Source organism: Xiphophorus couchianus, chromosome 9, assembly GCF_001444195.1.
Source record: "Xiphophorus couchianus chromosome 9, X_couchianus-1.0, whole genome shotgun sequence".
Lineage (NCBI taxonomy): Eukaryota > Metazoa > Chordata > Actinopteri > Cyprinodontiformes > Poeciliidae > Xiphophorus > Xiphophorus couchianus.
In genome coordinates, this window is record NC_040236.1 from 20573624 (window position 1) to 20645712 (window position 72089).

Consider the following 72089-nt stretch of genomic DNA (forward strand, 5'->3'; position numbering starts at 1 on the left):
TTGTCTCAGAGAATAGTGCATTACATTTCAACGACGCAGTGGAGATATTTGCACAAGGACAAAGCAGCTCCACGGTGATGATAAAGACCTTCTGAACGAGTCTTGGTCAAAGTGTATAGTTGTTTAGATTTTTGTGCATAACCCTGCAATGCTAACTCAGAAGTGACACGCATGTATTGAAATGATCTAAACTTAACCATTAATACCAACAGAAACCATTCCTGTAATACATCCCTGATGACAGGAAACAGATTTTTCTCAAGCCTCAAATGCAAGAACTGGAGATGAAGTCAAGTCCTGGCTGTACAGCTCTGGAAAAAGGAGGAGACCCTTTAAGATGATCAATTTCTCTGATTTTACTTCTTATATATGTTTTAGTAAAATGAACTTTGTCCTTTTAGTCTATGAACGACTGACAACATGTCTCCGAAACTCCAAGCGAAAATGTAGTATTTATTCGGAGAAAATCAATACTACATTTCATAAGTATTCATTTGTTACTTTTTGTCAAAATAACAAAAACGATGCAGCGCTTTCAGACCTCAAATAATCCAAAGAAAACAAGTTGATATTCATTTAGAAACAACAATACTAAAAGTTTAGCTCAAGAAGAGTTCAAACAACATCAGAAACATCAGAAATCAACATTTGGTGGAATAACCAGGAGGTTTTCAATGGGGTTCTGTGCAGTGGACTCTTCATATTTTCCAGAGCTGCTTATGCTGTTAAGTCTTCGCTTTTGCGATTTAAGTGCAACATGTCTAGGTCCTCCGCTCAAGTCACCGTCTCTGCATCACATTCAGATGAGGAGCCCTCCCACTTTCAGATCCGGTGGAGAAGCCCGGTGTCAGATGGGGCGTTTAAGGCTGCGGCAGTCTGGGAGACAGATGAACTCTGCTGACTTTGGAGACTTCAGTCAGTCAGGCACAAGGAAAAAAATATGTCTGCCCACCGAGGCCCAAGGCCTAGAAATACATCCCACTACAGCCCACTGCCACTGATCACATGAACAGAAGGATATCATCCCCAGGCCAAAGCCACAAGTCAGCAAGCACATGACTACTACTGTCGTTTGGTAGCATGCGAGCGCACAGTGGTCCACACAAACACTCATTAGACACACTAGACCCAAGCTAAAGATGTTGCAAAATACAAAAACTTGTTTTGTGCACAAGCAAGACTTCACATACATACACACAAGTACTAATTTCTTTGGGTAAACATTGATTTATCCAGGTCAAACCACCAGGAGGCAAGAAGAGGCACAATGTTCCATATTGAATGGTATAAAACACAGAGGAGGGGGCGAGGGAGGGCCTGAGAAAAAATAATATTAAAAAAAAAAAAAATATATATATATTTAAAAAAAACTAAAACAATCATCACTCTGTCCAGCACTTCCAAGATACTTGGGTGTGTTCTGGGTTGATGGGAAGGAGAAGAGGGTAATACAGACGCCCCGGGACATGTTCCTTTGTAAAAAAAAAAAAGAAAAAAGTATGGAGGCAAGAAGCATCAATAGATTGCTTGTTCGCTATAAATGGCTGAGGAGCAAACAAGGCTGAGCACTGAGACGGCTCACAATCACATTTATATGTGTAACAGCAGCAGTGGGCTGCAGCACAAAACCCACTTAAAATTGTCTGATGATTGTGTGGTTTGGGATCCAATTTATTTATTTTTATTTTTTTTCGTAATTCAGACTGCTTAGCAAGAAACGCAAAAATGGATCTCATTGGTGTTTGAGATCTGGAAAGATATCCGTTTAAATGAAATGTATGACCTGAAACTAAATCCTTTAGGTGCATAAACTTCCTGAAAGGCTTGTTACTTGCTATTGGTGAGTTGTTATAAATAGCTCTAAAAAGAAACAAACAACTTTTTGTATTTACTCAAGCATCATACTGTTAAAATATGGTTTATTGATTTACTCCAATTAAAAGCTGCACACATTTTTAAAAAATTAAGTATAGAGAGATGACTTTGATTACTCAAATCTGTCGTTTTTACACTTTTCTTTTGGTCCAAACGTTAAATTCCTCCCGACTGTGAGGGATCGACTGTGCTGACGGCTGCGTCTGTCAAGGGGACACCGCTGCGCACCTTTTTGAACCGTCCTCGCTTGTTCACCTGATTGAAAACTTATTAAAACTTATTGGACTGGATGTCAAAAGGTCTAAGTTCCACAGAGTGGATGGTGAAACCGTTTATACCACGTGGATAAAAGTTTCTGCGAGCCCACAGGAATCACTTTCATCAGGTGCAATGAAGCAAATTGTCAAATAAATCACACAGTAACACAAAGAAAACATACTACTCAGCTTTTTAGGCACTTTTTTTGGCCTTTCTTCGCGTTTTCTTGGGCCATGGCTTTAAAACATTTATCCAGTTTGAATATTTTAGTCGGACTTGTATGTCACTGTCCATTTAGAAGATTCATTTGACCCCGAGCTTTAACTTTCTGGCTGTTGATTTTAGATGTTTCAAGAGCAATATGTTCTTTCCTCATAATTCCATCTATTGTGCAAAGTGCACCAGTTCCTGCTGCAGCAAACAGCACCACAACGTGATGCTGCAGCACCCATATGCTTTACCGTTGGGAGGCTGTTTCCCCGTGTTTTTCTCCAAACGTAACAATGATTGTTATGGAGAAACGGTTCCACTTTAGTTTCATCAGGCCACGTGACTCGTCTACAGAAATGAAGATCTTTGCATTTGAAAACTGCAGACTGGCTTTTTAATGTTTCCTTTGAAATAATAATGTCTTTCTTGCCTTTTAGTCCATATCTGTACAGAAAATGTTTGACCGTGGATAATGACACTGCCTTACAAGCCTTCGGGTTTTGTTCTGTGTCTGATTTACACATTTTCGATCCAAACACGTTCATCTCTGGGACACGGAGCCCGTTTCCTTCCTGAGCGGTTTGATGGTCGGACATTCCTATCATGTCCGTACTTGCACAATGTTTGAACAGATGAACGCCCTCAAGCATCTGGAAATTGTTTCCAAAGATGAACCCTATTTGAGCCTCTCCAAAATTATCTTCCTGATATCTTGGCTAATTTTTTTTTTCTTTACTTTCCCATCGTCTCAAGCAAGACAGCAGTGTGGTCTGGGTGTGACTTTAACACACCCGCAGGTGAGCCTCCAATCTACTCAAATGTTTCTGTTAACCTATCAGAAGTTTCCGAAGTTATTTGGATCATCATCCACACTTTCTCTCTATGTTTAGAGAGACAGTAGTGATTCTGCGTGCAAACCTCTGATTTGAAGTGTATAAACTTAAAGAAAATACATGCTGCCATGTTTCAAAGGCAACAAGAAAAACATTAAATATGTACATCATCTTACGGTAATGTCGGGCACATGATATTCCACTTAAAGCAGTGCAAAATACATTAATCCATAAAAGGGATTTTGGAGTCCATTAAGAACTTTACGGATTAAGATGGCACTAAGCAGTCTCAGACTTTCTAATCGAGGGGGGGAAATGGGACCAAACAAAAGTTGTCTTGGTTACTTGAAAGAATAAATATAAAAGGAATTCTTAAAAACGCTGTTTGGGATCTTGTACTATCCCAGCCTAGAGCAGGCTCATATGATTCCTGAGAGCAAATGCTTCTCAGAGTCATGAGTTAGCATGTTTTCCTGGCTGGCAGCAATTTCCCAACAACAAGGCCTATGTGATGGGAGCTATAAATTTGAGGAGGTCCAGGAGATCAATATGTTTGTGGCTATACGCAGGATGCATGTGTTCTATATGTCTGGCATGCCTCGGTCAGGCTAAAAACTTACTTTCTCGTGACTGCTGCTTACTGCTCCCATCCCACGCAGACAGATCAATGGCCGTATCTGTTACAGTGATGGCGTTTTAATCTGGATATGACGCTGGCCTGTCAAACAAAAAGCTTGTGGGGAGCACAAACGAGGCGAGCTCCTCGGAGAACCTGAAACAAGACACCAGCCTTGAGGACATGCGGCGGCCCAGGGAGGAAAATATCTTTCGCAACAGATATGTCCGAACCTTGAGCTGCTCCTGGACCCGATCTCCCAGAGGAGCGCTGGATGGAGACCACACCGACGGCAACGGGGGCGTCGGGTTTCACGAAGGAGACTGATGTTACATATCAAACAAACCAAAGAGATTGCTAATCCAATTGTCTCACACTCACTCTCGCAGCCAAATATATCAAAATCAGATTCCCTCTCACTCTCGCAAAGTAAAACCTAATGCAATCAAATTTTCCTCAATCTCTTCTGCGGCTTGTGATCTGGCAAGGCCTCGCTGAGTCTTTCCAAATTGCTAAAGATATCTTGATTTGTTGTGGTAAATCGTATCTCCTGTCATTGCGGTTCTCAGAGCATATAATCAATCTCTCACAGGCTTGTAGTTTGTTTACCAGAACATATATTATTTTGCCAAAGTACTGGAACAATTGTCACCCCCAAAATGGCGGCGCAAAGCAAGATACGTACGTTTGATGATGGGGAACTCTAATGGATCTGTCCTGACAAACATCTCCCCCAACATCAGTGCCTGACCTCTGAAATGCTCTCCTCTAACCATGGTGACATACAGCTCTGGGAAAAAAAAATTAAGAGACCACTTAAAATGATCGGTATCTCTGATTTTACTTTTTATAGGTTTATATTTGAGTAAAACGAACATTGTTTTTTTATTCTATGAACTACTGACAAATTGTCTCTGAAATTCCAAGCAAAAATTCTGTATTTATTTGCAGAAGTTGATAAATGGTCAAAATAACAGCACTTTTTCAGACCTCAAATAACGCAAAGAAAATATTCATTCATGTTCATTTAGAAACAACAATACTAATGCTTTAACTCAGGAAGAGTTCAGAAATGAATATTTGATGGAAAAACCTTTGAGGTTTTCAACGGGGTTCAGTGAAGTGGTCTCTAAAGTTTTCCCAGAGCTGCGTTTCTTTGGATAAGCTCCCTAATCTTGTGGACAACTTCGCCTGCCGGTCAAAAGAAAGGGGCAGTAGTGGTAGAGAAGTAGGATCATCCAAAGTTTTCATGTCATTCGCATCGCTACATGTTGCTGCGACATATTAACGTGCGCAGCGGTTGTGCACAAGGTATGTCTGACATGCGTTGACAGAGATTATTGTGCTGCAGGGCTATAAAGGTTCTGAGAAGCTCTCTGAATTTCCATGGGAAATAAAGGAGACAGTGTGAAGCGCATCAGCAGCTTAATAAATAAACAAATGTTGACACAGTTGATAATGCGCATCTTTGTACCGTCTCCCTCTCCTCTCAGAGAGATGGATACCGTTGCGTGTTAGAGCCCATTGGTCAGGTTAGGATACGCTGTTCAGAGGATCTGCTTAGCCTCGATACATCCGACTGTTTTTTTTTTTTGTTTGTTTGGCATATGTGGAAACAGCAATGCAGAACGAGGCTGGAAGAGATTACCTTAATTATTTAGATCCAGCTCACCGTGTACTTTTAAAAAATGTCTTATATCTAGCACAAGTGATTAAGAGGACTCTGAGCTTGACTGTTTTAAGGCATGAAATAAAACACACACATATTTTGTCCACATGTTTAGGGGGGGAAAAGGGTTTTCTTCCTGTATTCAACATAGGAAGAAAGCGTCCTGTATTGTACAAGGGCCGTTGGATCAAGCCTATAAATTGCTCAACCAATAAGTAAAGAAAAACCATAAGGTGCAAAGATTTATTTCCAGGAGTCTGCAGATTATTACACTGACAGGACTTACGCTGTGTTTAGTGCTGCTCATTGGGAAATTTTCCTGTTAAATAAGCAGAGTTGGGTAGGAACGAGTTGCATTTACTTGAGTAAATTGTGCTTGTAGGAGAATTTTATTACACCGTATTTTTTACTTTGCTTGAGTAAAATGTCTGGATTCTCTAACCAACGTGAGTAACTTCACTGAATCAAGAACAAGCTTGATTTCTCCACCTGCAGTTTTTCGTAAAATCTTATGAGTTTTATATTGAAACAAAATGACTTGGAAAAACTTTCATTTTGCCTGATTTTGTTACTTTGTAATTATGTTATATTTCATGAATTATTTTCATTTCAGTCCTTAAAATACCAACCTGTTAAATGACATTGTATTTTGTTCCATCTGACAATGTAATTTTTAAATATTAAATGATTGCGTAGTCTTTTTAACAAATACTGTTCACTCTTGAACAATTTCTTGGACTGCTACGTTTTTTACTTTTACTTGCATAAAAATATGTTGAAGAAGTTTTACTCTTGAGACCAATTTTTTCTGGCTCCTTTTCCCACCTCTGCGAGGTTTGAAGTAAATGTGAACAGACAAAACAGCAAACAGATGACATTCATCAGAAAGGTATTAAATATGAAGGGATGTGGTGAAATGTCGTGGCCTCCAATTAGACAAAAGAAGAAGTTTGAAGAACTGAAAAGAACACGCTGATGGTCTCTCAAACACAAGCCTCAGTTGTATTTGGAAGAAAATTGGATGTGGCGCTAGAAATGACCAAAATAGAGATAATTTGAATTAGCCTGTTTCCTGGAACATGGATGGCTTTTAATCACAGTCCACAAATTGTTAAAAAGGGGTTGAGGCCAGAGCCATTCCAGGATCTTAGTCTCACCCAATGCTATTTTAAAACCAGTTTTAATGAGAGCTTGGGGTCACTGTCCTCTTGGAACGACTAATTGTGTCAAGTGTTCGACTACTGTGGGATTTCAAGTGAAGTTGATGATTTTGGATGTGGTGATTCGTCTTCATTACTCTATGTATCATATGCTGGTGACGCACCAGCAGCAAAGCAAACCATTTGATAGTCCCACTAGGTTTGACAGCTTAAACTAAAATCCCTCTAAATTTTTCTTGCCTGACCAGAAGACTTTTCTCTAGAAGGCAGTTAGCAGCTGAAAATTTACGTAATTTCTTTTTGTTGTTGTTGCACCAACTCTGTCCATGGCATTGGAAGTATTTCATGGTGGAGAGTGACACTGTCAGAAACTTCTAGTTTCCAATAGGCTTGCGTTGTCCCCGGGTTGTTCCTAAACATCCTGTCCGATTCCTTTTAACATCTGGGAGCCAGTTAGGGTCAGATGTTGAGATGCAAATATATATTTAGGACAGAGCAATAATCCAGAATACAAATAAAAACTGGTTTTGGAATGCATAAAGTGGATTAAACATTTAGCTTTTATAATGGCTCTTATCTCGACCTGATTGAAGATTGATTGATCTGACTCGGTTGCACATCCATTGGTGATGTGTCTATTTCTAATAACTGCACATAATTTTCTGTCACTGACTTTTACAGTATGTTCTTATAATTCTTATTAACTTTAAGCTTGTTTTTTAAATTTTGCTTTTAACATTTCAAGAACTGAACCATTAAACGTGTTGCCACTGTTACAACTAAATTTCCGCTTTGTGGGACAATGAAGTCCTTTTTTATTTTATTCTATTTATTGACTCTGATTAAAATTTTGTCTCTGTGCAATGAAATCCACCAATTCGAATAAACTCTAGTATTTCTGATCAGACGATTTGTGAAATATCCAGTCAGATCTCGCTGGTGACTCCAAAAATAAAACGTGGTTTTGCTGCAACTTCCTTAGGGACATTTTCCCCCCCAAATACAAGAGCAGACATATGTACAATAAATCTACTATAAATTCAAACTTACATTTAATTAGTTCCTGTTTGTAAAAATTACCGCAAACAAATTACCATAAACACAGTGGTTGTTGGGAATGCTCCCCGCTGTGAGTTACGATTGCTGACGCGAGCGTTGAAACCAAAGCAAATTAACTCCGACTCTGAGGCTCACAGAGGTGCTTTCATGCTAAAAGTGAAGCCAGTTTTCCCACTTATGTTCAGAAGGCGCATCTGCTCGTGTTTTCCTGAAAGAAATCTGGAGGAATTACAGGGTTTTTATTTATTTGTACGTAAGAGGGAGAACAGTTTAATACCCTTAAACTAGCTGGAAAAGCTTCAGCTATTTTATTGCTTTATGTTCACCAGAACACTTTGCATGCATGTCTCGTATTAGGCAAAGTTCAGTGAATGCCACATTTGTTATCATTATGGGGTGAGGAGAGACTACTACTCCCCCCAAACCCACACTCGTCCGCACTATGCATACCACAAGGGGGAAAAAAACACAAAGCTTTCGCTGTGGTTAATCTGGGACATGGTAATCTGTTTGCAAATAAAGAAAAAAAACCCCATCAGAATATGCTCCTGACATTTATAGTAATAACTTAGGGTGTTATGACATTTATTTGTTCCCTTTTTATGCCCATGCTGATAAACTCCAGACCAGGTGTCCATCGAACAGCCTGTAATTGGACGCCAGATGTGAAGATTATTGTTGCTTTCTTGGCCCATCTGTAGGTGCTTCTTATGAAAACATAAAAGACAAACCGGATTTATTTTTTTCTTCTTCTCATCTGCGTTGTTCAGGCGCAACTCTGCTTAAAACACAGCCCTAAGGCACATCTCTATTGAATGTTATTACTCGTTTATCCAGCTGTAGCTGATTTGTTACTTGTTTTTGGAGTTCCACCTGTTGCTTGGAGGAAGCACTTATGCTTTGGCGCGCACTGAGTGTTTCAATTTCAGGACTGTCAGAGAGTTTAAACAAAAAACTTGGCAAAAACATCCCAGCAAGAGCAAATAAACAGGACAAATAAACAAAATGTTTATGTGTTGAAAATCCAAGAAAGGTTAGAAAAATCCTGAGGTTATAAGATACTTAGAATGTCAGCAAACAGTGTAAAGTTAGACTGTAGCTGTATAATAAGCTGGTTTTGGTGTCCAATTTAAGTCTTCACTTTCCTCCTTCGTCCACATCAAAACACAAAGGTCAAAAGTAAGAGACTGCTTAATGAATGGGGACCACTAATGTAGGCTGGCTTCATCTCTCTCTGCATTGTGTCTGCCAACATCCCCTTTCTCGCCAAACAAGCATTATCTGTATAATGTCTCCCTCTAGTGGAGGTTCCATGTAATAACAAGATCTGCTTTCTGGGGGTCTGAAAAATGCATCGGAAACGTTCAAATTTCCACAGATGAGGAGTTTACTCCACAAAGCTAATTGCAGTGAAAGAATGGGGATATTTGTGTTGTAGTTTGTTGCAAAGGCAACCTTAAGGTGTAGATCAAATGCAATTTTCAATGCTTCCATTCACTGGAGAGATGAGGGGAACGAACTTATTCCACATAAGTGCTGTTTTGCCATGTTGAAAAATGTCTCTTTTTACGTTTAGATCAAGTTGTCGCTAAAAAAAAATTGATATTGTTTTTATAGGACAAATATCTCAATACTTTTATCTGAAACTTGTATTTTGTGTTTTAATCAGAAATAAACGTAGTGAGCTTATAAAATACGTGTTATAATTAAACTGATTATGAGTTTATAGAAAAAGTGTGAGGTAAAATCCCAGTTTCAAGTTTACAAACAATCTTCAGTGACATGAATGTCATATAAACATGATAAATTAAATTGAACATTTTAAATTTGTGCATGTAATCTATTCTTTCTGAGATCCACGGTTAGTTATAACAACAGACTTTGTTTGAAAAATACTTAATTTAGATGTAAAAACAATACAGTAATAACACTGTAGGTTATTTAGTTGGTAGACGACGCCATGCTGTTTACGCTACAATGCATTATGGGTAAAATGCCTACGCCAGTTCTGACTTTGCTAGCTTCGTCCAGCTAAAACAGCAAAGAGTAACGTTAAGACTTTTCAAATTGAACTGGGGCCAGGGCTGCACAGTGGCGCAGTTGGTAGCACTGTTGCCTTGCAGCAAGAAGGTCCTGGGTTCGATTCCCGGCCGGGGTCTTTCTGCATGGAGTTTGCATGTTCTCCCTGTGCATGCGTGGGTTCTCTCCGGGTACTCCGGCTTCCTCCCACAGTCCAAAAACATGACTGTCAGGTCAATTGGTTTCTCTAAATTCTCCCTAGGTGTGAGTGTGTGTGTGTGTGCATGGTTGTGTGTCCTGTATGTCTCTGTGTTGCCCTGCGACAGACTGGCGACCTGTCCAGGGTGTACCCCGCCTCTCGCCCGGAACGTAGCTGGAGATAGGCACCAGCAACCCTCCCGACCCCATTAGGGACAAGGGTGAACAGAAAATGGATGGATGGATGGAACTGGGGCCAGTTGAAATTGACGGGAATGTAGAAATCACAAGAGGTAATGAAGATGAAGAGGACCAAACAGAGGAAGAGGACAGAGAAAGCCGAAGAAGTTGGTGTTTAACTGCTGCTGCCGCCTTTAGCTTTACAAATTAAACAATGAATGACACATACCTCAGTGGGAGCCGGTAAGTAGTTCTGTAGCTCTGTGTCCGGTCCAGTAACAGTTGTTTAGGGTCCGGTGTTCAGTGTCAGTCTGTGGCTTCACATTCGGCAGCAATAGCAATAGCTCCATTAGCATTTAAAATAGCTTCCAGAGTTTCCTGTCTCTGATGTCTCCCCCAGCGTTTCTCGCCTTCTAGCAAGCGGCAGCGCGGATTAGGCGCTTTGTGGATAAAGACAGTCGGCCAGCATTTGGTTTTAGCCAGTGATGGCATAGTTACTTTGAAAAAGTAACTTTAATCAGATTACTGATTACTCCTTGAAAACGTAACTCAGTTAGATTACTGACTACTTGATTTGGAAAAGTAACATTAAAAGTAACTTTTTTTAGTTACTTTCAGCAGCTGCTAACAACAACGCTGTGAAAATTACATTGATCTTTGCCAATACTTAATTGTAAGCTATTTTATAATGGTAACATCAACAATGTGTCTCCACTTATAAGGTTGAACTGAAGGGGAGATTTTTTAAAGGTTACAGTACAACAACAACAAAAAACGTTAGTAATTTGTGCATGTTTTTGTGTTGTCCACTATTGTCTGGAAAACTCTAAGAAGGATCCTTCATTAGTTTTGCTTGTATAAATGACTGAAAGTCTTCTGGAGAGAAATGTTGAGAGCACAAATAGATCCTTCAGAAGTTGTGTTGGGCTCTCTTCTGAGCTCTTCTTTTTTTATGTGGGAAGCAATGCAGTCTCACCTAGCGATCTCTTTTTTTAATCACAGCCAACAGCGACACAGTGTGGCATTATCTGAAATCACACCAGCCAAATGCAATGTGATTCGACGACAACTTGGGTAAAGTTAGCCTTCCTGTGTATACTCTGTAGATTCCAGTACAGAACTGGAGCAAACTGAGCAAACCACGTCATCAACACAGCAGGTGACAAAATGGCGACCTCCATAGGTGAAAAATATAACAAACGATGTATATTTTTGGAAGTAATTATGAGTTTTGACTCAAACAACAATTTTTAAGTTAATATGATAGTTACAAAAATATTTAGGTCAACATGTTCAACTGATCATGGATCTCAGATAAATTCTCCAAAGTACAGCAAGTCTGTGTCTCTCATACAGTATGTGTTAGTGTTTAATATTTTAAGAAAACATATTAATAGACAGAGGGTTTATCCGTTTCTGCTCTACTCCATAATTTATGTAGCATTGGTGAATCAAAATATGAAACTCCCGCATAAAAATGAGCCCCATTCATCTTCCCAATGAATTCCTATTTTTCTAGCATAGGATGTTTTTGAGAATAAAAAATAAACCACCCATTTTTATCCGTTTCCGAAACGCCTCATTTTTCATTTTCCCATGTCAGACATATTAACAACGGAGACAAATGGAACCTGGCGTTTGTTTACATTATAAATCATTTATTGAAATATAAATCATCTGAATGTACATGATGTCAAATAATGAAACAATATTAAAAGGTCATACTGGGTGTGATTATCTTCGACTACAGATAGAGTACCATCATCAACACATCACTCACAGACACTCACATCCACACTGCTTTATACAGCTGAGGCAAAGGAAGAATACAGTATTTTAGGTTCTGCTTGCGTATTCATCTGCAACACATTAGACACATGGGACAAAAAAAAGCAAAGTGCAACAATGATTGTAGTTTGTATCACAGTCAACGGGATGAGGCAGAGGTACAGTAAAGCGAGAAGATGCCGGTGGGGTAACATATGTAACAGATGTACCACAATACATTGAATTCAATAGTAATGTCTCATTAGAGCTAGCTAGAAGCTACTGGAGGTCAAAATGGCAAAGACAGTTGAAACACGACATGATAAAAGGTCTTTGGCAGGTATTATGTTTGATTAAATACTACCTTGGCTTTGATTCATTTCATTTTATAGCTTCCAGGGATGTAAATGCTGAAAGCCTTCTGCTTGGACTTCAATCCATCTCTTTAAAAAAGTGTTAATTGCTGTTTGTCTTCTAACAAGGCATGGGCTGGTATCAATATCAAAGGCTAAAATTTCCCATCATACAAGTCTTCCAACTTAAAGTCCTTCTTCCAGTGATGTTATCAAAGTGTTCTTCAGCTGTGGAGCATTAACTAATGTCTCCCACCTGCTGCTGCACACTGCCGATCGGCAGGCTGAAGGAAGGGTAGTTTACTTTCCTACAACTTTAGAAGTATTTCACTGTGTTCGCAGTTTAAATATTTAAACTGGTCTTGCTCTATAAAAGAAAAGAAAATGCTGTTCTGGCCAATAAACCCTTAAAAGCCACAATTAAATTTGTCATGATTATTATGATACTTTTTGCATAAGTCTATGCATCAAATTAACAAATAATGTTTTAGATAACAAATATTATAACTTCAATCATCAATATGCAATTAAATATTTGAAGCGATATGACTTATATTAAAGAAATCTAATTTTAACGTGTTACACGTTTCAATTAAGAAATTTTGTGCATGTACTCTGGAATCTAGCTGGAGATCGGCACCAGCACCCCTCCCGACCCCACTAGGGACAAGGGTGTTAGAAAATAGATGGATGGATACCCTGGAATCTCAAACCAGCCCATGATTTGTTCTAATCCACACATTTCATTGAGATGTCCCCATGGTGTTCTGTAGACCTAACAGATGTATTTTATAAAAACAGTGTCTTCATAGTAGCAGATACGGATGCAGAAGCTTATTTTTGTACTCGCATACAATACTTGAGTATTACCCCCAGTAATTCTCTCTTATAAAACAACTCTGGAGCTATTTACATTACAATCACACTTCATTTGGAAAAAAAAACAAACAAAAAACAGGCCCACGTGTCAAATGTGAGCTAGGTCTTTATCTGGAATAAAGCTGAAGATCTTTTTTTTGTGTGTGTGTGTTTGGGGCAGAAACGGAGAGGTTATGCAAAGACTAATGCAACTCAGAAGCTCTTCTTGCACCCACTCAGACAGCTACGATCTGTTACTAACTATTGGTTTCACAACAATACATGTTCTTATACTGATGACGTAAAAAAATAAATTTGAACAACTGCAAATACTTAGCTATTTGAGAACACTATATAGTCACAGAGAGAGAAAAAAAGACGCACTCAGTCCAAACGTTGTGCTTTATCTCAAAGTATTGCTACTGATTGTGCCAGCATCAGGTGCTTCCCTTGTAACAGTTCCTACTTCCACATAATACAGTTCCTGGTATTGGAGTCGTATAGCAACAATAGTGCATTTGTAGTGGTATGTTGTAGGAGTTATGCAAAATTTCTGACCAACACGTTCGATTTGTTCCTTCTTGCTTATACTGCAGGTAAAAGAATGCCCAACACAATAAAGCTTTTCAAATGGAAGATGTTTCTTCTTCTTCCTTTTTTCTGATTTGTTTGATCCGGATACGTCCAACACCAACACTTGCTCCCTCTTGGAATCCATCCTGTCAGTCACTCTTTCTTTATTGCTCATCCCCATCTCCATTGCCGAAAAATAAAAAAAGAGTCATCGTCCACGGGGAAGGGATGGCCGTACCTTACGTCACCTCGGACTCACCGAGACTGCGAAGTGGTTTTGTTCTGTCCTTGAAGAAGGAGTGTCACGGCCAGAGTCTTTGGCTGATTTACAGGTCCCACTCTAGTGTCCCACTGTCCTTGCAGCTCTGCCCCGTGCCACTCCTGCTGAGGCTGGGCAGCTGTCACAGAAAGCTGTCCTCGGCCAGGTCGCTGCAGTCCAGACACATCTCGTCCAACAGCGTGATATCCTCCAGGGTCTCGCCCTCGCGCTTGGCGTAGGTGGAGCTACTGGAGCCAGTCTCAATGGCGCTCTCCTCAGACGTTTGAGAGCTACATGGGGGAGAGAATAACACATCGTTGTTAGTTTTTGTCACAGAACTATGACAAAACTATTTTTATTTAAAGTGATCTAATTTTGGGCCATTCTTCTTTCTAACATACGTCAAGCTCAGATTAGATGGGAAGCCTCTGTTAACCGGGACCTTTCCACTGATTATTGAACATAATTTAGTACTAATTGGATTAAGGTGTAGACTTTCACAGGACTGTTAAAAAACATCATAATGAATTGATCCAAACCACCGGATTGTAATTCAGGATGTTGCCCGTTTACACAGAGCTGTAAACGGGCAACATTTACAGCTTTGTAAATGCTCTTTAACTCTTTTACTCTTCAGCTAAAGAGTCACATTTTTCACAACACAGTGACCGGAGTCTCTCACGCTGGCACTTTTTGAAACCGGGTCTCAGAGTGAAACTTTCATGTAGCACCACCTGTGGAAGTGTGAAGTACTCTGCAGGTGCGAAAGCTCACAAAAATAAATAAATAAATGAATGAATGAAAGTAACCTGCAGAACTGTAGGATTTATTCAATGCATGAACTGGCAGATAACAAAAACAATGGTGGATGGCTGTGTTGTGCTACTTTACCTGTTCAGTTTAGCACAGTTTTTAATAACGAATGTATGTGTTACATGAGCACTTCATTCATGGGAGATGGAGACAGGTTACTCTTTACTATCAAGTGGAAGCTAATAGTCAAAAGCACACATAAGTCATTCGATGACATGATAAAATTACAGCACTATTGTGGATTGACATGTCATCTACAGCTGACTCTCGGTGTCTTGGTGGTGTTGACTAAACGTGGAACTTTTTTCCCAATCAATACTGTCAGTTTGCAGGTAGCATTAGCTGTGTTTCCATTACAAATGTGCCCAAAACTGTGTTGATATTCCGCTAAGGTCCAGAAAACACAATTTTGCAATTGTGTTGTATCCATTAAATAAAACATGCAATTAAAATTGCATGTGAATAAAGTTTGTTCACGTGATAAATCCTTATAAAACATGCAGCGCCATCATCCTCCAACTACTTCCTGTCGTCGTCTTCTTCATGGTTTGCGCCTCTGGCAACATTCGGTAGTTGATCTTGTGACTTGTGTGATGCTAAAAACGTCTTTCCATTGTGGCTTTGCGAAATAAACAACTTACAAGATGGCCAAGAAATCACCTCATCTTTGTTTTTCAACTTTTCATTGAAAAACAAGTTTTTTGTGGGGTTTTTTTTTTTGGTAAATTAGCATGTTTCTAACAAGCAAATTTATTTAAAAAAATATGTGGTCAATGGAAACGAGCTACCATCATTGTTCAGAAGTTTTCTTCATTGATTATCCAAAGTTCAGTTCATTCAAACCTTTTACATGTTTTGCTTGGCCTTCTGGGACTTTTAAAAATAACTGTCCTCTGGCCACTTTCCATAAAAACCATGTTTATATATATATATTTTATATATATATAAATATATATATAAAACAAAATAATGACTCTGCATACCTGTGTCTGTTCCTCTTTCCGTAGTCATCATCAGATATAGGGTCCAGGTCAGGGAGTGGGATGATGTAGCCGCTGTCGGAGCTCAGCCGCTGCTCGTCGAAGCCGCTTTCCCTGTCCTTTAGCTTGCCCTGGTTCTTGTAGGGAATGTCGACGTAGTCCGCGTCCGTCTCGATGCAGACTCGAGTAACGGCGGGATGGTCACTCTTTAGAAAATCGTGGTTCACCTTCTCATAGTGCTGCATAAGAAAACCGTACGTGGATTTAAGAAGCTGATCTAAAATAGACACTTGTTAAATGTCTCGTGCTGCAAAGAATAAACGCGGTTGGAACATAGTCATTGGGGTGTGCGCGCGTCAACAGAAAATGCGTCTCCGAGAGAGAAGGATGTGTGTGTGAGGATTTTGTCATCAGCTGGATGGTGTGACCCAAGCTGGAAATCACAAACATTCCCGCCAAACCAAACGTGCAAAAAGACTGACTGCTCCTGAGCTGCTGGCCATTAAAACTGGGAGTAGGACAGGGGCAAAGCTGTTCTGACGCACAACATGTGGTGTGGAAGTCTAATTAAGGCTGGGTGGTGGAGGCGAGAACCGAGGCTGTGTCATTACCCAGACTGAGGCCAGCCACTATGACCATCCAGCAGCTCTAATCACTTTTACACAGATGGAGGGAGAGAGCCTCCAGGAACCCTCCCAGTGTTCTCACAGAGGTTGTGGACTGGCTTTTGAACTGTTAAAGCTACCAGCAGCTTTAACAGGGGGAGGGGAGAAAGGACTCTCAACCTGTATTTTGCTCGGCAAATAGTTGGCGACAAGACCAGTAAAACGACCCAAGAATGAAAACAACTAAGACGGGAGGCGGAACGTATCGGTCAGTAATGAGTGGTGGTAAAACATGCAGAGCAGGTGTTCCAGACACAGAGAGCAGCGCTAGACGGGAAGCGATGGGAACGCTCACCCTCTTGTAGCTGGAGGGCAGCAAAGACGCCACATTTTCACTCAGACCCATGAAGGAAGGCCTCTTCTCCGGCTCTGTGTTCCAGCACTTCATCATCATCTCGTACCTGAAAAAGGTGCGCACAACATTGCTGAAAAAGGACGGCGCCACCCAAGCCTCGTAATTTCACCGTGGTGAATGTCAGTCGTTGGCACATTAGAGCTCTCAGAAATGACATTGTTCGGCGTGACGTCAGGGAGGTTCTGACAGATACGGCATGCCTACAACATGAGATCACGTACACATCTTGCGGCGCGTGCTCAGGTTTTGACATCCTGTATCCGCTCTTGATTTTGTTGTAGAAGCTGGAATCCACCACCATCCCTGGGTACGGAGTGCCACCTTCACACAAAGAGACAGTTATTTATGACTGAGAGCCAGCTGCTGTCGTCAAGTAGCTGTTTCTCACTTTATTGCACCTAGTAAAACTTTGATCGATGCGTAGCTATGTAGCGAATTAAAATAACTCCTCTTTAACTGCAGGAATATAATCTAAGGCAAATATTCTCTGAAATAGAATAGAATTTATTACCAAGGAAAACAGTAATAGTTTATCCCAGTTCTGCTTAGCACAAGAGGACCCTTGAGCATCTTGTTTTACAATAACTTTTTAATCTCTGATTAGCAAACCATGAAAATTGGATACAAAATGTACATATGCAAAAGCATCTAATTTACCAAAATATTATAGAAGTAATGTTAAGTGTGCCAAATATGGGCCACTGAAATATTCACTTTCTAACACACAATCGTTTTCTAGCTTACTTAATGTAATTGAATTATAAGTACAAGTTTTCTTAAAACAAAGCCTGCAAATGTTTTTTGTTTTTTTTTTGCAGGTGCCAATAAATGTGGAGAATGCTATAAACGTCTGTGGAAATAAATAATAAAGACAATATTTCTACAACGAAGAGCTCTTTGTTAATTAAAAACATTTGTTTAAGTAGGTTATGTTAAAAGATCATAAACTGTCATTTTATCACATGCAGTTGCTAACTCTGTGACTTTTGTGAATCCACGTCGGTTGGCTGAACTGAAGCTAACAGGTAGTCTTAGAGGGACCAACACTGCTATAAACTCAAATTCATCATCTCAAGCCACCGCATCGGTACTCTACTTATACACATTGATGCCAATTCAACACATACACAGGATTATGTTTGATTTACTTTGTCACTATCACAATTGGTTGGAATTATGCCTAATTTAGTTAATTTACATACTGAATACATGAATGTACATTGATTGTTTTTGCTTAACTTAAAATGTCTATTTAATTTAAAACAATATCAGGTGGTAAGGGGTTAGATATATGATTAGACACATGAAAGTGTTTGGTTTTTTATTTTTTATTTTATTAGATTTAAAATGGTAAAAGTCCACTTTAGTCTTTACCTACTAGCTAGCATTAAGATACAGCCTCAAAGATCATCTACTCTGAACATCCATCCATCCACCCTTGTTCCTAATGGGGTCGGGAGGGTTGCTGGTGCTAACTATCTCCAGCTACGTTCCGGGCGAGAGGCGGGGTTCACCCTGGACATGTCGCCAGTCTGTTGCAGGGCAACACAGAGACAGACAGGACAAACAACCATGCACACACACACTCACACCTAGGGAGAATTTAGAGAGACCAATTAACCTGACAGTCATGTTTTTGGACTGTGGGAAGAAGCCGGAGTACCCTGAGAGAATCCACGCATGCACAGGGAGAATGTGTAAACTCCGTGCAGAAACACCCTGGGCCGGGAATTGAACCCAGGACCTTCTTGCTGCAACAGTACTACCAACTGCGCCACTGTGCAGCCCCTACTCTGAACACTTACAAAAAAAACTTACAAAAAAACCACCAAGGAAGTTTTTTTTTTGCAAGTAAAATTTTTCTATAATTCTCAACCATCCTATTTAACATCACTGTGAAAACCATTTGTATCATTAATGTCTTATGGCTAATATTGAATGCCAGAAAAATATTTTTTTAAAGGAGTCGTTTAAGAAATACACCCGGCTTTGGGATTTCTACATGGGTGTTCAATATGAACCACACTGAAGCACCTTTTCATATTTACCACTACAACAACTTTTATTTATCATCGCATAAATTTATGAACTGAAGTCATTTTAAAAACTTACCTAGGGTGAATATTTCCCAGAGGAGGATGCCATATGACCAAACGTCACTAAGACTGGTGTACAGGTTGTCAAAAATACTTTCCGGGGCCATCCACTTCACTGGCAAAAAGGTCTATTACAAAAGAGAGGTAATGAAAAGAATAAATATCATTAAAGCACTGCATGCCTTAGCTAGAAGTTCATGTCTGAGCAGACACTCACGCTTCCTTTGGAGACATAGTTGTTGTCATGCATGATGTCTCTGGCCAGCCCAAAGTCACAGATCTTAACAATCTTGCCCTGAGAGAGAAGGACATTCCTGGCTGCAAGGTCCCGATGCACGCACTGTCAACAACAGAAGTTGATTAGCAGCATGAAGGAGTCGCTGTCATCTGTTCGCTCCAGTACATTCTGCTCCCACAGCCACAGACTATTCCTGTGTCGCATTTTCAGCCAAGGTCATTTTTAATACTGTTTCATTTTGCTTTAAGAAGCATAAACAGGCTGGTTGGTAGAGACGGCCATGACCGCTGGGATATTTAGGGATAATAACTATGAAGTTGGATGAATAGTTTCTGGCTGCAGCGCGTCTCGGCCTGGTAATTCTAGCTCTAGCTTCGCTGCTGCTATATTCGGCGCCCAGCTTTTCTCCTGAGTGGCATCGGCAACCTTTATGGGGCTGCTTATCATACGCCCGCTGCTTTCCCCGGTCCCCAACCCCACCCTGGGCAGTTCGTCTTATGCAGCATAAAACAAAATCTGCAAAATTCCGTTTATAGCCTCGGGAATCAGAGCACCGGCTTTCTTCAAACGTACATTTTTGGACGCAAGAAACTCCATTCCTTTGGCCACCTGGTAGGTGAAGCTGAGCAGGTCGGTGGTCGTGAGGCCTTCGCTCATGTCGTCTGACAGCAGGTTGTCGGATTCTGGTTGGGAAAACACACCATCAGGGTACCCGTGAGTAAATGTTCAGTCGCAAATATAGCCAACTTTTCTTAGTCCTGGCTTTTAATGGCAAACTCAAACTGGGCATTATTATGTGTGCGCTACAATTATCTTCTCCGGGTAATTACAGGCCACTGCCAGGCCTAAATTCTGACAAGGGTGTACCCCGTTTAACCAACAATGACTCAAACACAACACCAAGGCCCGGCGAGCGTGAGCCAGTAACTCTGAGGACAGACAGAGAAAGAGAGAGAGAGCGAGAAGAGTGTACACACCGCCTGAGTCTTTCTGTGAAGGAGGGTGGTCGTAGTCGGATCCCTGTACGTCAGAGTACTTGGAGGTCGTGCTTATCTCCAGCATGGGCACATACTGGGTGTTGTCCGCCTGCTTCATGTCCATGTAGTCTCCTTTACACTCGAAGGACAGGATCACGTAACTGGGAGCAAAGACGAGAGAGGAAGAGTTGTTGATGGCAGCGAACTAAGAGAATGCTTCCCTACCCCTGCTTAGCGTGATGAAGTCATCTCAGAGTTTCAAGGTGTGGCCATTGGTTATTTTGATGCCAGCGGTTTTCCATGTAGTCAAAAAGTTCTGTTTTATTTAATTTGACTGATGAAATAAAACAACACGTTCGTTTTAAACCAAATTCCCTACATGGTTGCAAACAGGAGTTCTTATTCCTTTCTCGTTGACACCTTCCTTATGCCTAAAAAAAAACAAAAGATGTTTGGAAGGCACAACCAACACATAAAAGTAACTTTCTAGCTCCTGTGAGGCTCTTGGTTGCTTTTCTGATGAATGCTGTCCACGGTGGATGACTACATCTTGGTAGTCGTACAAATATCTTTCCATTTTACGATGAGGGATTGGACGGTGAAGTTCACCGAACCCTGCTTCAGACCTCTTCAAAACTTTATCACTGACCTGTCTGCTGTGTTCTTTGCTTTTTTATCACAGTTTCTTCATTTATGTTCTCAAACAGTACTTTTGAGATGTTCAAAGAACAGGCAGAGTTTTAATGAGATTAATTATTGCACAGGGGACCTATTTGTGGCCTTCTGAAGGCAACTAATTTTATTGGATTTTATTTAGGGGAGTCGGAGTTAAGGATCTGGCATACAAATGTCACTGGAAGACACACTTTTCATATTGTTGATTGTAAAAAAAAAAATTATTCTTTTTTCTTCCTCTTCACATTTATTCTGTTCTTTGCTTTTCTTAGTCGCATAGAATCCTGACAAAATACCTTGACGTTTGTGGTTGTGCTGTGACATAAATGTGGGAAAGCTGAAGGAATAGCTTTGAACTAAAAGAACTAATAGATGCTACGACTGATAACCAGCATCTACTAGTTCTCTTGTTCTTTGGGCTGAGGTTGGAGGGAGATGTGGCTGAGGCGAACGTAGTAGCTGGGATTAAATCATCTTATGGGCGTTTCGAGGTGCGGCCACTGTGAGTCATCCATCAGCACAAGAGGCTCCTTAAAAAGGGGAGGACAGGCTGATGTTTCACTGAACATCAGCCTGTTCAGTGACCTGTTAATTGGGCAGATACAATTAACAGGTAGCTGAGCAGCAATGACATTATAGGCTGAAACGTAAAACCACTCGAAGCTTTGATCTGATTAGGGGAAGATGCCGGACAGTCTCCTCCACTGCTGAGTTACCATTTAGGAGGTTTTCACGTGGTTTTGTGTCTTCTCCCTACATTAATTTTTGCAACTAAAAATCAAAACAACATTGAAAATCTTGTTTTAGTCTCGGATTAAAACAAGATCATTTGAGAGAAGAAAAAGCACACTGGACTGCTCTGGCCGCCGTACCTCCTGCTGTTCTCGTCCGCAGTATTGATCCCAAAGATATCCAGCTCCTTCTTGTTTTTCTCTGGACTCGGGCTGAGGAAGCTCTCCCTGTTCTTGTGCAGATAGTTCACCAGGTCGCCGTGGAAGCAGTACTCGGTGATAATGTAGATAGGGCCTGGGAACAACACGGAAGATAAAGGCGGGCACCAGGCGTCAGTCTGCAGGCTAATCTTATCAGAGCCTCATAAAGGCTAAAAGCTCAGCCAGGAGAGCAAGCCTCTACTTTCCCATAAAAAGCCTATTAAAATGGCATGCCCACCAAAAGCCGTCAGTCTGCTGCGGCTCTTAAGAGCTGTAAAAGTCTTCTACGATCTAATCCGAGTGTGTGTGTCTGCGTGTGGGGGTTTATGCGAGCGAGGCGATAATTGTGCGTGTCTGTGTAAAGGGGTGACTAAATCACATGAAAGAAGCGACAATGGCTGCAATACACTGCAGCCATTGTCTGCTGTACAGCTGCTGTACAGCCCGTCTTTGCCTTTGAGCGAACATGTTTGTCCAGGTCTGCTGTTTTTGCGTGTGCTTTTGCTTTTATCACCTGACTTGGTGCACGCTCCCAGGAGGTTCACGATGTTGAGATGAGGTCCGAGGTGAGTCATGATCTTCAGCTCAGACATCAGAGCCTGCTTCTCACTGGAGCGAGCCGTGGCTGGAAGAAGGTGCAGCAGCCATGACTATCACACGACTCAGTTGAGTCATCAAATCATGCACCACCTATCTCTTTGATCCGAATAATTTCCTTACTCTCACCCTGGTTTGCTTGGGAGATTCTTGCTGTCCCCACTCAATCTGCTATTGAGGGTGTTGCTATAGCTACATGTTTTCAGTGATTTGTTGTGAGAACGGTGTAGACAATAATAGAATGCAAACGTATCACCGTTTCAAAAGAAGAATTTTGACTAATATAACAGAATGGCATTGGTTTAATTAGACAAATTGGTACTACCGACCATTATACTGTCAATAAATAAAATGTTTTCTGAATGATCATAACAACTGGAAACTTACTGACAACAATTTTGGTGCAAGATTAATAGAAAACTTGAGTACCTGCTGGTATTTTTTTTATTATTAAAATAAAAAGCAAAGAGCTGTGAAACTTTTGTAAAATCTTCAGTGTATCACAGTAAATATTTGCCTTGATCTATTTACATGGAAGCACAAAATTCTGAACAAAAATTCTTTAAAACAAAATCAACATCACCTTCAGTGCTGGTATATTGTGAGTAAGTAAATGAAAGGCATCTAGGCTATTAAACAGGTTCTTTTCACAGTGCCTTGCAAAAGTGGTCATACCAGTTTAACCTTTTCCACAAACCCAAGTTTTATTGTTGAGATTTTATGAGCGAGATCAACACCAAGCAGAGCAAAATGGTAACCAGAAAGGTTTTGAAAGCCTTGCTTTACCTTCCATTTTTAGTAAATATACTGCCTTGTCTTTCGCTGTTTATCACATAAAGTCCCAGTGAAATTGTTTGGAGTGGTAAGACCGAGGCTAAATTATACACAAGTATACTCTGTTCCCTAGGTGACCACTGAGGTCAAATGAACATATTGGATTTATGGGTAAAAGACTACGTATGAGTGAAGCCTTTTGCAAATTACATTATATAGTAAACTGGAGTCTTTGTCCCCATTAAACCAAACAAAACTAGGAAGAAAGAAATGCAAAAATGTTTTAAAAGATTAAATGTTCAACTTTCAGTTTACCAGTTTAGAAAACACAAAGCACAATATTACTACTTGCATAAAGTTAAGACACTATTAGTAGTTCACGCTTTTACAAGCGCACCCCTTTCGCCACGGTCTGTGAGAACAAAGCCAGTGAAGCTATTTGCAGGTCATGTTTATCACCAATGGCTCAAACAACAGCTTTTAAACTGCTTAAATTGCAGTCAGCAATGCTTATGCTGACTTTGTAAACACGCTTCACCTCTTTGCCTGAAAACCTATAATTTACTCGAAGAAGCAGACGAAAAGACCAAACTGGTCAACAAGCTCATGCGATTGGTGACTAAACAGTGGCTTCTAGTGGCGCGGGTTAGCTGTCTTTTAGATAAAAATTTCTTTTAGACTTACGTTTCAGCATTTTCACTGCCACCTTCATAACAGGCTGAGAGCGACTGAGTCCGTAGGCAGTGCCCTCAACCACCTTCCCGAAGGCTCCAGAGCCCAGGATCCGGCCTGAGGATTACAGGAAGGCACACGGGTCAGTCATCCGGGGCGAAACGAGACACAGACGATCTGCTTTATCTTCTGTGACTCTTGAAGTGGTTGCATTTCCCCTTGATCTATGGGACAAACTGAATGGCAGCTGTCAGAAAACCACTCATTCCGAGCTATCTTATCACAGCCCTTACTTCAAAGGCAGAGTGAGATTCACGAGTTGCAACATCTCCACAGGGAACTATAGGGTTCCAGAACATCACAAAGACATTTAACTCACCAAGCACAAGTCTATCTCGGGGAAACTCCCATCTGGAGTCGTAGGGAAGCTGCATGGGATCCACATAGATGTACTCATGACCGTCTGGACTCACAGACTCTATGACCCTCCAGCGGATCTCGTACCGTGGTTTCTGGAAGGCGGAGGACGCATAAAGTTATGGTTTCCCCATTTTAACAAGCAGAGCAGTAAAACCAAATGCATTATATTTAAATCTGGTGTTTCTTGGTCTGATTCACAACCTCACATGAATGCTTGAAATATGGAAATGAGCAACAGAATGGCGTGAAACTGTGCAGTATGATGTCGACAGTACCTGCTTCCAGATAACAACCAAGACAATGAGTGAGATGATGATAATGACCAGGAGCACCAGCACAGCAGCAGCTACCGTCAGCTCAGGGTGAGGGCCTGTTTGTAGGGAAAGCCAAGGATGGCATATGTTACATTCTGAACGCTCTTCATCACCTGTATGGTTGCTATAAAATACATGGTAACACTTTATTTGACGGGTTGTGAATAAGACTGTCATAAACATGACATAACACCTGTCATGAACATGAGTAAGTCTTCATGAATATTTATGACTGTTGTCATAAAGTGTCATTCAGTAAATCATGACGCTTTTAATACAAAGTTCACATTATTCAAAATGTCTTCGTTACGACAACTTGACATTAACCAAGAAATCATGATCTGACATAAATTTGTTATAAAAGTATTACTGATTAAACTTTAGCTTTAATAACATAAAGCTACATAATTTTTAAAGTTTAGCTTTAATAACATAAAGCTACATAATTTTTAAAGTTTAATCAGTAATACTTTTATAACAAATTTATGTCAGATCATGATTTCTTGGTTAATGACAAGTTGTTATAACAAAGACATTTTGAATTATGTCAACTTTGTATTAAAAGTGTCATGATTTACTGGATGACACTTTATGACAACAGTTATAAATATTCATGAAGATTTACTCATGTTCATGACAGGTGTTATGTCATGTTTATGACAGTCTTATTCACAACCCATCAAATAAAGTGTTACCAAATACATCATGTGTATTACAATGGAAATTTCCCTTTAAGATCAGTTTCAAACCACAAGGTGTGTTGACAACTAGCTCCTAAACGGTGTTACACCAAATGGTCTAAAATATGTGGTTTCCATGAATTATCTCCCACAATGATAACTCATAGACCTGTGAGAAAAGACACTGGTCTTTCTCACAGTAGCTGGAAATGTAGTCTTCCAGCTACTGCTCCTCTGACCAGACTTCACACTGTTCATTAGAAGGCCCATTGCAGCTGCAAAGAACATCTAAAGTCAGATTAAAGTCAATCAGTTGACTGGTAGGTGTGTTCTTACCATTGGACACCAATTTGATCTCCCTGCTGACAGCTCCTATTTCATTCTTGGCAAGGCATCGCACAGCCAGAGTGCTTTTCAGATGGCCAAACATGACCTGACTCTCCAGGTTGCTCTCCTCATCGAAGTGGGACTCCATCGTGATTTCTGTTGAGTTGGTGGGTAGAGGCGCCCAAAAAGACGAGTCATTGGCGCATCTTGAAGGGAGTGAGATAAGAATATGTAAATTGAACTGGTTATGGCTACTGAGCATATATATATATATAAATAAAGGACAAACATGTAGTCATTTTCAGAGTAAACAGTGGATCTTACTGTTTGATGTTCTTGCATATGAACCACTCCACAACAGGAGTAGGCTGCCCCCTGGTAATGCACACTGCAGACTGTCCTGTGGCGGAACCATGGTGAATGTCCATGAGGTCCACGATGACTGCAGGCACTGTAACGTTGTGAGCAATACAAGGTTTGAGTCAATCAAAGTAGGCAGGCCTTCATAGTGGCTGCCTACTGTTGGTATCATCAATTTCCTATTGATTTGGTAAGATGAAGTTTTCCTCCTGACCTTTAACCACCAGGTTTAAGCTGATTTCATGGCTCTGGTTTCCGTTCTCCACCCGCAGGGTGTAGTTCCCACTGTCCTCCTCCCTGACCCGGATCAGGGTGAGAATACTTCTGTAGCTGTGCAAAATAAGAGCAACAGAATGTGAACTCACCACAAAAGTTCAAAATGGCACCAGACAATTTGTGGTGGCTCTTCATTTGCCTTCAGAGGAATAGTGACAGAGACTAACCTGGTCTCACTGGTCTGCTTCAAACTGGTGGAGATCTCAGCGATCAGGTCGCTGAGCGGGACGCCGTCCTTGAGCCAAGTAACATGGGCATCAGGAAAGGAGGAAATTGTGGCAATGAACTCCCGGACGTCATCCAGCTCAGCAGATTCGTGGTCCCGAAACTCCGGCTTGATGGACAAAAACTCACCGGCTGTTGGAAAAGTGGTCATCGGCAATGCTCATAACGACTTCAGAAAATGGCCTGAAGAAATACTGCAACAAAATATTCACTGCAATTAAATATTGAAGACTCATACCAAACACTTGAATAGCTATTTCCTTTGTCTGGGTGTCTCTAGACGCTACAGCGGTAATGGAGCAGGAGTAGATGCCGCTGTCTTTGGTTGAGGCTTGTGGGATTGTCAAGGTGTACAGGATCTGGCCTTCATTCTTATTTTCCCGTACAGTTTTGGTACCCCGATTAGCCTGTCATACCAAAAAGGATCATCATACACCTTTACGTCAGTCCTATCTTACAACTAAAACATGTAAAAAAGATTGGAAAACTCATTGGACTTCACAGATTGCCTTGTGACCTCACCGGTTTGCCAGGGTATTTCCAGTTGTCTTCCAGTAAATAAGGTCCTTGAGCCAGGCAGTTGACAGTTATTGTGTCTCCAACCAGCAAGGCAGTTCTTTTGGCAGACAGCTCGACGTGCAAGACATCTGAAATGGAGCAATTGATACCAGTTAAAAGCCTTGTGAGGGATCAGAGAGCCACTGAGCATTTGGGTCACAGTTTATTTAAAATATGTATAATTCACAAGTCTCAAAAACACGCACCTATGGAATCATGGACGATGTATTGCTCACTGGTGTGCTCCTTTCCGTTGATGATGGCCTTGCAGACATACGTTCCAGTAGGAAATATTCCCAAAGCACCCTTTTTACTGTCATAATCACTAGGTATGGTTTGGTTGGTGTCAACATTCACCAGTGTCACAATAGCACTTGGATCAGACACCCTGCAGGGAATCTCGATCTCATTTTGGTCAACCGGCACATGGTTAATGAAATTTGGCACGAACAAAGAGTCGGGATCTGTGTTGGGGTAAAATACATTTATTAAGTCAAAGAAAAAAGTCAAATACCAAAAATCCATAAGCAAATGTATGCTCCGTACCTGACACATAGACGTAAATACTGCTGGTCTTGGTTTCCTCTGCAGTGTGGTCATTGTAGAGGCAAACGTAATAACCTGTGTGCATCGCTGTGGCTTCGTCAACAGCGATGGTGGTGACGAAAAGGCCACTGTTGTCCTCCTGCGATTCCTCCAGCATGTCGTACGGTGTTTCCCACATCAGCTTCGCACCTCCGCGACATGTCAGCGTGAACGGCTCGTGGAGAGGGACGACAATCTCATCCTCGTCCGGTAGCAGGATAGGGGGGAAGGACGGTCTGAGGTTAAGTCTAGTGGAACCTAAAACGGGACATGTTAAGAGTTTCGGTCCTAATTTATGAATTGTTACCCACTTATGCATCTGTCTAGAATTTATTTTTCCAATCTGTTTGTTTTACCTGCCACTTGGAGGATAAATGAGAACTGGGCGGTGCGAGAGCCGCTTATGGCTGTGATTGTGTAATTTCCGCTGTCTTTCTCCATAGGCTGCCGGAACGTAACAATGCTCTGATACCTGCGTGAAGAACATTGGAGCTGATCAGACGTTCTTTAAAGAATTTTTGGCAAATATGAATTATTCATTGCATTTTAGCTTTTCACGTGTTGTTACAATACAACCAGAATCATCAACAAACAGAAACATCAAAACAATGCAGTGCATCGTTGTGAAAGGGAAGGTTGCCTGCTTTTGATTTGTTTTTGTTCTTTTTACAAAATAAATCTTTGATGAGCGCCCCATTCCACTCATCCCCTCCCCAATTATAAAAATCTTTGTCTAATGCATATAATCCCAATGAAATACATTGAAGTCTGTGGTTTTTAGGAGACAAAATGTGAGAGTAATTCAAGGATTTCAGTCATAACTCATGTGTTCGTGTACATTTTGTTCAAGAAAAACAAACTTTGCGCTCACCGATTTCCTTCCATGTGGCTAGTTTTGGAAGAAATGTAGTAGTTCTCCGACAGCGCTTGGTCGTCTTTCATCCATGACACTTTCGGAGCCGGGTATGCATTAATGTAGATGGTGTACTGCGTCTCTGCCAGAATGCCAACGGACTCCATCTTCAGAATCCCTCTGTGGTCCAGGGTGACAAAGGAGTTTCCCCCTTCAACAACAATAAAGGAAGAAGATTAGTGAATAATGATGATTATTGATTTACAAAAAATGTCTAAAGACACAGAGTAAACATGAAAAATACGGTGTCAGAGGAGTAAAATGAGACAGGGCGATGCGGAGGGCTGGAGTGAAACGAGGGCCTGACACACATCTGCTGAAACCATCCCATAAAACACACTGGCTGATGGTAAAACCAGAGCTCAGGCTTTAATGTTGCATAGAAGAAAACGACTTCCACACAGATCTAAGCACGCCACGCGCACATATGTGAAACACGCTAATTCACCTCATGATGAGGATATCAAATATTTATTAGGGACTGCAAGTCATCGAGCAAGCGGCGTTACACTCCAGCTGGAGCCCTGTTCAAAACTACTTGGTGAATGTTTCTGACGGGGGGCGAGACTTACCAAACACAGACACAGCCACGCTGCTCACCCTGGTTTTTCCACTGGCCTCGTGCCTGACCGAGCATTCGTAGCGGCCGCCGTCCTGAGCGGCGGCTCGCGGGACGCTCAGAGTGTAGATAACCCAGTCAGGAAGACTTTCCGTCGTCTGAATCGCATTTACAGCCTGCGAGAAATGGGGCGGGGGGAGGAGAAAGTAAAATATGTTTTGCGAAGCTGCTCACAATTAGAATGGGTAATCACATACAAATGATTTAATTTAGAGCACAATTTGGCTGCTTAAGCTTTGTGCAGTTTTTTTTTTTTTCCATTTTAAAGTTACTGCACAAGGCCGATGGCTAAAACACTGGTGAGGCCAGAGGAGATAAATCAGGATCTCAGAGCCTTTTAAAGGCCTGCAATTGCAGCTGAGACCAGAACCAGGAGTCGGGCCTCCTGCATCCCTGCCTCACTATCTCTGGAAAAAGGCTTAAAGGAATCCCTCACAGAAGATACAGCACATTAAAGAATGTGGGGCAGCACAAACACAACTTGTACAGTGGCTTGTAGAGGTATTCGTACTCCTAAACTTCTTCAACTTTTGACACATTGCGACTGCAAGGCTACAGAGGTTTGTTAGAGAATAGGAGGGAAGAAGAAACAGCATCATGAAGACCAAGGAATCCAGCTGTAGAGGTCAAGGAGAAAGTTCTGGGGTTCAAAGCTGGTTTAAGTTGTAAAACAATCTTTGAAAATGACACAGAGTGCTGTTCAATCCATTATCCAAAAGGGGGAAGAAGACAGCACAACTGCAAACCTACCAAGGCATGAACTGATCAGAGAAGCAGCAAAGAGGCATATTTACAGTGTCTCTGAAAGAGGAGCAGAAATGGTCAAATCTGATGACAGGACAACTATTAGTCACCCACTTCACAAACCTGCACAGCAAACATGTAGAGGGCGGTATAGTGGTCAAATGAGAACAAAACGTAACTTTCTGGCTGAGATGCAAAATGCTGTGTCATAGAAAACTAACACTGCACTTCCCCCCTACACCGCCGCCCACCTACTACCATCCCTGAACACACCATCCCAGCGATGTGTGGATGCTTTTCTTCAGCACGGACAGGGAAGCTTATCAGGGAAGATGGATGGAGAGTAAGCCTGCTAGATAACAGCAGCTGTACTGGAATGGAGTTTCAAACTGCCTGCATTTGTTAGAATGCACTAACAAAAAAGAGAACGGAGCTTCAACGTAAAAAAAATGAATAATTCATTCATTTCCATCCATTATCATACACGTTTATCCCTAGTGGGCTCGGGAGGGGTGCTGCTGCCTATCTCCAGGGGTCAACGGGCATCACATTCCTAACCCCTAACCCAAAAACAACATTTCTCCTCATGGGGACCAAGATCTGTCCCCACAGGAAGGAGTGGTCCACACAAGCCACAGTGTAGACAGAAATAAGTCCCCACAAGGGAATAATAACCAGGTTCTCACACACACACGCACCGAAGGTGAATTTTATAGAGACCAATTAACCTGACAGTCATGTTATGTTTTTGAACTGTGGGAGGAAGCCGGAGCACCCGGAGAGGACCCACGCATGAACAGGGAGAACATGGACCCCGGGTGGGGAATCGAACCCAGGACCTTCTTGCTGGTCCTCCTTGCTGCAAGGCAACAGTGCTACCACCTTTGTAGCCCAATTGAGTTAATTTGTTGCATGCAATTTGTCAGACTTCATTTATTTATGTTTATTTGCGTGGACGAACTTAATTTGATTATTTGTAGCAAACTAACTCAGCGAACTAAGACTTGAATATTGATGTTCATTAAAGATCTCCATTCACTGAAGGAGTTTGAGCTATTTTTGCTGAAGAAAATGGACAGAAAGTTTAATAAAAACAACTTTTGATTTTTATTTGTAACCTTTTCTTCGTAATTAAACTGCTTCATCATCTCACCACATATATACTGAAGTGTCATTGAGCTGTAGTAAATGGGAGGAAGCTCATGGGGTGTGAACACTTTTGTAAGGTTCAGTATGTGAAACTGTCTCAGACTCTTAGAACCGATGCCTTAAAAGCCTCAGATGTTTGGCTGACTGTCATGTGGAGACGGCATCCACCCCACCGGTCCCACGGTCAGCAGGTTCAAAGGATTTACTGTCCTGTTATTTACCGTCCTTTGAGCTGCCTCCTTTCCTTCAGCCATACATCATGAACCTTTAACCTCCCTGTCAGGCTCTTTGACATGGGGGTTAGCTGGCACACCGAGGTTTTAAACGGACATTGTCCAAATCAAGATGGCATTTTAAAAAACAAACACATTGCAACCCCCTAAAAGATGGACTAGATCGCAACAGGCAGGTAAAGATCTGAGTTCGATATCTCAACAGTATGAAAAAAGGTAAATATGACCTCATAAGATTCTGGAAAAGACCAATTAGAGGTAAAGACAGGGGGGGGGGGAGAGAACGACATCTTACCTGTGTTTTCAGATGGATCCACTGCTGGTGGAAGGCTGGGCCAGAGGGTCCGATGCAGGAGACGTTAAAGGGCTCCCCGACTCGCACCGTCTCCGCGCTGGCTTTGACTTCCACCTGAAAGTCGCTCACCTCCGTGGATCCTGCAGCAGGGACCACCACAGAGAGGCTATCAGCACCGACATCTCACAGGAAACCAGGCGGTGACAGCTTGATTACCGTGACCACATTCATCACGGCGTAATGGCTGATGAGTTTCAGTCATTCTCACACACACACACACACAATACATGCTAAGCTTGTGCATACATGTGTATGAATTCAATCCAATGAGATCACAAAGCAGCTACTGCACAAAGACGTAAGAGGTCTTGCTACTCTTTAATCGTTGTTGTTTCACTGCAGTTTCCTAACAACCAGCCTCTAATCTTTTTTTTTTTAAAGTACTACAAAGCGGTATTTTAACTATGCAACAAATTCTCACAAGTAATAAAACCCTAGCTGTGTGGTAAATTATAGTTCTCCATGAAATATGTTTCTAAAAAGAAAAGGGAAAAAAAATGCTGATTTTGCTTTTTGTCTGTTTCAGTCAGCGACATCTCAGGATTTGTAAAACTTGAGCTGATCGGGTGGCATTAATAAACGCAATGGGGATCGAGTCAGTTTGACAGATTCCAACTTGAACTGGAACTTATACTTGAGTTGCAGGGAGGCTCGGCCTCACATGTTTGACCTGATGACCCCCACCCTCTAACAGCAGGGTGGTGATGACGGCAGAGATTGTCTCAAGATCTTTAAGTGATGCACACAAACCAGACCACATGCTTATCAGCATTTGTCTTAAAATGGTAGCTGAGGATTCTAAGATTTTAGCATCTGTCCATTCCGGTGTGTTCTCCAAATGTGTTTTTGTTGCCAAATTTTCCTGAAATCCGCTGAGTGTTTTCATATGAGGCTTAAATGCCTCGCTGCAGCTATACAGAGTATTTATTTAAAGTGATTTGATTAAAAACATGACAACAAGAGGGACAAAATAGCAGGAAAAACAAAATAAATCAAGTGGACGTAATTAAAATAAATTCTGATCAGTTGCCTTTGGCGACGTCGTCAGAGGCCTGTGCTTATGGAGGATTGTTTTGTTGGGTCTTGATTAAAAGACAAATAACAAGAAAATGGCAAAACAAGTCGAAAACGTGAACATGGCATGTTGCCCATAGCTGACAAACTGCATCTAAGTGAGTGGTTTTGCAGCTTCAAATGTATAAGAAATGCTATTTCTGACTTACCCAAACTCATTACGGTGTAGATGTCACTTTGGAAAGTCTGGCCTTTAAATGTGGCCTCACACCTGTACTGGCCAGGAGAGAGGTCGCCCATGAAGCCCACTCTGTAGTCGTAGTACCTGTGGAGCTTCTCTCCGCCGGGGACTCGGATTAGTTCCACGTCGTGGGTCTTTGCCGTCACTCGGCATGGGATGATCAAATCAACCTCGTAGGGAACGAGCAGCTCCTCTGCTCTCTCTGGGACAAACACGACCTGAGGATCTAGAAATGGACAAGAAAGAATGTGACCTTTTGTAAAGTAACGGTTTATCTTCCTTATGCCAACTTTTTAAAAAAATAAAGAAATAATTGGTCAGCCATATATGATCTAGTCCGAAGTTTTCCATCGTATATTGATTGATTTGTTTACTTTTTTTAGTCACCACATGGATACATGTTAAAACAATGGGAATAACACCATCTGTTTTTGCCTGGCGTCTCCAGATCTGCATCACACCTTTCCCACTTCTTCTGCTGGTCTCAACTGAATCACTTTACTTCACTGTGATGCAGCTCTGTCGTTTCTTTTTTTTAATTTTTCTTGTAATATTATGTGTTTTTCCTCACTTTGTTTGCTTCTGAGTTTTCAAAAATATCACTTCTATTTGACCTTTATGGTTGTTTTTTGCATTTCTTGTTATTGTCCAATTTGATCAAAAATGACCATCTTCCTGCTTTGCATCCTGATGAGTGATATTATCCCATCAGCCTGAACAAGAACATTCATATTCAGGTCTTATTTGTTTTCCCCTCCTTACCTTTGACTAGGACATAGATTTCCACCAGATCGTTTTGGTCGCCCTCCTTGTCTTTATGCCTGCACCCGTAATAGCCGGTGTGCTCGACCGTCGCGTCGTAAATGAGGAGAGCTGAGGTGAAACCGTTTGAAGTAACGACGGCGTCGTCCGCCGGAGGTTCTTCCCAGACCACTTCTGATTGGCCCGTACAGCTGACGTTGATGATGGAGTGGGGCTCCAGCACCAGCTCGTCTCCTGCTGGCCAAATGGTGGGGGCGGACAGTCCAGGCGTAACTGTGGGACAGTTTGCTCAATGTTAGACAGCGTTTTTGATCTTAAAAAGCAAAAGAAACAAAAGGTTATATGTCTCATACAGGTGTTTACCTGAAACCATCAACACAATGGCAACGCCACAGACCAGGTACATCCTCACGCTGTCCATGACTGTGGATGCTCAGGCCTGTGAAGGCAAGAAGAGGGACTAATTATTTCAAGTAATGTAAGGATTTTTTTTTGTTGTTGTTGCATTTTTATACTATCATCTTGCACATTGATACTAAGTAAGTCATTGCGCTACATATAGATAGACAGGCTACATGTGTGACTCCCAAACGCTGCATTTTCTGACCATCCAAGGAAGATACGCTGAATATATATAAGCCTGCCCTTTTCTCATGTATGTATTTACTTAAATATTTTTGATTTCTAAGCCAAAGGCGGAGAGCTCACAATTTGCTGAATCGTGAGCAAATTCAGCTGACACCACTGGACTATACCTACAGAATATTATAAGATAAGATACATAAGATAAATCTTTGTCATTGTCATAAGGACAACGAAATTCAACAGTCGGTGCACATGCCCAAAAACAAAAAATAACTGTCTCACAATTCACACACAACGCAAGAATCAACAAACAACTGGCAAAAAAAAAAAAGAAAAATAAGAACAGCCACATTCTCACATACATCATTCATGATGATTAATGGTTGTTTTTGATTGCATTTAGTTTTGTTATTGCTATCGGGTAGAAACTGTCTCTGAGACGGTTGGTTCTGGTTCTTGTTCTGGTTGCTCTGCATCTTCTGCCTGAAGGCAGCAGTGTGAACAGAGAATGTCCGGGGTGAGAAGTGTCCTTTGTGATGTGTTGTGCTTTTCTTAGACAGCGGTCGCTGTGCAGGTCCTCCAGTGAGGGGAGAGGGCAGCCAATGATTTTTTGGGCTGTATTCACAACCCTTTGGAGAGCTTTCCTTTGAGCCATAGTGCTGCTGTTATACCATACGCAGATACAGTAGGTCAGTATGCTCTCTATGGAGCACTTGTAGAAGGACACCAGCAGCTTCTCCTTGATGTTGTTCCTCCTGAGAACCCTCAGGAAGTTCAGTCTTTGCTGGGCCTTTTTTTCCTTCTGCAATCCTTCTCCTATCCTTCCGCAAGATTTATATCGAATAATTTTATCCACTGGAGCTACATGGGTTAACAATGGCCGCCTTAGTTATTTTTCTATTCGTTTGCAGCAACATTTTTAGTCCGCAGTTGTTTTTGTTGTTGTTTTTGTTTGTTTGTTTGTGTGAGGATGTTGAGCCGCAGGTCACTGCACTTCCCTTCCACGGTCTGTAGAGGGCGACACAGTCCAACTTTTAGAGGCGACGCGACTCTAATCACGTCGCTTCTCATAACTGTTGGATTTTGGTTGGAAAAAGATTCACCTTTTCTTGATTCCGCCTAAGCGCAGACAAGTCCGAACATAGATGCTGCCAGCATGCCAAACATAGAAGATGCTAATTAAGACATCTTGTTATTTTTTTATTATTATTATTATTTCTGAGACTTAAGTTCTGGGAACAATTGTTTCCATTTCGGTGTTCACTACGCCAGTCTTCAGAGCAACGTCTTCACGGCGACCACGTTTTAAAGCAAGAGCTTTTTTTTTTTTTTTCATTAAAACATTATTTATGTCAAGTCTCCCTCGTTGATGAGGCAGTTTTATAGTAAACGGGCAACTTGTGTTTCTCCGTTTTATCTTTTTCAGCGTCTTGTCTTATTTGCCGGGGGGAAGGGAGAAGAAATAAGAAAAATACATTTTAAAAAAAAACCCTCCATGTCATCTTACTGTTTCCAACGATTGTCCGCTCTGGCTCAGCTGAGACAGGCTAAATAATCCATCGGCAGCGCGGTTCCTCAACTCTATAATTAGGACATCCACCATGCGCAAAATTACATATCTGCGTGGGAATCCGATGACAAAGTGTCTAATGCGATTTGACGGGGTTGTTTTTTTTTTTCTGTGCACAGAGCGAAATGGTGCTGAAAACAGTCTGCAGAGGCAGTCAGGCTCCCTGCACGCCCCTCTCTTTCTTTACCCCCCTCTTTTTCTCAGAAAGCGACTCAAAAAGTTGCCAAACTGTGCAACAGGTCAGCCCGGAGTAATAAAAATAAAAATAAAAGTATTCCATCTAGTGTCTAACAGATACAGTCCTCTTTCAAAAAGGTTGAATTTTCACGTTTTTTTTTTGTTGTTGTTGTTGTTTTTTCTAAGTCCAAATGCATCAGATCCGACGAAAAGACCCGTTTGGTCTCACAGCAGGGCAGGGGGTCAAAGAAGAATGCGTCGTGTCTCCAAAAGGGGAAAAAAAAACCCGGCGCAGAGCCTTTCTCGTTCTGAATCAAATCCAGACTTTAAAAAAAAAAATAAAAATCCTCTATTTCTCTCCACTGCGAACGAACATATTCCACTTTAATTCCTCCGCATCCCCTTCTGTAGGCGAGGAAAAGGCGATGCACAAATTCCAACGTGTTTCCCATTAGACGTCCAGGCAGCATCCCACAATTGTGCCTTCGGTCTTCGAGGTGACACCTCCAGCTGCGAAGCCGAAACTGAGCGCCTTTATCCGGAAGAGTGAGCGACATTTCGCCGCTCGGCGTCCAAGGAGATGTGAGGAGGGGACAGGGGGGTAGAGAGAGACCATATGGCGCAAAGCGCCGCTGAGATTAAAAAAAAAAAAAACCTAACACAAATGACTTGTGCAAAAGTTTTTGCACAGCTTGCAAAGTGCTGAATAAAAGTAAAACGAAAAAAATAACTTTTACTGTACGGACTTTATTCCGCAAACAGAAAGAAGGATAAATAGTCATCTACAACATGCATTCTGAAGGTTGTGTTAACGTGAGTAAAAGAGAGTTGGCACGAAACAAATGCTTAATCGACCTTTCAATTACCTTTTTTCCTAATCCCCTCTATTCACTCCTTTCTCGTAAGTATATCCACAGTGAATTGGTCCCTCCAGAAAGGGCGCAGCGAGGGTCCCCCTGTACGCAGCGGCAATAATCCTCAGAGATCCGGCGCTGTGTGCGCCCCTTCTGTCCGCATCCACGGCCGCCTTCACAACTGCTCTCCAGCTACAGCGACCTGTAACTGATTCAATGTTACAGTCCAACCCCCCTCACCCGAAAAAAAAAAAAAGAAAAAAAAGTAATCATCTGGCTCAAAGTAAATAACTCTCAGGAAATGCCCCCCTCCCCCTCCCACTCCTCCCCCTCAGTCTCCCCTCTGAGCGCTGCGCTTCTTTCAAAGTAAGATACTTTAGGAAAAGACGCACAGATACAAATAATGAACAAATTCGGGTTTTGTAGTGCAAACGGACTTTTAAAACCTCGTGTCTGAAGTTTCTTTTGTTTTTTTTTTTTTAAGTGTGTCTTTTTTTAAATGTTACTGTTTTGCGACCGGGCAAGTTCACCAACCCCTTACCGTTCTTTCTTTTCTTTTTTTTCTTTCTTTTTTTACTTATATAGAAATGCATCTATTCGTCGCCTGTTGTCGTTGCGAAGAAACGCGGTTCTTGTGCATCACACAGAAACTCTGCAGAAGTGGTTCTAGATGGCGCTCACACACCGCCATAGAACTGCTCTCCCTTCTCATTCATTTCATTCAGTTTTTTTTTTTTGTTTGTTTTTTTTATCAAAAGAGCCCAAACCATCAGAATGGTCCCCTTCTCTCTCCGCTTGTGTGACACGGAAAACTGAAGATTGGGACCCCTGTTACTGTCCATCAGTACGGACAGTTTCTTAAATCCGACCTTTTTTACCCCCTGTGCCTCCCGGCCCCCCGGGGCGGGGAGCTTCCCTGACGGGCATGGGAGGAATAATGAACCCCTGTGAATCACCTATCTATTGGCACAGAATGGGGGTATCAGACTGGTGATTGTGTGTGTATGTGTGTGTGTGGACAGGGCCCCGGGGCCTCCTCCTCCTCCTCCTCTTCTTCCTCGCTCCATGCAGCCGCTTGGCGCAATTACTTCCACATGTTAGGGAAAAGAACAGTGTCCTTGTTCTCCAAACAAAGGATCTGAGCTTAAGGAAGACCCAGCTTACCTCAAAGCAAGCTCAGGCTCTCACTGCTAACCAATTACATCCAGGTGAACCGGTTCAAACACCTCCAAACCACCGCGCATGTTTTCATTAAGGATGTTTTCTCGAAATCCTTCATTATAAGGTAAAGCAGTCACTAATTGAGTTTGTTTGTTTGTTTGTTTGTTTGCTTCTCTCGTGTTTTGTTTCGGTTTCGTTTCTAACCAGGAAAATCATAGTAGTCTTGTAAGTATATGGATTCCTGCTCCTCATATCATCCCCCTTGGGAAACAAGTTTAATCTTACACTCTTTCTTTTTTCTTTTTTTGCCTGTCCTGTCTCAAACCGTCCAGCAGGGGGCTTCGCAGTAATTTCACATCTCACTCAAAAATCCCTCGGCTTCCTTCCTAATCGCACCGCTGCTGAAGCGAAAAGAAAAAAAAAAGAACAATTTTCTGAAACAACTGGAACACCAGAGATTCACGCCCTCAGTATGTGTTTTTTAATTGTGACAATCTGTAATGAGCACTTTTGAATTGTGCTTCTGTTCTAAAAAAATAAATAATAATTTTTAAAAAAATAAAAAAGCCATGCTTTTTCTGAAAACGTTGTTTGTTCATGTCCTGACCCATCCTGTCTCTAAGTGTGCCTCTGTTTGAGGGGAGTGTTAATCAAAAGGTTGTGGAGAATGATGATGATGATGATGATGATGATGATGGTGATGATGATGATGATGATGGGCCCTTTGAGTGGAGGGCCTCGACAGGAGCTGTCCGTGGTGCTGAAGTATGATTTATTTATTGTTTCTGTTACCAGTTTACTGCACAGCAAAGCTTTTCACAATCTTTAGTCACATTTTTTGTAACGTTGCAAAAGTGCGACTAAAGATTCAGCAAATTTTATTAAGATTCACCAACACAAAGCGAACAACAGTTTTGAAGTGAAGTAGATCTATCTATCTATCTATCTATCTATCTATCTATCTATCTATCTATCTATCTATCTATCTATCTATCTATCTATCTATCTATCTATCTATCTATCTATCTATCTATCTATCTATCTATCGTGAGAAGATTTTATTATGTAATAGAAAGATGGCGGACATTTCTTGCCATCATGTTAAATCAGCAGAGAGAGCAACACATGTTGTCATTCACTAAGTACTTGAACGTTTTTCTTTTCTTTTCCACATTGGGGTTTTTCCTCTCTGATGTGTTTCCACCAGAGGCATCGACGCATAAAAAGCCTGCTTTGCCCGGGAGTTTTCTCGCTCACGCCTGGGCGAGTTGTGCTCAGATTTACTGACAGGCCGGTTGTTTCCGGATGGGACAATGATGGCGCCGCCGCCGTGTTTCACCAAGTGTTCAGAGACGCAGTGCTGGTTTTCTACCATGACCATTACATTCCAGATATAGGCCAGAATCTGACGTTTTGGTCTCATCTGACCACAGCGTGTTCTTCTACAGGTTTGCTTGGATAGTAAACACTTTCCCATTTACATTTGAAATTAGAGTCTTGCTGTCCAACTTGACTTCTCAAGATGTTATGACCAATGTTTTATGAATTGTGGAGTGAGAGAATTTCTGAGTGAAAACATTAGTATGTTTCTAAATTATGTATGAACATAATTAAATTATGTTCGTTTCTAGGGTACAGCAATAATGTTTGTGGGTCAATTTGACCCAGGGAGTGTTTAATCATGCAATAGTGTCAGAAGCCAAAAGATTCCTCCAAAACATTTTTGTATCTGATTATTAACTCCATTACTAACCATTTCAATCAATATTTGTGCAATGATGTTTTTTTATTTCTCAAAAATTAAGGATCAATGACGACAACTTACTCATTTACTCATTTGGACATAAAAATGGAATTTACATTTTTAATGTCCACTGAAAAAAACCTAGACACAAAAAAACAATAATTTCCTTGAAATTGATCTTTGGTAAAAAAAATTTATATTACACTTTTTTTTTCAATGGGTGACCTTTATAATTGAACTTGAGACACACATACTGTTCAGGGTCAAATTGACTCGCTGATTAAAATCAAGATAAATGAGTCATGCAGAGAGTATTTATGTTTTCCTCCACATCTGCTGAGTGGGTGGAGTTTGTCCATAGGAACAGAAAAGATTCCCGTCAAAAGTTGTGTGAACACCTGCTTTCTCGCAGTTTCCTAGTGAAGTAAAGAGAATAGTGAGAAAGTGGGCTTGTGTGTGTCGGCGTGTGGATGTATGTGCACGGTGTGGTGCATGTGTGTGTGTGTTTGTGTGTGTGTGGTGAAATATGGTTCATAGCTGCAAGGAAACATATAGAATTGGACATTTTAAAAAATCTTTTTTTTGCGAAAACCCAGCCATTCTAGTGTTAACCTGACTGCCGGGTCAAATTGACCCGAACAGTATCTATGTAAAAAGTAGACCTAAGGGTTGCAAATGTGTAAAATGAATAAATTTTCAATTTATATGTAGAGTGCACCTATTAAGACAAATAGAAAAAGTTTCATGCAAAAAAATACTTCCGACTATTTTAAAAAAAAAAAACTCTTAAACTTTAAAACGGGTCAATTTGACCCTCAACATAACAGGAGGGTTAATATGAACTTGTTTTCTTTGCATTATTTGATCGTCTCCCATTTTCTGCAAAAAAACAAATTTTTGCTTGGAGTTTCGGAGACATGTTGTCAGTAAAAGAATAATGTTCGTTTTATTAAAACCTATAAACAGCTAAAAAGTCAAATCAGAGAAACTGATCATGTTGCAGTGGTCTCTTAATTTTATTCGATTTTTTCCCAGAGTTGCATAAATACATATAATGTTAGTTTATCACACATAATACGTTGCATGCAGGCCAAAAAGCTCAGTTTTTGGTCTCATCTGACCGGAACCTCTACGGTTAGAAACTGTTTGGTTTGCGTGGCCTGTAGAAATGATCGGCGCCATCTTTTCGACCTGCTGTTTCAACCGATTCAACAAGTCGATGTGCGAAGCGAAAATGCACCCGCAGGATAATGCTGCCATGCTTTGTTGGTTTGCCATAATGCCAGTTATTTGTGAGTCACATTTATTGTTATTATAAATTATTGTGTATTTACTCATTTTAAAGTCTCTGTCTGGAATAAAAAAAAAAAATGGGTTACTGCAAACTTCGATGAAAGTTTTGCCGCTCCGTTGTGTGTTGGCGGTTCTTTCTTTAACCCCACCGCGTTTTTGCACAAAGGTAAAAAAAAAAAAAAAAAAAAGAAGCAACAAACAAACAAAAACAAAACAAACTAAAACTCTTTGGACTTTCACCGCACTATTAGTTTCCACCGATGATCAGAAACGCTGTCCTACTCACAGCCGAGCTTTTCACTTGTTGCTTAGCGGGATTTAGATTTTGGACCCAGGAATGGCGCAGTGCCTCGCTCTTAAACTGAGGGAGACGACGCAGTTTTCCCCCCTTAACTACTCTCTACCCCCCCGCCTGCCCCCCAAACCCCCTTCCATCCTCCTGGGCACTTCAGCTTCTTCTAGCCTCCATCTCTCCGCATGAGACAGCAGCTGCGACCAGCTGAAAAGCGCTCTTATTAATTGTCTTTTGTCATGCGTAATTGCCTCGTTTTCAATGGTGGCCCATCTCCTCTTTGCGGATAAGTTTTGCTTATTCTTCAGTCCATTGGCAGGTAAAAAAAAAAAAAAAAAAGAAAAGAAAAAGAAAAAATCCCCCTTTTCTTAGCAGCTTTGACTCCAAAGTTATCTCTGTGCGTGCGCCGCACGCTCTGTTCTGGTGACGTCGCGTCTGCTTGGACGACGCACCAAACTCAGCCTGAGTTCACGGCGGCGCTCAAGGTCCAGGTCACGTTCCTGTGTGAGGCTTTAAAAACTTGGGTCCACTCTATCGGTCGCACACACCTGCAGCAAGAAAACTCTAGTTCGATTAATAGGAACTTCAATGTATATTCATTAGATGCCCCCACCACCATCTCTCACCACCACCACCAATAATATACGATCAGCAGCGGGATGTGAGAGGGGGCCATTTATTCCCGCTCTGAAAGGGCCTGCGTGGGACCAAAACTTCACCTGCTTCCCCTCTCAATTAGGAATGTATCCCAAACTCCCGACAGAAACGAGTTAAATTAGGCGCCCGCTAATTTCCAGTGGCCCCTCCCATCTAATCCCCCCTACCCATTTGAGCATTCCCCTCCACCTCTCTGTCTCTCTCTCTCTCTTTTAATTCACCATAAGTTGAAAGGTTCAAATAGTGCCTAATGAAACAGTGACTAAATCGTTCTCTGTGGCTCCGAGGAACCCTGTCGATGTCCCTCAAAGCTCTCTGTGGACGCAGCCGTCGGGGGTCTCGGGCTAAATGCGGGTCCCAAGGCAAGACAATCTCACCTGTCAAAGCCTTTGCCCACTTCTATATATCCTTGTTCTGCGGCTTCAGCCACTGCAAAGCCTCATAATCAACCAACGTGGGACCCGAAAAAACGCAATTAAACTCGCTTTGGGACGACTGAAATCTTTTCAGAGGCGAACATTAATGGACGATTGGCGACAAGGGGCGCGGGGGGCGTTATCGGGTCCCCTTTTGTGGTCAAATCTAAGGAGAAATTACGGCCAAAAAGCCCCTCTTCTCCAACCATCCATTTTCAGTTTAACTGGCGAGCTCGCTCAAACTGAATCCTCGCGTGATGCGTCTGAAGTGCAGCTCACAGAAACAGGACGGCTTAGTGGGAACCAGGTGTTCATGTTAAAACGTGACGCTCCACAACACGGTAAAGGAGGCAACGAGTTAATATTAAATGAACATTTCCATGGCGAGGTGAAAGTTTGAGTCTTTTCTTCTTTTTTTTTTTTCAAGTGGTGTGTGAGAAATGAAATTAAAACACATTACACTGTAAAACGATTTTGCTGATTTTACCGTAAATATATCGTATTAGCAATGATTCTTCGTCGTTAAAGCAAAACATGTCAGCATGCCGCTGTTCAGTTGGGGGTTTGGGGGAATTAGCACCCTGATAAATATGCTGGTCACCAAGGAAGTGTTATATATGTATTATGTGTTTTATTTCTTCATTTAGTTCACGTTTTTCACGTTTCAATATCCCTGGCTGCTCCTACTTCCTCCTTACATTTGATAAATGCAGAATGGATTCTGTCTGTTTCCATAAAGCGTGTTTGTGGTCTGTTCTCGGAAAACACTTTGCTATTGCAATTTTAATTACAGCATAATTACTAATTAAATATAATCAACTGGGGGGAAAAAAAATCAGTCAGCGTTTCATCTTGATAGGATTTTTGATTATATGGAACAGTTTTCTGTCAGAAAAGGGAACGTTCTTGTTTTACAACCACGTTTAAACATCCCGTTCAGTTGTGCGAGCTGTCTGACTTCATTAAGCAGCAACTTGGAACATTTTTTTATTATTATTATTATTATTATTATTTGTCACAAAGGCTACAAATGCATCCCAAATTTTCCCTCACATTTGTGAAATTTTCAGAACTTGCCTTAGACCCTACATGTCCATTTTTTTTGTCCCCTTTCGGATCCCCTCTTGGTTCAGGTAACTGATGACAAATGAGAGATTAGAACTCCCCGATCGAGTCAGAGACGTCGTTTCCCGAGCGTCGTTTCCAGGGTATCTACCTGGTGGATTGCGCTCATCAGTCCTTAAAACCATATTTCTAGTCGTATGAGGAAAATAACAGGCAGTGGGGTTTGGAGACGCACTATATCAAGCCAGCACACTGACAGGTTCTGATAGTGTTTATTACATTAAATACACATATACACACTGTTTACACATGGCTGCAGGCCCCAGGTCTACACTCCAGACCTGCACTATTTCAAAGGGGTTTTAATGTTCTCTGATCGAATCGCTGCACTGACAGAACATTCACGACATTTTTTTATGTTTTTTATTTAGGTGAATCAACAGCGGGAACCGAACATGTAAAAAACCCACCTCACCCCTCCCGCCTCCCAGAAAAAAGATGACAATTGTTTGTGCTTTTAATCTGTCACTGACATAAATTCACATCGTTTCTTATTTCAGTTGAACAAACTTCATGCGGGAAATGAGCCTCAGCTTTTTTTGTTGTTGTTTTTTTTGGTGATGCCAACTGCAACGTGCGGGGCAGAGCGAGTGCCAGCGAACGGGACGGGACTTTGCAGGAAGTTTTTGAGCGCCTCTCAAATCGGTGACACCTCTTTCTCCTCTGAGGCGGAGGCCGGGGATAAGGACTCCTCGTCCTCCGACCTGGAATAGTTCGCGTGAGCCCCGGCGCACTTGCATCCGCCGTGCGCGCTCCTCTGCGTGGCTTTCCCTTCCTTCTTGTGCTTCACCCTGCGGTTCTGAAACCAGATCTTCACCTGCTTCTCCGTCAAGTTCAGATACGTGGCGATCTCGATGCGTCTGAGTCTGGACAGGTACATGTTCGTGGAGAACTCCCGCTCGAGTTCCAGAAGTTGCGTGCTGGTGAAAGCCGTCCGCATCCGTTTGCCGTTCTGCAGGTGGCTGTTCTCGGAGGAGCTTCCTGCAGTGAAACATAAAGAGGTTTTTGTTTGTTTGTTTGTTTCTATGCAGAGATTTGTTTTGAGTTTTACCTGTCGGAACGGGACGCGTTACTAAATTACGTGCGTAAAAGTGCAAAAGCGAAGGTGCGGCGAGCGTCTGTTACTCTAACAGGTGTCGGAGAGCGGAAGCAGGTGCTTACCAATAGACAGGCAGTGGTATCTCCTGGGATCCGTGACGCCGAAGGTGGGCGTGCAGACAGACGCGTGTCCAGGATGCGCCAGCGCAGAAGGCTGCTGCTGCTGCTGCTGCTGCGCTATCCGTTGACAGAACTGCGCCTCCACACCTGGAAACTGGCTCTTCAGGATCGGGATGCCACCGCGCGAAGACTGGATGTGCGACGTGACGCACAGCGGGCACACGCAGAACGTGCCGTTCTTCCTAGAGGGACACACCGGCGCGGCGACCGTCATGACGCCCGGGGAGTGCACGCTGATGGGGAGCAGAAAGTCCTGCGCCGGACGCTCGGCCGCGCCGGGTCGCACCGCGTCCTTGATGATCAAGGAGTCGACGTAGAAGGACCTGGACATGGCTGCGCCGCAGAGGAGAGATCGCACCAGAGCGCGGGACGACGGCCGTTTCTCATGTGAAGCCCTCGGGATCTCCAAAGGTGCTTATGTTTGATGGTTCAACAAAAGGGACCCCGAAGAGGGGTTGGCCCTGCATCGTCACCCACGTGCGCACCGGGCTCCAAGGGTTTGCGCTGTCACTGACCCAAACCACGTGACGCTTCTCTGCACTTCACAACTCGCAGATTTTGGCTCTTTTTTTTTTTTTTTTTAATGATTTGAACGTTAATCATCAAAATGAGCACATTTAATGTTTCGAAGAGCTTTACTACAAGAAAAGTTCTCAGACTTTTCACACCCACTAGATAACGGTTGTAATACTCCATAATAATATATGCTGTATATATATATATGTGTGTGTGTGTGTGTGTGTTCATTGCAATAATACTGGTTTGATTTGATGTGATTTACATAATTCCTTGATGCAAAGTTTTCAAATAACACCGTAAATTTAATAGTGATGACAGTCATAATAATAGTTGTCAATAAGATTTAAAAAAAATATGTTTTTTTCTATATTCAAACTGTTGCAGGTGCATTATTTGTTAATAAAGAAATCCAATAACAGAATTTTCATTCCTAATTTTTCTATTTTTTCTTTCTTTCCAGAAATGCGATTTAGGAATTGTTCACGCGAAGATAAGGAGCTTTCGTTGCTCAGCAGCCATAATCACACTTTGAATCCGGCTGGTCCAGGTTTCACTTCCAGCAATTAAAGAATTATGAACCGTCGGCGAGTCTGGGCCGCGGCTATTTGACGGCGATTAGGATTCAATTAGAAAGTGTTTATAATGGCGGCTCTGTGTGGGGGTAAACAGGCAGCTATTTCAGAAATGCGTTAATCCCTCATCTTGTGACGATAATTAGCGAGTTTGATCCACCGGGCGGGTCACCGGGCAGGTTTAGCTTCTGCTTTCATCTGCCAAGTAAAAACGGAGGAGAGAGGAGAGAGGAGAGGAGAGGAGAGGAGAGGAGAGGAGAGGAGAGGAGAGGAGAGAGGAGAGGAGAGGAGAGGAGAGGAGAGGAGAGGAGAGGAGAGGAGAGGAGAGGAGAGGAGAGGAGAGGAGAGGAGAGGAGAGGCTTTGGGATCCAACATTCAGGAGTTTCGACAATAAAACATAAAGTGTAACAATGTAAACTTATGTTATTTCTAGATTTCTATCAAAGGTTCTCGCAAGTGAAACACATTGATGAGTTAAGTTCCAACTAGTTTTAAAAAAATGTATTTTCATAACAAACCTTGTTTTGATGACGACGATTTTACTCATTTTCTTTAAATATTCACACAAATAAATTCGGTTCTAGCTGTTCTCTGTGTTCTATGCACTTAAACTCTAGAGGCAATAGACAATATCTCATAATGTTGTAATATTACATTTAATAATGCAAATATCTGCTTGATCATCAGAATGAGACAATATATTCGTTTGAAATTGTGGAGTTTAAAAACAACCCAACTGAACCAGTAATTTTGGTTTTTAAGCCAAAAAGTAGGTCCACTGTGGTTTAAATTAAATTATTTTAAAATCTTTAAAATTTAAATATTTTTTTCATTTAAAATAGCAGGAGTGTTCTAAAGCAGTCTTGCTCATATTTTTTTCTCAACACTCTGTGTAGCTTTTGATTTTAATTCCTAAATGAAATTCATCATAAACTTGTACAGATACGTCACGCTAATTTGCAACTAGAAGAAATCATATTACAGAAATTAATATAGCTTCTGAGCATTTGTCTTTATGGCCAATTCAGGAATGGCAGAAATAGTTACTTGCTTTAACTAAAGAGCAAGTAAAAATCTGACGCCATCTTAAGTGAAGAAGTTGCTTTTAGTGGGAACTGGAGTCGGTGATGCAGCCGTGCATCCGGCGTCATTTCGCCATCTGACTATTTGTTATTTTAGTTTGAGGAAGAGGTTTTGGTTGAAGTCTGTCTGGGTCGTTGAGAAGTTCAAAATCTTCAAATTAGATCAGAGCGATTTGTTAAAACTATACCCAACTTCTCCCCCCAAAATCCTAAGCCCAACAGAACCAAGCGGGAAATGAGCCAGCGGTTTTTGGAGCTCGTTTACAATTTCCGAATCCAGAATCATGTTTTCTGCTCAACCCTCTTTAAATCAGAACTATCATGTTTCTTTCAGCGGATCATTTGTTGGTTTGTCCCTCGGGGTAAAAAGCAACAAAAAAAGAGGCACTTTCCTCAGCCGTTGCAAACTGACATTCACAATAAAATCAACATTTGCCTCAATAATTCAATGTAGCACACTTACATTTATCTCACGGTGCAGCACATGATACAAAAATATGCTGCTAAGAACTCTGGGAAATAGTTTCCCCTCCCTTTCCTTCTTTCAGTTGCTTAAGTGCTGACTTAAAAAAACATAATTTTCTCAACTCTTGGCGATGCGACAAAACTACTGAAAACTTTAACACAACTTACAACTTGCAACAAGCTCATCTTTCACAAACTCACATATTGCAGTTCACCATTTCAAACCTGCGAGATTTCTTCGCCTTGAAGAGTAGAAGTTCGTCGACGCGGCGAAAAGTGGCTCAAATATTTTGCCGTGTAGAACAAATTCAAGTTGCAAGAAAGTCAAAAAGTGAGTGAGCGAATAAACACACTCACGCTCTTGTGAACAAACCTTTGAGTCTGAGTGCTTTGGCTGCAGCTGGGAGGGACTGCCGCCTGAGGACTGGGCCTGTCAGTACTATTGGGTCGGAAATGGGTCCATTCTTTCTCTGCTTGTTGAAAATAGAAAGAAAATTGCATGATATGATGTCAAAACCTCCAAAAGTCAACAATTAGCTTGAAAAGCTAGTAAATTTGTTGTTGGTCTTTTTTCTTTTCCGTAGGGGTCTGAATAATTCAACTAATATTGTCACAAAGTTGGTAACCCTGTCTGAAGTAGCATCTTCCATTAGACTTTAATGACAATGTTTAAGTCTAACGTGTTAGAAAATGTATTTTAGTCACTAATAATCGCTACATATACAAATTAATATCGTCATTTCCCTAAAACAATGTCCTAAGTAAGTTTACCCAAAAGTGATTGAGGCAAAAAAAAAAAAAAAATCTCAATTAATACAAAAAGAAAAAATCACCACCTCTTTCGTTCCAAAATATGCTTTAGGCAAAAATATCCTTTTTGACAAGAAAAAAAGACTTAGGATATTATTTTAGGAAATTTTCCCCTTTCTTTTGCCTTTTCCATCTGGACCCTTAAAGAAAATGCAAGACGAAGTTGGAACAATTCAGACATGCAGTCCAAGCAGTCGTCTACATTCTTTCATTATGTGAGACATGCATGTATAGATCACGACAAACAGGACTCCTGTTATTGAAGTGCGGCTTTAAACACAATCATGAAAAAAAGTAAATAAATACATAAATTAGGAAGTCTTTAAAGTCCAACCATCCCAAAGATAAAACAGGCATGTCTGTCACGCAGACAATAATTGCCATAATAAAGTGAATTTGGCGTTTGACAGGGAGGACGCGCAGTTGTTATGATACAGATAGGAACCGCAGAGGAAGTGAAGTGAGGAGGAGGATGAGGAGGAGGAGGATGGGGTAGGAGGGGGGTTAGGAGAGCGAGCAAACCGAGCGGAATGATGCGTGGCGCGCGCCCTCGGCACACCATGCGAGAGCTCAGATATTATTTTTCCATAATTCTGCATGATAAAATTTCATTGTCTTTTAAGTAAATCCCACAAATGAGATCCTTTATGAGGCTATAATGAGACCTAATTGCCAGGACTAGTGGAGCCACGTGGAAGGATTTAGGAGGCATTAAGCCGTCGGGTACTGAGCACAGGCTGTTACCTAGCCATTACTTTCATAATTCAAGGAGAAAATTAGTCCATTTAAGGAGAAAAAAAACCCTTTGATTCCCTTTCTTCTGCTCAAGTTGACAGGACTACAGTCTCGCTTTCCCCCCCTCCCCCTCTTAAGATGCCTGCACACCAAATGAGGCTTGTGAACTATCGCCCACTGTTTAAATGTTAAATAATAATAATAAAAAAAGGTATATAAAAAAAAAAAAAACATACACCCATGGTCTTATACTCTCAGTTCGCCTGTTCTTTCCCCTCCACTGCTGTGCACCCTTTAGTGCAGCAGTTCCCCTTCCCTATTCAGTGCCTTTTCAAACCCCATTGATGGGCAATTAATCACTGGCCCTATTCAGAAACGTACAAATTTAAGTTGAATGGGGGAATATGATACAAAGCTTGCTCTTCTTCTTTGAGCATTTGGGAGTTTATACAGAAATACTGTAGCTTGATGGACATTAGAGGTGGTTCATGGCGTCTCTAGAAAGGAGCAAAGTTGTCAAAGTGCATTGCTGAAGCCCAACACTCGTTCGCGTTGCCTTGCAAGAAAGCCATTCAAGTTTTAGTTCCACAAGCGTCATTAACTCGTATAAATGCAGTTATATATTTTTGTCTTCTTTACACACTTTGCATTGTTTTGGAGAGGATGATTTGCTCCTACATTAGTCTCCAGGCAACACACAAGAGATCTATGAAACCCTCCGTATGCGTTTAAGTGGCGATGGGAGGGGGGGAATGAACAATGATCCCACGGACGGCGTAATGTCACGCAATGACTTTTCATTTAGCAATTATCTGTTTGATGTGAACAGCAGCTGCAGCGGCTTCTCCCCGTTTCGGGGTCCTGGCAGGAGAAAAGGCAAAGGGGCAGAGAAAAAGAGAGAGTTGTCTCTGAAAGGCATCCTGCAGGAGTCAGGGGGAGCTCCGTGAGTGTGGAATTTAATTTATATCTCAATGAATAATTGGGTTTGTATGCAAAACTGAGTTGGATATAATCACACGTTAAACACTGTGACAGCGTGGAGAGGGAAAAACACCCCCCTCTATTATTGTCTCCCGCCAGGAGTTTTTGAGGATCTTGGGATCAATAAACAGCACAGGATTTTCCTTAGCGTTTTGTCACGGAAATATCCTTTAAATCTATCCACAAACAGTTCTAGTGATTGGACTCAGACATCATTAAGAGGACCCGAAGCCCCTCGGCCCTTTAGAAAACTAAAGTGACAGCCTCAGTGGAAGAAGAGGTTCCCGAACAAAGCCAACGAGGGCCCTGTTGATGGCCTATAGAGATGTCCTACACCGGGCTCCCTCTAATTAGAGAGACGCTCCTCGGTCTCACTGAGCCGCTCAGACCAGACACTCCAGACTTAAGTGTGTGTATGGGGGTGTGTGTGTGTGTGTGTGTGTGTGTCCATGGCGTCCAAACCAGAGCGCCTGGACGTCCACACTCATACCAAGCTGCGCTCCGAGGCTCACACAATCAAGGAGCGTCGAAAACGAGATAAACACCGACCGATTGCGACACTAAAGTTCACTGAGAAACATCTTTATTGGCGTTCATTTGTTAGAGCTCCGATTCATTCCCATATCTCCTTTCTTGTTTCCGAAAGACTGAGCAAACGCCATTAGAGAGAGAGGGCTCAAGAAAGAGAAAAAAAAACACCCTTACTCCAATCTGCTCTTGCTTGAGTTGTCAAATAGTCTTGAATTTGTGTCTGTATTGTAAATAAGAGGCTGCAAACATTGTTGTTCACTTTGCGGCGCATCTTTGGTTATCAGCTGCGAGGGCTTGTTACTCGTCTCGGACCCTCACTGGTTTCCACGAAATATCAAGATGTTGTTTCGTTTTTGCTAATGGTCGGCCTTTTAGGAAAATTACTCGGCCTCAGCCTGATGCCTGCGAACTTTGTCAGAAGAGTCTTCACCAAAACAGAAGATGTTGAAAGCAAATTGAGCCAAGCCTGAAATATTCTCACCCAATTCTCCTGACTTCCAGTTAAACCTGAATTTAGTCAGAGTGACTGGCAGGAGCCCCCCGAGTTCACCACTCCCAGCTCATTTAAAAAAAACAGGGGATATTGTAGCCTCTTTTTCTCCCAGTTGAAAGGGGTGGGAAATCCCTGAAATTGAGCTTGTGTGCTGGAGCGGAAGCGGGCCGGAATGTGTGTCCGGGCCGCGTCTTTTGTCACCTGCCAAACCCATGAATGGACGTGGGCCGCAGTCGTCTTCTGTTTATCGGCTTGCGAAGGAGCAAACAAACGCAAAAGTGTTTCACCTCTAAGTCAGTGGCACCTTTTCACACCTTGTCTGTCACTCGGCTCCTGTCCCATATGCTGAGAGTTTGTTCTATGTTCATTTTCCTAATTAAATCATTATTCTAATGAGATTAGTGAACGACCCCGAACCGATTGTTTTACCAGCCTCCCGCATATCCTGTGTAGATAAGAGTCCTTGATTGACATGACGCCACCTGTCAATCATTCTAGGGTGTTTGTCAGCGACTGACCAATCGCTGGTCGCTATGTGTCCCAAAGTAGACGCCCCTTCTCTGGAGGAACTGAACCTCGGACAACATTGCCGAGTTTGTCATTACTAACACTCTGTGATCATAAAGATTTTGAGGAAAATAATAGGAAGTCACAGTCAAACGTTGTCAGTGGGGAACATGCAATCCCAACAGCCGATACCCAGAGAGTTTAGAGGGCAGAATACAATTTATTCAAAAACCCAAATGGGGTCTGGAATAAATGCAACAAATAGATCAAGGCCTGCAGCCGACCTCATGTCCAGTTGAATGAAATTGTGATCGACCGCAACTACCACATGTTCATCGGCACGAAGCTAATTGGTAGTAAACATCCCAAATTTGGTCATAGCGTCAATTATTGAAAGTCAACTCAAAGATCAATAATGAAGCTTGCTGTGCTTTAATTTTTGTGAGTGAATTCCAGTGGTTCCAACTCTTTGGAAGCACGAAAACATGTGCTGCAGTAACTGCAATGTTTACATTTTAGAACCACTTTATGCTAATCTGCATTTATAAGCATTTTCCTGAAGGCAGATTTTCACAAGCTGGTATTATTTAAGTCATTAATTACCTGTTTTGTACGTGCAAAATGCGTCCAACAACTTTCACACTCATGCAACTCATTCGTCCTCTGGTTGCGAAAGACCTGGGCTTTAACATGGATTTCTCTATTGTTTCCCGCAAATATCTTTACAGACATGATGTACAACTCGTTGGAGAATTTTCTTGCCTGGCGTCTTTGCCTCAGGTCTGGCAGAAGAGGCAAAAATGACTCAAAAATGTCTTGGGTAACATACTGAGTTCCACCATCTCTGCTGTTATAACACTGTTTTGTTGTTGGAGGTTTGCTCTACGTCCACATGGGGGAAGAGCCGGCATCACGTCAATTCATAAGTGCAAAAGCACACAACTGTTCCACATTTTATACAGATTTTACCACTGCGATAGACCAGTTCAAAGCAGAAAAAATATGAAGTGGAGGGAAAATTCTGAAAGGTTTGCAAATATCTGAGGACCATGTTTTGCTCGTTTGGTAAGAAAGCGTTGTTAAGATCATTGACGCTGATTTTCAATTAGATTTAGATTTGTACTTTAACTGGGCCGTTTTAACACTGAATATAGTTTTGATCTATTCAGTTTTGTTTTTATCTCTGGCTGTATCAGTGTGAACTTCCACCCAAGTGTTGTGTCTTTTCCAGCTTATAACAAGTTTTTTTTTTTGTCCAGGATTTCCATATGTTTAGCTTCGTCCTTTTCCCCCCCCAACAACAAACTTTCCTGTGCCAGTTGATCAGTCCTGGCAACATGTTGCTGCTGACCACCGACCTCCAACACGGGGATGGTTTTTCCAGGGTAATGTGCAGCGTAACACACATGGTGTTCGGCATGTTGGCTCAGAGTTCCCTTGTGGTTACGTTTGACAATCTTCTTTGTTTGCTGGGTCTCGGGGAAAACGGTAAACAAGACTTTATTTCAACAACGGCTTTTCTGTCACTCGTCCATTGGAGCCATATTTGTTTGAAAGTGAGATTAAATAGCGGTTCTGTGAACAGCACCAAACCTGGTGAAGCAGCATTCAGCTTCTGCGCACTACAAATCTGGAACAAACTTCCAGAAAACTGCAAAACAGCTGAAACACACTTCCTTTCAATCAAGACTAAAAACACGCCTGCTTAGAGTTGCCTTTGAGCCATAATAAATGAGCACATCTGCATTGCTTTAGAGAGTTTTTCCCAGGTTAAATACTGATCTGGGGAATATAGCCTCTTGTTGGCTGGAGTTTGTCATTATGTTGATTTTCCTCGATGCGTCTCAGACAGCTTGTCGCTTTTCCCTACAAGACAGTTTTCACATGAGTCGTCTCCTAATTGAGATATTTTCCTCGCTTTCCCATCCATTATGCGCAAAATGGAAACCGTGTGGATGTTTACAGAGAGGCTGAGAGTCTGCAGACTGCATTCACAGCCTGCTTTTTTCCTGTTTGCACAATGAAGAACACATCGATCTGCTCCTCTGCTATAGTTTACGTCACTGCTACAGCCGCTGACATTTTCACACTTGTATATCCCCCCTTCTGTTCTTCCTTCCTGTCTTCCTATGAGAACACAAGCTTCATCTTATGTTACTCTGAGCAGATTGTCAGATGGATGTGAGAGTGTTATTAGAGTTTAGCACAGGTAATGATTCACCGCCTTTGGGAGAACCAAAATATTCCTTCCTACATATCAGTTGTCAAGCAAAAACAAGCGGCTAAAACATTGCAGAATTTTTTTTTTTTTTTTTTTACAATTTTGTAGAGGTTTTATAGTCCTGTTTTTCAGAGACCATACCTTTCGTAATGTTGCACCAGCAGCAGTTCTGAACCTTGTTGCATTTCAATTTTTGATATTTTGAGGGAACAGAATAAGAAGGGTAAAGCTGTCTGGTGTGGAACGTCTTGCAGGAATAGTGAGAGGCTCAAATCAAATGAATAATAATTGATCTATCAACGTTTTTCCCAGCATGAAAACATTAGCAGAATGTGGAACTATGAGGCAAAATCTTGTTGCTTAATCTAAATTAAAGAAAATAAAGAAAATGTGTCTGATCTTTCACAAAAAGCACATTTAGGTTGAAAATAATAAGGCAGTGAAAATTGTTCTTTTGCTTTGGTTTAGTTCAACTTTAGAAATGATCCAAGCAACAGAAAACATACAGTATGTCACAACGTCTTTCTGACTACTACTATTTTGTGTGATTTTCTCACAACAGCATCTTTCACAAAAAAAGTAAAACAAATAAGCCAATTTGATGTTTTATCAATTCCATGCACTGCATGTTTCAAAATAAATCTTACAGATTTAACACAATGTAAGACATCCCATTGTGACAACTACAGCAGAACAAAATTTGGAATAGAAATCAATTTCTTTTACTTTTCTTTTCGAAATACTAAGTTCATCTGTGCATTTTCATCCACTGCACCCACAGACCTCTACAGATAGAAATGTAAATTTTCAATTTCTGAGCCGCTGCCTCCATAGGTGCTTCACTTGTGTGTGTTTGGATGAACTCTATCCTTGTTTTCCTCTCAGTTTTTTTAGAATGTTTCATACATAGCGGTCTAGAAAGACGCTTAAGATGTTTGGTGGTCAGTTTTTTGTTGGTCCATTTCAACCATCATAAATGTTGAAACATTTAAAGCCTGAATTAAAAAAAACAAAAAAACAAGAAAAAACAAGTGATACACATCTCTGAGCATTCAGCTAATCACCTGCCTTTGGACCAAAGCGTGTTGATATAAATTTAACAAGCGCTCGCTTTGCTCTGTTTGTGTTTCCAAGTGGAGTGGGGCTTCCTTTTGAGCGCACAGAGACCGTGGCCAGCTGAGGTCAGGGCCAAGAACTGCTGCTGCTGTCTCCACCGTCCCGGCTCTGAGCGCCGCCAGATGAAAGCAGAGACTGTTTGCGAGCCGTCTGAGCTTTTGTGTGTGTGTGGGTGTGTGTGCGTGTGTGTGTGTTCGCGCAGTCACAACCTAGAAAAAGGGAGCTTGGGGGGCAACTAACCAGGATTTGTATGCAGAATACATCGCTCAGGCCCCCCCTCTGGTCCACTCTGTGTCCTCTCACCTGCCTGCTGCAGTAAATCACAGAGCTATCAAGTGAAGCGTGTTGATGGGTGAAGCAAGAGCTTCGCTGCACCTGCCGTGGTGGTTTTAAACTTGATAATGAAAGAGCCGAAAAATCTTGTTGTGACTGTGTTCACGTTCTTGTTTTTCCCTCTACATACATATTATTTTTGCCTTCGCACGATCCAATTAAAAGTCTAGGTGAGTGGGTTTTCTATCTTTAATCGCCCCGAGTGTGCGTGCTGGTCTCTCTCTCTCTGTGGGTGTGTTGGCTGTGGCGACTGAAGAATTGAATTGAGGCGGTTTGGTGTCAAACAGGAGGTCTGCAGATGCCCGTCCGGCTGAGAGCTGCAAGGTCCCCCTCCTTTTGACAAAGTATCTATTCAGAGTCAATGAGCTGGGTCAAAGCCTGCACGTCGGGCTGCGGCTCGGCCCAGCACCGGGGCGGTCCGAGAGGTCAGCCTCATTCACGCAACGCTGTCATGCAAATGAACCCACCCACGCTTAAACAACTCTTGGAATTTTTATGTCTGCTCTTTGGCCTTCTCTCTCTCTCTCTCTCTCTCTCTCAATTTCTCCCGTTTTCTCCCCACTTTTCCCTCACTCCATCTCTGCCTCTTCTCCTTTCCAAAGCTCTCTCTCTCTCCCCTGTTATTCAAAGTCATTTGACGAGACATTCAAAGCTTTTTAAATTGACCAGCGTCATTGTCCCCGCAGTAAAGTGGGAGGGCGGGGAGGGAGACGGAGATGGAGGGAAAAGTGTAAAGAGGAGTGGGCTTAAATATACTCCGCTCCGAAAGTAGTTAGATCATGTTCTTTTCATGGTCTGATTAGAATCAAATCGATCCCACCCCGCCCCTCCTGACACTCCAGGGTTTGAAGAGGATCGACCGAACAAAGATTTCTCAGCTCAGACAGGAAGAATGAATGACTGATCCTGAATGCTAAACACGCTCTTAAAAGTGTCATTCTGCGGCGGAACAATGACCAAGAGAGTAAATTCGTTTTTTTACTGTGGATGTGGGATGTTAGCGTGGACGGAGAAAAGTCACAAAATTGGAAGTTTTATTTTTGCTACTTTACACTTTAAATTGAGGAAAAAGCAAATTTTTTTTTTAAAGAAAGGTGCATCATTAGCAATGTTCTCTGCAGTGTGATGGAGGGCGGTGGCCAAACATGAGGATCCACTTCAGAGCGGTGAATGCAGAAGGAGGTTTTTGTTTGTGCCGACGCCCTTTCTGCACCTGCTACGTTCAAACTGAATCCAGCCATCAACAGTGCAGCGGCGCATTTAACAGAACCACTAAAAAACGTGTAACTCGGTTCGCCTAATTCTATGACATCGATGTTTTTCCTCGCAGTTCAATTCAAAACGATGCACTTTGCAAAAACAATAACTAAACTCTTATGGGAAAAGCAGGACTTACAGATTGCTTTCCTTTGACATCTGAAGATTTTGAAATCTATTTAAAGCTACGGATGAAAAGTGGGGAATTTCTTTTCTTTTTTCGAAGCACATTCAGAAATTAACCCTAAAATGACCAAATATTAGTGGTACTGTAATTATTATAGCTCACAGAAACCCAAACAGTTTATCGCAGTGTGTTTTATTTCTATTTTAAACGTAGCATATGAATTAATAATGCTAAGCAGAATTTTAAAAAGCACTGAAAATGACCTTTAAATGACATTTAAGTGTTAACATATATGAGCGAATACAGCTTGTTACATAGAAAAATCTTTTGGAGGTTATTTTAGCCATTAAAATATATATATATTTTAAATCAAGCTTGTTAGTTTTTTAATGTCCAATAATGTTTAAATACTAACATGACAATACTTTGTGGTATAAAACAAAATCCACCTTTTCATTAGAATTTAATGAGAAGTTTTGTTCACTGTTATTATTCCGTGTTCAGCATCGACAGCCTTCTTATGACTTGTATATTGAATGCATAAACTTATTAATGTGTGCTTTATTTCATTAATTAGCCAATTAATTTGATGAAGAATGATTTTAATCTTGTTTAATTAATGCTTGTTAAATATTTGTTTAGATTTTTACACAAATTTACCTAAATAAAATGCCTGCAAATTTTTTGCTGCAGTTACATTGGTTTAATAAAATTGTTTATTTTCTTACCGTCATCTTTTTATGGAGTCAATGCGCCTATACAAATATCTCCATCACTTTGTTGTGAAAATCATTATTGTTAGCCTTCATTTTTAAAAATGTGGCTACAGTCATGAAGAAAATCCCCAAGCAGAAGAACAGTTCTGGAGAAGTTGCTAGTCTCTTCAAACCATAGAAGAAGAGCACCTGTTGCTCATTGTGCATAATGTGCCTCAGCACTGCCCCCTTTCTGTGGGTGCTGATACTTTCTGCCACGCCAGGCACATTTTAAACTGCATATTTAAAGCCAATTTCATGAATTATATTAGGCAAACTACTGAAGAGGATTAGAGCGAGGGGAAAAATATTACTTTTTTATTTTACTTGTCATGATGACCGGCGTCTCGTGTCTCAACATCACTGCAATTTTATTTATTTATGTTTTTGCTAAATGTACATGTGAAAACTAGGAGTTTATTATACTTTTTTTATTGCAGGAGTAGTACAAAGGAGGTTTAGCAAAAGTAAAGTCAAGGGCTGACAATGCATGTGGCTGGAATGAAAATAGCTTAAATTGATGTTTTATTTTACCAAAGAAAAATGCATGGGTCATGGTCATGGATGTTTTGGACACAAGTTTTTTTTGTTCACTTCAGGTTCCAGATCTTCAGTATTTTTAAGGACAAATAACAAAATGTAATCACGCTAGAAGTTTTCTTAAGTCAACAAGCGCTAACTGCTAGCCAAAATCATGAACCTGAACTCCTCTTGGTCTATAAATTCATGATGACCACTCTAAAACCAGAACGTCTTCTATAGTAGCAGCCAGACATACAAAATACTTCACTTCCAAACTGCGTAAATGTTTGTAAAAGCATCTGGAAAAGATGCAACACTGCAGCCATGATAAATATAGGGTTTATATAAATCTCTCAGTGTAAACATGGTATAACTTCACAGAAGAACTGGGACAAGTCTGTGCTGTATACAGTTTAGGATTCCATCAGAAAGTGTTAGAAAGTGAATTCTTCATGTTGTCTAAAGGGGGAGATGGTAAGGCATTGAAGTAAACGGAAACAGACCCCATTTTGTCAGTTTACAGCAACAAACTTGAATGTCATTTATTTAGATTTTGCATGACAGTTAAACATAAAGATGCACATAATAAAGCCAAAGAAAAATTCTGAAATTTAGCATCATTTTATTAACAATTACATCAATCATCTCCGCACTTTTCTTCCCCTTGTCATTTAAATCTTTTTTAATCTTCCACTTTTTTTTATCTGACTCGGCAGCTTCGTATCTCCAGCGCTGCCTGCTGTCTGTCGGACAGAGCCATAAATCATAGCAGCTCTCACGCGGAGCTACTCTTCTGACATTAGAGAACAAACAGCTTCATGAGGAGAAAAACGTTGTAAAGAATGTGACAAAAATAATGTAAATATTTACGGATAATCTGATTATTTGCAGATTATTTTCTGTAGAGCATTTTTCCAAAATTGGAATGAAAATATAGTTCAGGAAAATGAAATGCCTCGGAGTAATGATGCTTGACATGCTACTGCCTTATGTTAGTAAAGCAGCCAATCCAGGAGTACCATTACTTTTCCCTGGTGCTGATTGGCCATTCCCCCCATGAGTGAAGACTGTGGTAGTGCCAAGATGGCTTCCACTGTGCATATGAATAGCGCTGATCGTTTTCAGCAGGGTCTCAAGTATTCAAGCATTTCAGCTATTTGCAGGCAATTGTGGTTCTTAACCAATAGCTGGAGTCCAGTGTGACAATAAATGCTCAAACATCTGATAAGACACTTTTGAATCAGTCAACTAAAAACAGAGAAATTAGGGCAAAACTGTCAACCTAAACTTCATAGGACAGGAAAGGAGAGCATTAATCAGAGAAGCATCAAAGATAACTATGGTAACTCTGGAGGAGCTGCAGACACCCACAGGTTTGTTTGAATGGCCCAGTCAAAGTCCACGCCTTAAGCCAATTGAGTGTACGTGGTGACAAATGAAAACAGATGCTCTCCTTCCTATCTTTGTGTGAAAATGTCTCAAACTGGTTAAGACACTCAAATAGACTAACCGCAACCAATGGTGACTCAGAAGGTTCCACACAAGGCCATGTAACATTTTTATATAAAAAAGTTTTCAAAAACAATAAAAGATTTTTTCTCCATGTTTCCTCCAGTTCTGTGCAATTTCATGTTGGTCTGTCGCACAAAAATCCCACAAAATTCTTTGAAATTTGCCATAAAGTTCTGAAAGATGAAAGAGATGTAACTCTACAGGACTGGATCAACCTGATGCTGTGTTTAGGTGTAGAGTAGCGTCAAAAGTGAATTATTTGTGCTGGGAGAGATGATAAAACTGAAATATCTATCCAAATGGACGTCATTCCTCTTATTCTCGTTCACCCCATCGGTCCTTCCAGCCCAGGAGCGACCCGGGCTCAGAGCGCGTAGCAGGGATGACTGTTTGTGTTCTGAATCTCAAGAAGCCAAACAGCTCTGCCGAGTCGAAGGGACGGAGGGGTGGGACCACCCTGCAGCTGCCCCTTCCCTCCCACCTCATCTCTTCATTCCCTCTCCTATTCATCCCGCAGCTGCAGTCCTTTGCCCCTCTCTCTCTCGCTCACTCCATCATACAAAGTTTCCCTCGCTCTCCGTTTGTCCCGGAGACACAAAGATGGATGGAGAAGCTCCTGGAATGGGCCGCACAATAGCTTGTGCCACAAGGTGAGCAGCCTCAGCTGCATACGGCCTTTTTTTGGACTTGAGCGAGGCTCCTCTGCTGACTGGTGAAGAAGTGTGTGAGGAAGGGATGAGGGGGGTGAGTTTGAGCGGCACAGTATGGCAACAGATGCTTTTGTTCGGCTAAAAGTCTGAAAGGGGGCCTTAGGTGGGGGGGCTTAGTGGTGTCAGAGCATAGAGTCATTTTTCTCTCCTTTTTCTCTCCCTCTGCCTCTCTTTCTCCACGGCCACCTCTCCCCAGCTGTGGCTGCCGTGGAGACTGAGCAAGAGGAAATGTGAGGGCAACGGCGTGATGGAATACGTAAGTGGGGCGCGCGGTTTTGGCCTGTTTTGTGGGCAACTTCATTAAAGGGTCGTTTATCTGGCCTGTGATCCCATTGTCGCGGGCCTTCTTTATCGGCCCCGGGTGTCAGGGGGGCGTAATTGGCCGATTGGCCACGGTCTGCACATGCTGAGGTGATTTATAAAGCTGTGAATGGAGCTGACTTCTCTCGGGGCCAGCACTCCCCTCGCCCGTAATGGGGACGCCGCGCCGCGAGCGCAACACTGACCAAATGCAGAAGAAATGTGAAAAGGATGAAACGTCCCCAAAGCTCTTTGTGCGAGTGTGAAATCCGAGGCATAAATAAAAGGCCTCTGGAATCACTCTTTGCCATGTCATCTATTTTCTCCACCTTTGGCCGGCCCAGCTCTGGCTCATCCTTCATGACTCACTCATTTATCTTTTTTTATTCTACTTTTCACGGTGAGAGGTTAACCGACATTTTACCTTCTCCGCCAGACGCATCCATGTTTCAATCACAGTAAAACTTTGAGAAAAAAAAGACAAAAACTTCCCATTTTCCACCAACGCTTTTACCGTAATCAACAGCCATTTAAAACAAATGCTCACAAATGCAAGCCCCGGGTTTGTGTAGCTGAGGTTGGGTCTTAATGACCTCCCAATTAAAGCGGGCCCCTCCTCTCAGTGGGCTGATCATGTAGGAGAGGTCAGGGGTCATTTACAGGGCTGCTGGTGGCCAGAGTTCCTGCCCCATGCTAATTGCCCCACGGGCCAAAAATAAAACAGTTTGCCACGACACGGTCACTCTGGTAAACGTTAACAAGTTCATCAGCCTCCGCCAAGAGGAACCAACATCTGCATTTAAATCTGTTTAGCTTGTTAGCTTGTTTAGTTAAGTGTGAATTCTGCGGCGTTTGAACCGTCAGGGCAAACAAAGACCGGTCTTATCTCCAAGGAACTTCTTCATTGTTCTTCCACAAACTCAGACGCGGAGTTCATTAAGCCGGGTGAGTGTTTACATAACGGCTCGACGAGACAGCTCACTTCTTTTACGAGAGCCTGTGGTCTGCGGACACGCGCGTCTAACAAGGGGATTCACAGAAAGAGTTTTCAAAGCATTCACAGTGCCTAGAGAAAAAAATGTTCAGAAACTTTGGAACATTTCCACATTTTCAATACATGGCAACCTCAATCTTATGAGTATTTTTTATTAGAATTCGATTTTGAACGGCACAAAGTACGTGTGAGGCAGGAAGGAAGTGATCCACATGGAAGATGGTGCTCTGCTGGAAAAATGATTCTCAAAAGTTTTTCATCCATTTCCTCCTTCACCAGATGTAAACAAAAACGTAGGGGTATCAGATTTTAGCGGTTGCGAGGTTTGTCTTATGTCTTTGGCAAACGTGGCAAACAAACACTCTTCAGTCCGTGTCTGATCACAAGCCATTTCTCCCGCTGGTGCTTCACTAGCGGGTTTGTTTTGGTTGTAATCCGCTTCCTGTGTTTTGGAGCGGTCTCCGGTCTGCTTGGAATTCACCTAAGCATTCGTACCGCACCAGAGTTCACTTCAGCCGAGCTCAGAGCTAGGGTTTCGCAGGCGGACTAGAATTCGTGTCTTTTTAATTTGATTGCGCATTCACACCTCCCCAAACGAAACGGACTTTCTAGGCGAATGAACTGGAGTTTCATTATTGCGGACGAAACAGGGCCGGTGTGAATGCAGCAGGATGGTATTTTGCCTGGTGAAGAGCCGTGCCTGGTTTCCTCCAAACATGACGCCTTGAATTCACACCAAAGAGCTCAGTCTTTGTCTCATCAGACACCCACTCCAGACATGCTGCCATGATGGGCGTCTTTATCACAGAGTGGCTTTCGTTTGACCCGTGGTAGACGTTGGACAGCTGTAACGATGGTTGTCCCTCTACAACAGGGGTGTCAAACTCCAGTCCTCAACGGCCGGGTCCTGCAACTTTTAGATGTGCCTCTGCTGCACCACCTGAATAGAATAATTAGGTCATTAAGGCTCTGGAGAACTGATCTACACAAGGAGGAGGTAATTAAGCCATTTCATTCCAGTGTTTTGTACCTGTAGCACATATAAAAACTGCAGGACAGCGGCCCTCGAGGACTGGAGTTTGAGACCTGTGCTCTACAAGGTTCTCCTCTCTCCACAGTAGAACGCTGGATGTCTGGACAGTATAACCATCAGGTTCTTGGTCACCTCCCCCAATTGCTGATCTTTCCAGCTCCAGTAAGAGTTCTCCTGGTTCCAAACTTCTTCCATTTATAAATGACAGACCACTGAAATTATTGGGATCTTCAAAGCAGCAGAAATGTTTCTGTATCCTTCTGCAGGTTTCTGCCTCAAAACAATCCTGCCTCAGAGGTCTGCAGACAATGCGTTTGACTTTGTGCTTGACCTCTGACCTGCACTGTCAGCTGTGGAACCGTGTGCCTTTCCAGACCAGGTTCAATCAATTGCACTTACCACAGGCATGCCAGTTCCTGTAAGTAGCTGTGTCTCCATTAGGTACGAAAATGCACATATTGAAATGACAAAAATAAGTTTGCTCAATGGAAACACGTCAATTAAAACATTTCTTTTTTAAATTCACGAAGTTCTTTTGCTGGGATGAGGTTGTTTTTCAGCCATACTGAAACATTGTTTTCACCTGATGTTACTACTGATGAAAACCATGAAGAAGACAACAGGAAGTAGTAGGAAGATGATGTCTTTTTTTGTTGTTTTTTTCAGCCGATGTGCAGCTGGCTCCACCAGAGCTCTTTCGGCATCGCACAGTTCGTAAAAAGTCGTTCGTCACTCAAACGTGTTGAATCCACAGCTCTTCTGAAAAATTGGCAACTGCAAAACGCAGCTATCAAGCATAAGCGGTTTTTCACTACCACACCAGCAGGAGACGTCGACGTCTTCTCTGATGGCTGAATTACAAATAATTCTCGTAACATCCGTCCCTGCTGTGGTTGTTAGTGGCTTATCTTGTGAACAAGCGTAATCACGTGTGATTTCAATTACGTTTCTTATTTAATGAAAAACACCACAACTGCAAATTTGTGTTTTTTCGATATTAGCCAAATATAGACAAAGATTTGCACACATTTGTAATGGAAACGCAGCTTGTGTTTCTCTCTAGTTACAGGTCGTGATTGGCAGTGGCACCTGGCCAGTGATCCCAGACTCTTATAAAAGCTGAGTGAAGACTACCACCGTGCGTGTGTTTGCTCCTCCTCGTTTCCAACCAGAGATGGAAGGAGGTTGCCACCTCGGGGCATGCTGGCAAACCCAAAATGGACTGTTTTTTTTCCTCTCGTGAACCAGTTAATAAATTATATGTAGACTTTTTCGACTTAAATTTATGTCTGTGGGGTTATTTTGTTGTCGTCTGCTGAGGCTGAAGAGCCGTGACAAAGATTGTGACGTTTCTTTTTCTTCTCTTTTATAAGCAGTTTATTGAAGATATTTTACACAGTCAAATGTGGTTTTTATGAAACAGTTTAAATGCCACAGATCACGCTTCCTTTTCCTGGACTCATCCGAAACACAGCAGCGTTCCACCGGAGCCTCCAGCCTCCGCCTGTAGGGGACCCCAGGCGAGGAGGAGGGGCCCGGCTTCGGGTTTAATGTAGCCGATTGTGTTCCCGTGAAAAAAGGAACAGTTTCTTCTGTGTTAATTTTCAATTTTGTTTCTGTCTGTGTGTCCAGCTTTTGTGCTCAGTTCGTCTTCCCCTCCCAAAAGCCACCACCACCCCTCTCTCTTTTCTTTTCACTTCTCCTCTCGTCAGGCCGTCTAGATTATGTTGCTAAGGAGATTTTTTCCTCCCCCCTTTTTTCTTTTTCCCCCCTCTTTTTACTGTTTCCCATTGATTTGGTGTTAATGCGTTTTGAATGCCCCTTGGTGTGTGCCGAGCGCCGGGGGGAGCAGGAGGGGTCTGGCCGAGTGGAGGAATTTGAATCTGAAGCGGTGAGGTGGGGCTCCGTGTGGGTGAAGGCCCAAAGAGAGGCACTCAAGTGAGAACTGAAGTGGTTTGCAGAGCTGAGGAGCCTCTCCGCCGGCCGCTGCCCCCCCTCTCCCCATCTCCGTTCCCTCCATTCTTTTTCAGGGTCACCCCCTTTACAAGCAGCCCACAGGTGCACTGTCAATCTTTCCTTTTCATATCCAAACCAAACCCATGAGCAAAACAAACATATTATTACCCTCACTGAGTAAATGGCTGAAAATGGGCCCAGCAGATTGCAAATCAAATTAGGTAGCAGAGTTTAGGTCATGATGGAAATGGAAATGGTTGCATTAATAGACTGTATGAGAGCTCATTCTAGTATTATCCCACTGGATTTATATCACTTTCTCATTTTATTACATACGTTTAGTGCCAACACTCATTTCCAGTGCGTCGGATGCTCTTTAAGAAAGAGACATTAAGAGTGTAAAGGCTGAGTTGATTGTTTATATCCCATATGGTTCTATAGACAGACCTGCACCACTGTGTTGGCATCCATTATAAGGTTTTTGATTGGCTGCTTACGCCTCTGTGTTTCCATTACAAAGGTGTGCAAAACTGTGTTGATATTCTGCTGATGTAAAAAAAAACAACAACAACACAATTTCTCTGTTGTGGAGTTTCCATTAAATGAGAAATGCAATTAAAATCACATATGAATAAGTTTGTTGACGTGATAAGTCATTAAACAACTTCCACTTCCTGTTGTCTTCCTCTTTATGGCGACGTCTGGTTGTCGATCACATGACTCGTGTGATGCAAAAAAAGGTTACCACTGTAGTCTAACGAAGTAAACCAATTTTGATAAGGCCAAAAAAAACCCCCACCAAATCCTAGCGTAAAAACTGAAAAACAAAAGTTTCTTCAAAATGTGAAACTCGCCTTTAATTTGACATTGTTTTGTGTGGCATCTAGTCCTTCTTTTGAAAATAAAACACTTTTACGGTTTGTTTTTGGAAGCAGCACCACACAATTAGTCCATTTCAAACATTAGTGACTTGCAGCGGGGCGTCTCGACCGACTCTCTGCCCTTTCAGTAAGAAAGCCTCCAGTCTAAGTCTCAGCTGGGGCTTTTCTCTGTGGAGTTTGTGCGTTCCTCTCATGCATTGGCAGGTTTTCTGCTCCTGTCTCCCCTGGGGCAAAAACATCCACGGCAGATTATGCAGTACGTATGTGAACATAAGGATTAGAGAGGGAAAGTACTCACTGAATGATAATCTGTTCGTAATCTAGATATACAGTATTTGCAGGAAATATTTTACTGTTTTGCTCTGACGTAAATTAACCTCTAATTAGCATAATTTATTTTACAAAACACTTTCTCTCCACTGATTCGTAGCATAACCAGCCATCTGGATGAAACTCTTCAGGCAACACTTGTTTCTTTACGTATTACTTTCGAGCAACTTGTCATCCTTCCTTGCAGGGAGTGCTCCGCAGCGTTACATCTTAAGTCTGAATTTAGAGGGGAATATTTGTTTTCCCCTGATGTCACTGCCTCTGTTTTGGTTCCTACTCTGACGATAAAATTGCTGCTAGAGGTGGCTGCCCGAGGTCATTGATCCTAAGTCAATTAAGCATCATCTGCAGCGGGACTCGGCATGACCTCTGACCCGCGACCCTTACTTAGCTAACCACCGTCAGTGTACTTGTAACAGAAAACACTCCCAGCTGCTAAGAACCTCAATAGACTTCAACCAGAGGGGAGGAGAGGTCGTTCTGTAGGAGCATCAGAAATGGGCTCAGGACTCTTGTAAGTACTCTTGTAGCAGTAATTTGAGATGCCTGTGCTGGCAGATGTAAGAATCGCACGCAGCAGGCATGGGAAAAGCACTTTCACAAGACATTTAAAATGTTGGCAAAGTCCGTATTTCACATATTCAGAGAATCATTCATCTGTCACCCAGATCAATAATTTATTTTTTTTTTCTTTCTTTTCTTTCTGGGTAACTGGTTCATTTTAAGTGTTATTGCTGGGAACGTTCTAGCTGTAAGCTTTTTATTGTTGTTGTTGGTTTCCATTAATTGTGCCAATGTTGAAAGACAAATCATGGCAAACATGCCATGTTTTTATTTAAGAGATCATGGGAATTTTGCTTCAGAGAACAGATGGAATTACAGACTACTCTCTACAGCTTGCATAGAAATTATGGTCTGCTTTGTTTGCTTAGTAGGTTTTCAGTTTGACTGGATAATGACACACTGAGCTGGAATAAGTAACACATAAAAATGCACATATTTCACTCTACATGAACAATAAAGCCCGAATGCATCTATGTTTGGATTAACCGAGGAACTTTTCGCACCCGAAAAACATTTTATGTTTATACTGCTTTATCATTTTTGCAGGCCGTCGTTGCTTTGGAGAGAGCTGAGTTGGACGTTGGTGTGGCTGTCGGTCGGGCCACCAATTCAAGAAGATAATTTAGTAAAATTTTATCATTTATACTATCGCTAATAGTAAAACTGATAAAAGCATTTTCACACCGTACTATGTTTTAAAGTGGGGGGTGGAGATGGTGCATTTAGTGTAATATGCTGCCCACGTTTTCTGCCGCTTTGACGTGTGAGGAAAAAAGTTAAAGGGCTGGTGTTTTGTATTCCCCGCGCACACACAGCGCCATTTTATCAAGTGACTATGTTGCCTTCAGTTCTAAAAATGCGTTGCATGTCCAACATGACTGTGATGGACGAGCTGTACTTCATCATCTTTGTTTGCTCGAAGAGTGAAGAAGCACAATAAATATCACTGAAATGAACTACAACATTGGCCAGTCCTTTTTGTTTGGTCCAAGTCATAACAGAGCACCGCCACATTAGCTTAAAAAAATTTGACTCCTTCAAAATGGCCTCTGTTCCTTTAAGAAAGTCCTGCTCACTCAGCCTTCAGCACTTCATCACAACAGTGCTCCTCCATGAAGCCATTAACAACTGTCCTTGGACGCACTGGACGGAGAAGACGTTTGCATGATGAGCTCAGCAGATGCACAGTTTTACCAGTTGTTTGCTAATTGCTGCTGCCGCTAGTCTGGTGGAGCTAAGTGGGGGAAGGGGTGGAGGAAACAAATGTGCTCTGAAATGCAGAAACTCGTCTGGAGACTGCAGCTCCAAGGAGGAGTTTTGTGAAAGTAGGAGGAGCTTGGTGAGAGCAAGTGTTTAGGCACCCCCAAATGACAGAGAGGTCCGAGGATCCCTTAAACATACTTGAAAGAATTAAAAGCAACACTCCATGTATGTTTTTGATGGGGGAATAACATTATAACATATCAAGTTTAAAAAAGTACATTTTACATAATAGCCCTCCTTCAAAACTTTGATCTTCTTCCACCTTCTCAAGGCAATCTGCAAATACACCCCGGTTTGGTTTGCTTAACAGACTCCATTTAATAATTAGGTACATTTTTGACAGCTGAACAAGGTTTAATTTAGTGGTATCACAGTAAATGGGGCGGAATGAAGAACAATACCACACTTTTTAGATTGTCATTTGAAAAAACAACAAAAACGTGTAATTTCCCCATCTTCTAACAACGTCCAACTACCGCGTGTCCGTCTAACGTCCCACTAAAATACACAAATGTTTGTGGCCCAGACAAAATCGGAAAAAAAGTTCAAGGGAATGAGCGATGTTCCGAGACGCAGCATAATTGTTTGATATGAAATAAAGCGGTTTGAATGTTTGCACGTCAAAGCTGCTTTTCTTTAAGCATGACCCGTACGGGTTTCTGTGGAGCTTCGACAAAGCGTCTCTGACTCCTGTGGGAAACATGACAAACATTTCACCAATGTGGGCATCGCTTGTTTCAGAGCCAGTTCCTCACACATGCTCAGAAATGTTTACTGCCATACATTCACAACATACGTGTGCACTTAGTGGTGAAGCCATCTGGGTTTGGTTTTTTTTTTCACTTCCCATACATGCAGTGCAACAGTAGCTGCAGCAGCTGCAGTGGGGTGCCATCACTGGTCATGTCTTCATACGTTTGATCCCTTTGACTGGGAGATTTGCTGCTGCAGGAGAAGAAAACAGCAAAACTGAGCTAATGTGTGTCTTTGTCCTCCATGGGAGGGGAGAGCCTTTCTTCTCCCCAAGTACAAATCGCAAGACTTTGGCTGCATTCTCCCAGGACAGAGGGAGGCAATGGCAGAGTGAAAGATCCCAATCAGACATTGATCTGAACCAAACTAATCCCCCATTGATGCCAATGTGACCTTAAAAAATCGGCTTAGAGTAGCCCGGTTAAACTGGACACGGTTCCCCATTAAAGCGGCCCCCGGCGCAGCCCACCCTAATTTTGCCACCCACCGACATTAGTCGAAGAGAATTAAGGCACATATACATTCATAACACTTTTCATTACGGCGAGGGCGGGGCTGCGGGCGGTGCGCGTCTGCTGCCCTCACACACAGCGAGAGCTGCGCAGCTCGTGGGATTAGCCTCTGGGCACGATGAGAGGAGATGGGACACAATCTCTCTTTTTATCTTCTAACAGTTGTCAGTGTTTAGTTTGGGAATTGGAAGTGTTTTCATCTCGCCGAGTATGGAAATATGGGTTTTTTTTAAAAAGCCCCGCATGCCGAAGGCTGCACACGATAGGCTTGGTTTGTGACTGATAGAGACAAGGCAAAGGTTCTATGTGAATCGCAGACAACCTACGTGGATCAACGTAGATGATTCACATCTGGTATGAAGCTTTGAGAAATGGTCACAGTGCCATGCAGACAAGTTTAAACTCTAAACCTTGCCCCATCCACAAACTTTAATGTATTTATTTGGATTTTTAGTTGATAGTGGAAACAGAAAATGGTTTGATTTTGCGTAAAATACTGAAAAGTGATTAAATTAGTTTGAACTCAGCCCCCAATTTACACCGGTACTCTTAAACAGAAATCCAGTGCATCCAAAGGCCACATCTTAAAGGAGAAAATCTGTATAAAGAGCAATACAACTACTAGTCACGCACTCCACAAATCTGGTATTTATGGAAGACTGACAGGAAGAAAGCCAAGAGTTCGTCTGGCTTTCTTCACAGGAAACGTGAAAGAAGGCGCTCTGGTTGGATGAGACAAAAGATTTATTTCTTTCCTTTCTTACATCTGGTTTGTAACAATGAAATATGGTTTCATGCAAGAGTGGAGCGGAGGCACACTGTAAGAGCTGCAATAGATAGAATGGACCAGTCAAAGTCCAGACCTAAATCGAACTGGGAAGGTGTGTCGACACTTGAAATTTTGCTGTTTAACGCCGCCCTTTGCTTCGGTGATTTGGCAAAGGACAATGGGCAAATATGTGAGGCTCGAGATGTGCAGAGCCGGTGCAGACATATCCCAAAAGACTTGAAGTTGTCATCGTAGTGAAAGGTGCTTCCAGAAATTACTGACTCGGTTGGGACTGAATAAAAATTACGACAAGCAGTTTTAAGGAGTATTTACACCAGTCTTATTTATTCCGCTTTAAACGATTCCCAGTTTGTTTGCCCAGGAATTCCGGTTCGTTTGCACAACTGAAGTCTGATGTGGACCGAAAAAAACAAACTCTGGCCTGTCTACAGACTTTGGCCTCGGTTCTGTTGAAGTGAACTGTGGCGCGGTTCGAATGCATATGTGAATTCTGGGCAATCTGGGTAAAAAACAACCAAAACAAACAAGTGAGCTTAGCGAGCGGGACAGATTGCTCGTTGTTTTTTTTAACCAGCTGCTAAAATCTGATGTCACTCCTATTTTTTTTTTTTTTTTTTTTGTGAAGAAAGAACTTGAACTCAGAGTCTTCTTCTGAGGTTTTTATGTCATTTTCTTCAGTAGTTCTTGGCGCAGTCGAGGAGGGGAACAGGTTTTCAAAGGGTTTGGTTGGTTTGACACAGTGCACTGTGAAAGCGAAACCGCAGCAGCTGGCAATGTAACAAATGTTGCCATTTTGGTTCCCAATTGAACCCAGTTGACCAGGTGAGAAAACACCTTAAGATTTTTAGTCATGAAAAACAATCAGAACGATGTTTCCTTATCCTTTCATCTGTCAATTTTGCACTATTCTGAGTTGACCTATCACATATAATCAAGTCAAAATATCTTAAAGGTTTGACGTTTTCACATGAAAAAATAAGCAAAAACACTAAAGCAGTGTGTCAAGAAGACACAGCTCTCTACTATGATACAGACGTCTCACACAACGTGTGACTGGTGATGCAGGCAGGCTTTGAGTTTGGATTACTCAAGAAGAGTCTGATGGGGGAATGTAGAAACATTTTTCAAACTATCACTGATGGAAGGGTCATCATGAGGCTTGCTATTTTGAGGTAAAAGCTTCCTAAGCCAAAGATCCAACCAAGCCTATTCTGATTGTCTCTTAAAATCTGGAATGTAATCAAAACTCAGGAAATGTAATTAATAAAAAAAAAAAAACGCATGCTTTTTGTGCTTATGTCAGATTGTGTCTTACTTTAAAACCACATGGAGACTTCAGTTCAAATGACCCGCCCAACCCGTAGCCGTCTCAGTTGTAACTAACCTGCCTCTAATTAAAGAACATAAAGCTGTAACAGCTATTTGCAGCTCCTGTGCCAGCCTGTCTGTCTGCGACTGCGTAGGAGGCTTGTCCGTGAACAGAGACGGGTTGACAAGAATTCAGTTTGTATGTGTAGCACTGCGAGCGCGGGACTCTTATTCATAACCGTGTCGATCTGTGTTGTGGCCTGCTGGCTTTGTCTGAAGGCAGAAGACTATTTTCAGCCTTTTGTAATAAAACTCTCGGCTTTTTCAGGGATTGCAGAGATAGAGAGAGGAGCGGAGGGGTGCAGAGGGTGGATGATGGCAGGGGGCGTCAACCACAGTAAAAACAACCATATCCTGTGATTTATATGAACACCAGTGTGGCCTCAAGCCTCCACTGCCACTTCCAGGGATCAATGGCTAAACCAACAGCCAGATTGTTGGCACCGGGCCAAAGAGAGGTTCCCACTATAAAGCCGGATCCTCCTATTGTACGGCCCCGCACCGCAGAGGCTCCAGCAGAAGCATCTCCCATACATAAATTACACAAAAGCACGAAACGCAGTTACACACAGTCTCGTTGGTCTCGTCATTGTGCCGTTTGGCGCCGTGTAATTACGACAACCGTGAAAACGCTCCTTCGTACGAAACAACTTTTGCCTCTGTGCCTCTGACTGTGGAAGACGGCGACCTCGTCGGGTGTGCAAATCATGAATTTCTGCTCGTTTCCTCTCAGTCGATGACGGTTCAGCTAAACTCTGACTTCTCCCTGTGAGGCGTCTGTTTGCCGTTTAGTCTGATGCCTGGCCGGCCTCCTGTCTGCTGCTGAGCGGCGCGCGGCACCTTGACGAGTCACTCAAACGTCAAACTGAAACATTAGGAGGTTCGGCTGCATCTTGGATGGCAGCTGTACTTTTGCTGCCATCAGCAAAGACTTTTTCCTCATCAGAAGGAAAAGGAGGATGTTTGTTTTGATAATGAAGCCAGATTGTCATTTCCTGCATGTAGTGCGCAGCGTCTTGCAACTCTCGCACTCCTTGACTCGGGGCGGGAGGACGTGGCTGACAAACGTATCCCAATGCAAGGGTTTCATATCAGTGGATATCTATAATCACTGATTCGTTTTTTGTTTTTCATTTATTGTTTTCACTCGAGCTGCTGTAGTGAATTTCTCCCGTCTCACCACGCTGTTGTTTTTTTGTTTTTTTTTTCAAGCAGTTTTGACACAAGGGGTTGTTGCTAGGCAACAAAAGATCAAGTGAGTTAGTTGATTTCAGCCACCTTGAACAGCTGACAGCAAGACGTTGAGCGGCTTAAGTCTTTCCTTTGCCTACGTCTCCCAGCATGCTGTGCGGTTCTGGATCAGAGTTCAGTGAAATGATTGAATATTCTTCCGGACATCTGTTGATAATGATAACATCTCTATAGAGATATGTATTGTTATTGATTTATTGTCCAGACCCTAAAGTTTTTTTTTCTCTCTTGTAAAATCACAAATTTAAATGTATTTTAAAGGAATTTAAACAACTTAATGCGGATGGAACATTTGTCATGTATTGTTCTTCCCCATCT

General features: G+C 42.0%; 2 protein-coding genes across 4 annotated transcripts; both read right to left on the reverse strand.

Moving 5' to 3' along the window:
• Positions 1–11714: 11714 nt before the first annotated feature.
• On the reverse strand, positions 11715–36822 carry pdgfra (platelet-derived growth factor receptor, alpha polypeptide). 3 transcript variants are annotated; one of them, XM_028028023.1, is made up of 29 exons: positions 36638–36822; positions 33800–33877; positions 33437–33709; positions 32643–32900; positions 31360–31499; positions 28892–29054; positions 28278–28470; positions 27763–27878; positions 27368–27664; positions 27028–27285; positions 26786–26910; positions 26502–26670; positions 26206–26395; positions 25977–26092; positions 25727–25853; positions 25412–25608; positions 24357–24451; positions 24041–24173; positions 23674–23778; positions 22133–22243; positions 21559–21712; positions 20012–20172; positions 19608–19717; positions 19014–19136; positions 18813–18924; positions 16922–17021; positions 16641–16746; positions 15684–15919; positions 11715–14177 (listed from the first exon to the last, which is right to left on the reverse strand). In XM_028028023.1, the coding sequence occupies exons 2-29, from the start codon at positions 33855–33857 to the stop codon at positions 14030–14032; spliced, it is 4374 nt and encodes a 1457-aa protein (XP_027883824.1). In that variant the 5' UTR covers positions 33858–33877; positions 36638–36822; the 3' UTR covers positions 11715–14029. The 3 variants fall into 3 exon arrangements, with proteins under 3 accessions (XP_027883824.1, XP_027883825.1, XP_027883826.1); XM_028028024.1 differs by having other exon boundaries at positions 33800–33875; positions 36635–36822; XM_028028025.1 differs by lacking the exon at positions 36638–36822 and adding an exon at positions 35529–35680 and having other exon boundaries at positions 33800–33875.
• A 6681-nt stretch (positions 36823–43503) lies between these two features.
• Positions 43504–45443, reverse strand: gsx2 (GS homeobox 2). The gene is made up of 2 exons (XM_028026957.1): positions 44472–45443; positions 43504–44291 (listed from the first exon to the last, which is right to left on the reverse strand). Exons 1-2 carry the CDS (start codon positions 44857–44859, stop codon positions 43948–43950), a joined length of 732 nt encoding a protein of 243 aa, XP_027882758.1. The 5' UTR covers positions 44860–45443; the 3' UTR covers positions 43504–43947.
• Between the last annotated feature and the right edge of the window lie 26646 nt (positions 45444–72089).

Coding starts and splice junctions, on each gene's coding strand:
- pdgfra (XM_028028023.1), bottom strand. CDS start 33,857: ATGGACAGCGTGAGGATGTACCTGGTCTGTGGCGTTGCCATTGTGTTG. Junction 25,609..25,726: donor ATATGCAAGAACATCAAACA/GTAAGATCCACT, acceptor ACTCCCTTCAAG/ATGCGCCAATGACTCGTCTT. Junction 18,925..19,013: donor ACTATGTCTCCAAAGGAAGC/GTGAGTGTCTGC, acceptor CTTTTGTAATAG/ACCTTTTTGCCAGTGAAGTG.
- gsx2 (XM_028026957.1), bottom strand. CDS start 44,859: ATGTCCAGGTCCTTCTACGTCGACTCCTTGATCATCAAGGACGCGGTG. Junction 44,292..44,471: donor ATACCACTGCCTGTCTATTG/GTAAGCACCTGC, acceptor GTTTCACTGCAG/GAAGCTCCTCCGAGAACAGC.